The 72,089-nt window shown below is 40.3% G+C and overlaps 4 protein-coding genes and 1 long non-coding RNA gene across 6 annotated transcripts; 3 read left to right on the top strand and 2 right to left on the bottom strand.

Annotated features, from left to right (window-relative positions):
- Window positions 1–6,871: 6,871 nt before the first annotated feature.
- LOC144716271 (uncharacterized) lies at window positions 6,872–7,252 on the bottom strand. The gene has a single exon (XM_078591388.1). It carries the CDS (start codon window positions 7,250–7,252, stop codon window positions 6,872–6,874), a length of 381 nt encoding a protein of 126 aa, XP_078447514.1.
- Window positions 7,253–23,192: 15,940 nt separating this feature from the next.
- Window positions 23,193–24,893, top strand: LOC144715303 (mitochondrial metalloendopeptidase OMA1-like). Its single transcript, XM_078590236.1, has 3 exons — window positions 23,193–23,439; window positions 23,595–23,689; window positions 23,775–24,893. The coding sequence occupies exons 2-3, from the start codon at window positions 23,634–23,636 to the stop codon at window positions 24,010–24,012; spliced, it is 294 nt and encodes a 97-aa protein (XP_078446362.1). The 5' UTR covers window positions 23,193–23,439; window positions 23,595–23,633; the 3' UTR covers window positions 24,013–24,893.
- A 1,717-nt stretch (window positions 24,894–26,610) lies between these two features.
- On the top strand, window positions 26,611–64,025 carry LOC144716904 (nucleoporin (DUF3414)). 2 transcript variants are annotated; one of them, XM_078592174.1, is made up of 33 exons: window positions 26,611–26,843; window positions 26,927–27,100; window positions 31,718–31,813; window positions 33,031–33,100; window positions 35,366–35,499; window positions 36,120–36,260; window positions 36,337–36,491; window positions 36,606–36,771; window positions 36,851–36,949; window positions 38,578–38,655; window positions 38,730–38,789; window positions 38,872–39,026; window positions 39,812–40,013; window positions 40,758–40,877; window positions 41,147–41,232; window positions 41,322–41,432; window positions 42,221–42,292; window positions 43,739–43,827; window positions 44,040–44,188; window positions 44,661–44,804; window positions 44,880–44,987; window positions 56,956–57,066; window positions 58,818–58,925; window positions 59,013–59,123; window positions 59,423–59,553; window positions 59,645–59,851; window positions 59,925–60,159; window positions 60,508–60,615; window positions 60,704–60,762; window positions 60,957–61,341; window positions 61,421–62,797; window positions 63,513–63,723; window positions 63,844–64,025. In XM_078592174.1, the coding sequence occupies exons 1-33, from the start codon at window positions 26,706–26,708 to the stop codon at window positions 63,927–63,929; spliced, it is 5,676 nt and encodes a 1,891-aa protein (XP_078448300.1). In that variant the 5' UTR covers window positions 26,611–26,705; the 3' UTR covers window positions 63,930–64,025. The 2 variants fall into 2 exon arrangements, with proteins under 2 accessions (XP_078448300.1, XP_078448301.1); XM_078592175.1 differs by lacking the exons at window positions 26,611–26,843; window positions 26,927–27,100; window positions 33,031–33,100 and having other exon boundaries at window positions 31,728–31,813.
- LOC144716906 (uncharacterized) lies at window positions 59,693–61,534 on the bottom strand. The gene is made up of 3 exons (XR_013585019.1): window positions 61,394–61,534; window positions 60,405–61,324; window positions 59,693–60,133 (listed from the first exon to the last, which is right to left on the bottom strand). It is a non-coding gene; the product is annotated as an uncharacterized LOC144716906 (long non-coding RNA).
- A 265-nt stretch (window positions 64,026–64,290) lies between the features above and the next one.
- ROC3 (rotamase CYP 3) lies at window positions 64,291–65,070 on the top strand. Its single transcript, XM_078592176.1, has one exon. It carries the CDS (start codon window positions 64,340–64,342, stop codon window positions 64,856–64,858), a length of 519 nt encoding a protein of 172 aa, XP_078448302.1. The 5' UTR covers window positions 64,291–64,339; the 3' UTR covers window positions 64,859–65,070.
- Window positions 65,071–72,089: the final 7,019 nt, after the last annotated feature.

Below are 72,089 nucleotides of genomic sequence, written 5' to 3'. Positions count from 1 at the left end.
CTGCACTTTTTTTGCTTATATAAGGTCCTCATGCACCCTCAAAGAATTATTATTGAAGTGTATTAGTTTGTTGAAACTCCTCTTTCTCCCCTTTGAGTGTTCTGTTTGCTAGAGAGTGCTTCAATGCTTGTGAATTCGAGTACAATCCCTTGTGGACTCAAGGGTTGGAGTAGATAGTTATATGGACTCAAGACTTAGCTACTTCAAGCAGAGAAAGCCTTGTGGATTTAAGTCCTTCTACATTGTTCTTGTACTAACAATGTGGAATATACTTTATTATAATCATCACATGAGAATAATGACTAAACATTAATTTAAATGGAAGTAAATATGGGAAAATATGATTGGCTTCATGGCCACATAATATTTATCAACCTTACCCAACCGATCAAATATTTTATTAGTGTTTGGATTCAGGCCCTTGTCCATCATGATTACCTTGTAGAGGGTGAAGTATTCCACGCACATCTCCAATGATGCATCCTTCTTCCAACACTATATATGTCAAGAAATAGTTTTCTGAATGACTTTTCATAAAAAAAGTATGAATCTAATTTTATTCAACAAAGAAGTTTTCTTATGTCTTAATATATACTTTTAACATTTTTTTATCAAATAAAATATATTTTCTTGGAGGGAGGGGGGGGTGGTGTGATTCCTTATCCTTCTTTCAAGTGATTGTCATTAGGTATGAATTTGTACTTCTCTATCTGGTTATTTCCTCCTACTCTTTTCCTCGTAGTTATATGAGGAAATTATCTTCCTCTTGAGTAGGTCATTGTGCACTCGTAATGTCTACAATAAGACCCACATTCTTTGGATTCCCTCATTCTAGTGAGAAATTAAAAATGCTGCATTACCTACAAAGGAGAGGACAACATGGTGTTGTGGGAGCACTATTTATCTTGGGTAAAAATAGGTCCAACTCAAAGACAATCATGAAGTCATCCACGGAGAAGACCATGAAGATGGTGCAATCCTCCCATAATTTTTAATATATCGATGATGATGTAGGTCTCAAAATTTATATCCTTGATCTTTCCCATACCTAAAATAGTGTTAGCCAAACCCACTTTGCCTCCTCAACAAGAACATTGCATCAGGTGTCACTAGCAACCATACCCACAGAGGATCATTGATGAGGATGGCACGTGAACAAGGCCAAGTCATATTACTAGCGGATGGGTGATAACATGCAAACTATTGTAGAAATATAAAGCATAATCATAATTATCTGCATTGAAATGTCCCTATTTAAATGTTATCATGATTTAAACTGATTAAAATTGCCTTCAGTGTGAATTTATGATTTCTAAAGATTTTCTAGAATTTCTATAGATTTTTTTGACGTTAGATTCATGAAGAAAATAATTTTACAAAGCAAAGACTACTTATTTAGAATTATTTATGGTGTTTCTTAATTTTTGAAGAATTTTTTCCACATTTTCTCACATTTTCCAATAACAGATTTTCATATAGATTCCTTTCTTAGCGTGAAAGGCAAGATGAGCTGGCGATAGCTGGAGGAGAGAGAAAATGAAGAAATTTAATGGCCATGATTCACGAAAATTGAAATGTTGATATCTCAAGATCCAATCGTCAAATAAATCTGAAATTTTGAGGGTAGTTTTGTCTTTTCTTGTTCTTTCCGTCAGATAAATCAGGAAGGTGGAGAAACCACTTTAAACTTTACCCTGCCCTAGTTGGCCAGGAAGGTCAGAACAAGCATGGTTAAATTTTTCTGTAGTTCTAGAGGTAATCTGGTGAGTTTCTTCTTCCTCTCTTGATCTTATTCTTGTATGTTGCCAAAGGCCAAGCATGGGCAAAATATTCGTGCGTTTGGATGAGTTATTGTGGGGAGAGCATGACCTTAGTTCAAGACTGCAACTTAAAATAAAAACAAATTAGATAGTTCATCTACCATAGCTAGGATCTCATTTAGGTCGAATCTATTATTACCTACATCCTATTCAGTTTCTATTCGGGATCTTATTACCCGCAAGTGAGAATCAAGATCAAGAAAGGATAGGATTTCCTTTCCTCCATTTCTTCACTTATGTATTGATCCTTTCAAGAGGATTAAGCCTTATACATCACAATCATTCTCATCATTCATTCAGGTGATCTCAATATTCAAGATGAGTTTCATATTGCTTGATCCCCTTTTCTCCTTTAGCATCCTCTCTCTATATATTAGGCATACCATTCCTTCGTGCAATTTCTAACTCCTACAACCACAAAATAGATTCAGAATTTGACGACAGTTGCCTCCTTGTGGATTGATCCCTTTCTCATTCTACACTTTGCATATTTTTATAAAGGGAATTTTTCAAATTTTATTGCATAAGCTTTAATCGAAACGACATAATTAAATTTGTATTTAATCACACCAATTTTAGGCTTATCAATTGGCGCCATTGCCAGGGATGCACAGTAATTAAAATCTGAAAAAAAATTGTATAATAGCAGAGAACATTCATATTGGCTTGTTCAATTTCTCTTTGACTAGAGCTATATATATATATATCTCTGTGTGTTCATAGATAGACATCTTTGTGTGAGTGGATTGATTTCTCTGTCATGATTTTACCTAACCCATTTGTTCTAACAAGTGGTGTTAAGTGGTCTTGCATGAAAGGTAGGAGATCCCTAAAATCTATTATCGTTGATCTTGACAGAAGTAGGATGAGATGAAAGAGTTCAAGTGCTGAACAAATCTTTGAATGCTCGGAAGGAGAAAATCAATAATAGAAGGTCAGCATGGGCGAAAACCGCCAAACGGAGGAAGGTTCAAGTGGTGTTAAGTGGTCTTACAAAGAATTCTTTTATCCAATAGAGAGTGAAGCTTACACACTCACCATTGTGCCAGTTGGAGATAATGTTAATTTTAAATTTCATCCAAATATGTTAAACTTTTATGCCAAATTAAAATAGCAGGTTTAATGAAGAGCCATATGAGTTTTTAGAAGAATATTCTCATATTTGCTATGGCTATAGTTATGCTGTTGTCCCACAAGAAACTCTCAAATTGTGGCTACTTCCCTTTGCAATAGAAGACAGAGCGAAGGAGTGGTTCAAAGGAGCAGGCCAGAAATTTCAAACATGGAGCGAGATGCAATCCAGCTTCCTAAAAAAATTCAACTCCTACGAGAAGACAATTCTGATTGTCTAGTTCGTCAATTCTGGACCTCAATTCGGGTACTTCCTCTATAACAATCTCTAATTTTAGTCCCTCATATCGTCTGAGTACCTCTACATTATCCCTCATGCAGAGAACTCTTTACATTTATTTATAGGTCTCTAATCAGATCCACCATTTCCATTCATGTTTGAAACAACTGGTAGAAAGATTGTATGTTGTCAAGTGGCAAAACTTGCAACACAAACTTTGCAGTCTAGTGGCACATTGGCCTTGATTTTCTTCTCAAAGTCAAACAGCCTTCAACAATGCAGAGAAAGTCATTTGAGTGTAGGAAGTAGTGGGGTTGGCCCCTAAGAGAGAACACCATGTTGTGTTGCCATGGGAATTTACAACAACTTCCATGCTGGATTAGATGCCAACAGAGCCTATGTATTGGCACTGGGCCTTATATAAAATTTGACGAGAAAACATTAGACATCATCCCGTTAGGTAGCCTCCCCTAGTCCCATTATGGAAGCAACAACTCTTGCACTGTCCACCTGCAGTGCATGTGTGTGCCCATAGTGAATCATATTGTTGTTGGGTTCTGTAGTTTGGTTCATCTAGAAAAATACATTCCATGGATGCGGAAGCATGGTCGATTGGTTCTCAATCAATCTTTCAAACAAAAATATTTGTAGTACCTTTTGGGGAACACGTTCCACCCTTGACTTTGTTGTTCCAAGATTTTTCTGAAGCCGTTCACACGTCCGACCTATAGAAGTATCCACGCAATCACTCGGTGCTTGGATCTCCACGTCTTCTTCTTCACTTCTTCTTGAGAATCTTGAAGATCTCCTCACCATGAAGACACTCTTCCTTGGATGAGTGTAGAAGATAGTGGAGAGGGGAGGGGGTTCTCAAATGAAACTTGCATGGGTGCTTAAAATGAGACCCCTTTCCCTCTTTATATTTCACTTAAGGTTTTTCTCAAAAACCCTCCAAAGAAAAATATATCCACCAATGCCCTTATGACCTTGTGCGTGTGACCCTCTAGGCCCATGTATCGTTCTAGTTAATAACTTTAATGGCCCAATAATATTTATTGACCAACCTTATTAATTAACTATATCACCATATAGATTAATTAAATAAGGATCGGTGTACCCCAATCGAAAGGTTAAGTTTCCAGCCCGTGGGGTGCCAAGCTACACCTCGTACTCTAGAAGATACCGAGTAGTCTCGAACTCTCTCATGGAACCTTTACCGTCATCGATTACCATATATGTATAATCCAACATCTGCACGAGACTCTCGAACGACTTAGAGCATGGTTTACCGTCAAGCCCTAATCCGTCATTCGATTAGTACTGATGCGTAACGGGGATCATTAGAGAACGCCTTCTCCAATATCCTCACTACCGTGGCCAGGGATTTTCCTGCATCGTCTTCCTCGAGTCAATCTTCTCTTATACCAAGGGTGTATGATCCCATTTTGACCACTCAATCATCTCCGTAAGCTTCATACTACATCCAATCTATAACTTATTTGAATCCCATGATTAGAGACTCATGTATCACATTCAAAATGTAGTCGTCCACTTACGAGATGTCCTTGGTGTCTCAGGTCAGTGGATCACTTATACAACCGTGACTTGAATCAACCTGATTGACGTTTAGGTATATTACCATTCAGGGATTCATACGGATCAATTCAATGAACTCTTTCTCCAAAGAGCACCCACTATCTATCCTTAGTGTCGCCACACTAACAGCCACAAGATCAGTTATACTTATCGAATAAGTAGGATTAGCTAGTGTTATTCTATCCGGATAATTCGATGTTCGTCTCAACTATCCTCGAATAGGAATATTCAGAATACATGTTTAAAGACTAGTGATCACTGTATTATGATCTCATCATAATTCACTATGTCATTGCACGTATTCGTGGACTTCATTATAAACATCACATGGAATAATAATGAATATAAATAATTTATTCAATGAACTTAAATATACATGGTAGTGTGATTGGCTTGACGGCCACATAATATCCATCAATTGTGCCACACCACTTGCTTGTGCCTCTTCCTCAAAAGAGACAATCTTATGAGGCTCTTGATTTATCACCCTACATGTAATGTCCAGAGGTTGTGGTACCATGCACAAGATTTCCCTACCCCCATCATCACCACCAATGGTCAGCTTGTGCTTCATGTAAGATCAGAATCTACTCTGTGTAAGTTGATTGTTTCCATTGCTGAGAAAGTGTGTACACCCGCCGCGCATGCAGTTCAATGTTGCCTCACCTCGCACGAAGAATGTGGGCAGATCTTCAGAGCCACGCCATGTCATTATCGCCATGGACCAATAGGATTTTAAATAACAGTAAACCAATAAAATTTGAACACGTGCTATACTCCCTAGTTATAACTTCCTAATACTAGCCGTTTAAATACTAACCAACATGTTCTTTACTTTTAGGTGGAAAAATTAGAACGATCTTCAGTGACTATTCTTGGGGTTATCTTCTCTCCTTTCCTTCTTTTTCCATTCTTCTTCTTTTAGTTGAAGATCTTTTACACAGATTGAGGATCTCACACTGCCGCAGTGGGGTCGTCGCCCTCTCTCGTTCCCTTTCTCTGGCTTTCTCTCGCTCTGTCTGTCTTTTTCTCCCTCTCCTGCTTCCCCTCTTAGTCTCTCTCTCTGTCTCTCTGTCTCCTGCTTCCTCTCTTAGCCTCGCGCTCTCTCTCAGTTTCTCTCTCTCTCTCTCTCTCTCTCTCTCTCTCTCTCTCTCTCTCTCTCTCTCTCTCTCTCTCTCTCTCTCTCCTGCGTCCCCTCTTAGCCTCTCGCTCTCTCTCTGCCTTTCTCTTTCTCTCTCTCCTGCTTCTCTCGCGTCCTCTCAGCTTCCCCCATAAAATGTCTCAATCGTACGCCTCTTCTCTTGACCTTGTTCTTGTTCTTGCTGATCCTCATCTCCTTTCTCGATCCAACCTTGAACTTACCGCTGAAAAAGATAATAAGTTGGCGGATTTATTCCTCCCAATCACGATCCGAAGACCCGCATCCTGCAGGATGTTATGAGAGTGAGAGAGATTGAGAAATAAGAGGGAGTAAGAGAGAGAATGATAAAGTGCAAGAGAGTGAGAAAGGAAGTAAGAGAGAGAATGAGAGAAAGCAAGAGTAAGAGAGAAAATGATAGAGAGCAAGAGAGAGAGAAAGGAAGTAAGAGAGAGAATGAGACAGAATAAGAGGGAGAATAAGAGGAAAAAGAGACGGAAAGCAAGCGAGAGAATGAGAGAGACTAAGAGTCAGAGTAAGAAAGAGGGAAAGTAAGAGAGAGAGAGAGAGAGAGTGATAAAGAGAGAAAGATCCACGACCCGGCTGAGTACATACATGACAGGTACCCAGGAAACAGCATCAGCCGATTACAAACTCGTGGAATATTGTCGTGGGAGAGAGAGAGAGAACTGTGGACGTGATGGCCATCACTCATGACCAGAATAAATACTCAAGAGAACGGTCGCCTCGATATTTTTCTTAGCCCAAGTAAATGCTCAAGAAACTTTCATAGAAGAGATATATATATATATATATATATATAGAGAGAGAGAGAGAGAGAGAGAAAGTTCTACACGTGATTCACTGGAAGCCAGAAACTCGTGACCAGAATTAACAAGAACGACAGCCACAAGACTGTCCTCGGTCCGACTACCTACTGTACACACATTGATACCCAAAGTAGGTTCAAATAAGCCACATATCGCGAAACGTTGAACGGAAGGACGCAAGAAAGAGGAGCAGGAGAAGAACGGCAGCCACGGCCCATGGTGAGCCACCCTCGTGTGAGACGCAGTCTACAGCCCAGCTGAGGGTGTCTCCAACGGCGACAAGCTCAGGCACTTCGAACGAACCGAACCACTGTATGGCGAGGATAATGAACAGAGGCACGGCCACTAAGGCCCAGTTTATACTCTCCTCTGCTCGCACTACCGCAGACTCGACGGAGTGCAGTAACGACAGCCCGAGAAGAAATCCCACCAGACCCACGAGCAGTATCGCCGGATACGGCGTAGCTTCTTCTCTGAAGCCTTCAGATTCATGTCTCTCTCTGTAATAGTAGTCCATGGATTGCAAACTCTCTACGCACAAACGCCGGGAGAGATAGACAAGGAGAGTAAGTGGAAGAAAGGGTATGATTTATATCGAGGGACAAGAGATGAATCAAGGAGAAGGCGGAGGGAAAATTCTGCGGATAACGATAAACTTGCGGGGAGATAGTTTAAGTGGAATGAAGGGAAAAAGAGTTTATATCGAGGAACACGAGATGAATCAAGGAGAGGGCGGCGGGAAAGATCTGTGGATGAGAATAAACGGGCGGTGAGATTGAATGCAGTGCGCATGGAAAAACTGGCCGCGTGTCTTTTGCCACGCGTCGGTGGCTCGGCGAGTTCTTCTCTTTTCTATTTGTGGTTGATTATTGAATCCCCGAGATTCGATTTGCACCCCACCGATACGTCGAAATTGACTGGTGGGCGTGTTCAAACTAAGGACGGTTTGATGGATTTTTCTTTTTGGGATTCTGTTTAGCCGCTAGTTATGACCGATGGGGTTTCCTTTGATCTGCTTTCGGAATTGTGGTTCAAATCTGTCGTCGTAAAGATGGCCTTGACCGCTTGTTTATGATATTTGCTTGGAACGGGCAATTAGATACCACCATTTTTGGGTTCCAACCTTGCATACAATAATGCAGCTATTCAGTAAAGTATGCCGGGTCTGACTTTCGTTGGAGTTAAATAAGTGGAATTAGACTGGTAAAAGTTTGATCGCGGCGACTAGGGAATGGGAGAAGAAGAAAACCTAAATATGGTCAAACATTCCTCTCGCCACCAGGATACAAAAAAGAATGTCTTCTTCCAATTAAAAAAGACGATTGGAAGAGACTTCTCGCTGGTTCCCATATGAATAATCTATGGTTAAAAGATAACTAGTTTGTGAATTCATCATTTTCTTTTATAAGCCACATATCTTGGCTCATATAAAGTGGAAGAGGTTAATGAAAGATGTGTTCTCACGACTCCTGTGTCTTAATCTTTCTACCTACTAACAAAGTGGAGAGTAGGTCACTTAAACAAAGAGGGAATATCTAATTTTGTGGTCAATTGTTTTGAATTAACATATTGCCAAGTAATATCAGTGATAACATAAAAAAAATAGAAATCATATGCCCTATTTAATTATTTGTGTATTTTTCTACATATTATGATTTAATTATTATCATAATTGAAAAAATATAAATTACCTATTGAGTCCTAAATTATTGGATGTATTGGTTTATGATCTTAACCCCACTTGGTTATCTGGAAACAAGTGGAGTATTCTTACTATTTTCTCTGAGTTTTATTGAAATACAGGATTTAGATACATAGAATACTAAATTATGGATGCGAATGGGAGATAAGGAGAAGTCTAATCTATGACCTGGATCAGAATAGAAGGCTTAAAATTCAATGAGGAGAAAGGTCTAAAATTAACTCTGTTTAGAGACCGTGTCAAAATGTGGCATGAATAGTTGAACGAATTCCACTATGCAAATTTGGAAGCTTCTTTCCTATTGGAAGACAAATGGAACTTGGATCTAGGCTGGATTTCATGATATCAGCCCCCTAATCCTCGGAATTAGATCCAAGGGCTGAATTGGAGCTCCTCTGTTTAAACTTATATTTCCCATCTTTGTCTTCTACCATAACTTTTGCAACCTTAGCGCATCATATTTATTGGCTCCACTCTTTTTACAGGTGTCTGACTGAGATAGCATTGATCTGAAATCCATTGGTTCAGATAATAAGAAGAAGAAAAACAACAACAACAACAAAGAACATCATATTGTGCTTTTACTTATGTGATAAAACAGTTCATGTGCTTTTTTTCTAATCTTCACATGTTTATCTTGTTTTTTCCTGGATTAAAATCTAGGCTAGGTCCAGACCTTTCCAAAGACATCAATCATACCTCCACAGTGCCAAGATAACAAAAAAGTTACATTTATTGTTTATCCCTCACCATTGCCAAATTATAACACACTTTGTTGCCCACAATTGCGCCCCTCATAATCATAAACTGCAGGTTATTTTAGTAATAACTTCATGCACTATATGTGCTTATTTTCATTCCAATGATCATAAATCTATGTTCTTAATGGTTAAACTCATTTATTACACTTTTGGATTGAATTTCCCATTTTTCTTATTTTATAGTATTTTAACCTTATTTTTTACATTAATAAAATAATATTAGAAGTCAGAAAATATTTTTTAGATTTATTTAAATATGTTAAGGGATTTATTATATTTTTCAAAAATTCTTCTTATTTTTCTGATTTTCTAGTATTTTATGGAGTTTTTTGAATTTAAATTCAAAATAATTTTATAATTCAGAAATAATAGTTTTGAATTCATTTAAATATTTTAATGAATTAATTAACCTTTCTACTCCTAGAAGTTTGTGCCATGCTGGCAATCTATCCTACAGTTTGTAGGAGAGAGAAAATCAAGAGGAGGGAGAAAATTGGATGGCTCAGATTGCTCCAAATTGAAACCACGATATCTAGTGATCCAGAAAGAGTTTCAGGCTGAAATTCTGAGGGTAGTTCCAGATTTCCCTATTCTAACCCATCCACCATATTGGATCTATAAATATTACCCCTCAGAATTGTAAAAAGGCACCTTGGATTTTGTTCCTAATTACGATTAGCAGACTGATTTGCTCATTCAAAATCTCGTTTGGGTCTATTCTTGTACCCCAAGAGTGAAGGATCAAAGAATGATGTAAAGTTTAAAACAATAGTCATGTGAATGCACTTATGTACATAGTCCTTTGTCATTCTAGGCGATAAGTAACATTAAACATTTATTAAATACAGTAATTTATTAAATTTCATTCTAAGTTAATTTCGATTCTTTAATACTATTTTGATTTTCTAAAGAGAATTTAAATAAGATATTTTACACGTATGATATAAATCTAATCATATATCTACATATTATACTACATGCTATATTTTGAAGAGACCATTACCCAAATGAGGTTTTATATTAAATTCATATCTATAATGCATATGAAATTTCTATTGATAATTATTGATAGTGATTCATTTTTACTCTGAAAAATTAAAAGAAATGATGTAATCATGCACTGGATTTGGCTGTCTTGAAACTTGTATATTTTACTATTTCAGTGATGTATAGTATTGTTAACATGCATTTTTAGTGGCTTAATCTGACCATATTTACATCTTGATTTGAATTAATTAATTATAAATGGATGTCATCAAGCTTAAAATGATTAAATTTATTTTTGGAATGATATTTTGAATTTTATGCTTTTTAATGCATTTTTGGGGAACATCAAATTCTAAAAGAATATAAATTTTTGAGTCAGAATATATTTTTATGGAATTTTTCAAAATTAAATGTGTTAAGATATGACTTTTCTAAGTCAATATACATATTTGTTTATATTTTTTGGTCTTTTATTTAAATATCAATTTTAGAACATATTTTGATGCCTTTATTTCACGTCGTCACGTGTCGTTGTTCGATTTGTTGAACACAACCAACCACGATTTTTGGATATTGATTGGCAATAGCGCAGGATTATGTGGCACAATTACAAAAAAAGGTACATGTTTTTGCAATAAATGCAATGCGTCGACCGATGCAAAGACAAATTTTAAAAATATTAATTTTTCTCTCTCTCTCTCCTTTGACTAGTCAACAATAGCAGCTATGCCTATATGTCAGCGACTCATGAAGCGCCATGTGCACACGTGGCGCACATTTATCATCCCCTTATTGGATTAAAAATGGAAACAAGCAAACATGGCGTGCACTGATTGCTGCCACGTCAGCTGTGAGCTGGATATTTAATAGTGTATTTGATCAATATATTGTAGTTCTATTTTATCTTTTCCCCCCTAGGTTGACACGTGGCATGATGAGAGTCGTCGATCATCGACAACGAGGAAGAATCTCAACCAATCATTGCATTAAATGCTTGTACGATACAAAACCCTAACTGAATGGCTTGACAACACTAACGAGGAGACGGAGAGAGAAATATTTTGATTAAATTAACAACTAGGAATTGTCCAACTTCCATGCTTGATATCCAATGATCCATAACTCAAATTGAGCTGAAATTTTAAGGGTAGCTTTGTCTTTATGTCCTCTATCCATCCATATGATTCGATCTATAAATTGAACCCCCAATCTTTGTAAAAAATATCCTAAAGCTCACTTTCTCCTAGACAGGCAGATTGAAAGAAAATGAAGTTTTGAAGGTCCATCAAGGGTGTCTTGGTGTCTCTAGTGCTTGGAGAGATTCAACAGAGAAGTGAGGAGGTTGATCTGAATTAGGAAGATGCATTAATCTCGGCATAATATAGGGATCTAAGGTTAAACTCTTGTCATACATCAAGTCTTATCAACACACTTAGGTTGTACATTTATCATCATCATTCATCACCTCTATTTATTACCATCACTCATCCACCTCCATCATCATCTATTGTCATCCCTATCCAACATTCACTATCATCCACTTAACGTCCCTTCCTATGCCATTATGATCTCATCGCCTATCTTTCTCCTTCCCTTTTAGAAAACATTTATCACTATCTCTCCATTTCGACCATCATTCTACCTAATTTTCACTACCTCCATCACTACAGCCACTACCGTCCATGTCACTACCACTGCCTCCTACATTATAAACCCTAATTCATAAACCCTAAGATGGATACCTCTTATCATTCACTCTCATCTCTGTTGGGTTCTAGAGGCCTTGACTTGGATGAACAAATCAAAATGATGCGCAGCGGAAGTCTTTTGCGAATCGAACGGCATCAACAAAAACATTGAAACGGCGTACCTTGCACGAATCTCATTCGTGATTTCTTCGATCATGGAGCGAGACGAGTCGAGCTACTCAAGTGTGCAGCCTCTAGACGTATCCACACGATCCTCGGTGCGTCGGATCTCCTCCTTCTTGTTGAGGAGCCCCGTTCTTTCTCCGTCGGCGTCGTTACGTCGTCCTGATCACATCAGGGATGGAGAGGGGGTGTGGGGAGAGTGGAGAAGAAGGGGAAAGGCCCCTGAACAATTCTGGTCTGGGTGAATTTTGTTCAGGGCCGTCCCTTATTTATACTAAGTGGGTATTTTTCATAAAACCCCCAAAACTTAAGTATATCTTCCAACGTCCAAAAGACCATCTGCGTGTGACCCTTTAGGCCCATGTATCAGTCTAGTTAATGACTCCAGCGGTCCAATAACCTTTATTGGCCTTCCAAATTAATTAACTATATCATCATATAGATTAATTAACGTCGGATCGATTTAACCCAATCGATAGGTTGAGACTCCGACACGTGGGGTGCCAAGCTACACCTCGTGTCCTAGAAGATACAAAGGAGTGTGTATCGACTCACTCATGGAACCTGTTCGTCATCAGTTATCGTGTATGTATAATCCCTCATCCACTTGACGCTCCTTAGACAACTTAGGGTATGGTCAACTGTCAAACCCTAATCGATCATCCGAGTTAGTACTGATGCATTCGGAAATCATCGGAGAACTCTTCTCCAATATTTCACTACCTTGGCCAAGGACTTCGTTGCATCGTCTTCCTTGAGCTTTCACCTCTTATACCGAGGGTGGATGATCCCATCTTGACCACTCAATCGCTTTTGTGTACTTCTTGATGCACCCGAACTAAGACCATTTAGAATCCCATGATTAGAGACTTGTTGGCCATGGCCAAAGTGCAACCGTCCATCCACAACACGTCTTTGGTGTCTCAGCTCTAAGGACCACTTACACAACCGTGATGTGAATCAACCTGATTGACAGTTCGGTATAATACCATTCAGGGATTCGTACGGATCAATTCAGTGAACTCTTTCTGCTAAAGAGCACCCACTATCTATCCTTAGTGTCTCCACACTAGTAGCTACGGGAACAACCATACTCATCATATGAATGAGGCTAGATAGTGCTATTCTATCTGGATATTTTGATGTCCGTCTCGTGTATCCTTTGAATAGGAATGTTTAGAACACGTGCTTAAAGACTAGTGATCTCCGTATTACGATCTCATCATAATTCACTAAGTCCGATCATATATTCATGGACTTCATTATGAGCATCACACGTGCACTATAATGAATATGTTCTATTAATGAATATGGAACGAGATGCGGAATGTGTGATTGGCTTGCCGGCCACATATATTTCCATCAGTCTCGTCTCACATCCTCATCTCATGCCACCGTTCACATCTTCATTAATCCTCTCATCCTACTCAGCTACACACTACTAGTGTATCACTCGTCTATCTTCTTAAATTTCTATTACCTCTATCTTAAGCGCTATCTTTACACATTCACTACCACGAATGTTGTATGTATCTCTTCTCATCTTTTCAACTTCACCCAATTGAGAGAGTTCATTCCCTAATATCCATACCTTGTGGAGATGACCCTTACTCATCAAGAGCTGACTAAATTATTTTACAAGCATAGGTTTAGAAATATTATTGATTAAACAAAATTTCACAATGACATAACTTTAACCCTAATTTTAAGTTTATCAAGTATACCCATAAAAAACTACAATATGAATATAATAAACATGAAATTTTGGAAAAACCAAGGGAATTTCATTGACATGCATCAATAAGAATTTCATTGACATATTAACTGCCAATGCACCTCTATTTTATCAAATTTCGAGGCCATAGTCTAATAATGAGAGTTGTATTTTACCGTGGTATTGGATCCTGAATTTTTATGAATTCCATCTTACATGTAAACCCCAAAACCAGACGGTCTCAACAATTGGGTATGTGAATGATTTATGATCAAATAATTACTATCCAATTTTTATAAGAAACACGTCATATAAAATAAAATAAACTTATAAGTAAAATTATTTTTGAACTATAACTGTTTATGTGAATAAACTTATATACAAAATAACTTTGATATCAAACAAAAAAGGGAACATTTACTATTTTGAGTTATTTATATTTTTTAAAAATACATTCTGTATATAGAATAAATATTCCTAAGTATTTAATATCATTTATGGTTTATGAAAATTTATGTAGCTATGGTATAAATTTTATTTCCTTGAACTTCATTATTGGCTTAAACCAAAATAAATTTCATATTCATATGAAATGCCCATCAGTTGGTTTAGGAAATGCATGAACATATTTAAATGTGCAAGACGAAATATGAATCACGATGAAATGGGATTTTGGGGAAAAAATACAAATTTCATTTGTTTTAAATATGATTTAAACAAAATATATGTTCAAACTTCTCCCTATCTAAAGGCATCTTTCAATGCGATAAATATCAATTTATGTGTACTAAGTGTATGGAGGGTAAATATCCTATGTAATTTTTTTATTAATCGATCTTCTAGTAGAATATGTTATCAGGTTGATACCTTGGTAAACTTGCTTATAAACTCATACATTTAATATGTATTTTAGGCATATAAATATGAATATATCATGGTATCCAGCAAGTTATCTGATAACTTGTTAACTTTATTTGAAAATCACTTCTGCAAATTATGTAAAATTTCACAAATCCCGTTTGACTTCTGGAAAGTCAAACAGTTTTATTCATACTGAATATTTCCTACTTCCATGTGAGAAGAAATTTACAATAATGTGTTTTAGATAATTATTAATAGGGTATAGTACTTTATGGGAACTTGAAGTCAAGTCATTGGGATATTAGGTTAAAAAGCACAAGTTCCTCTCTCTATAATCAGCCATTTTCTCTCTATCAATATGAATTATTCTCTATTTTTCTCTAAAAATTCAGAAAAAATCCTTAATATCTCTCTCCAGCCGCTACTCCGTCATTGACCTAGCCATCCACAACCGTGCACCTGCTGCCCTCACCATCCTCCACCAATGGTCCTGACATTGTGTTAATTTATTAATTAAAATATAAAATAAATTCATCTCAACATTAATCAATAATATTAATCATATAAATTCAATAATATCACAAAAATACTCATAAAATATAATTATGAATATGTAATAAATCATAAAAAACTGTATATCTCATTTGTAAATATAGATTCAAAATTTTATTGAATTTAAGGTCTTAAATAAAATTAGGGAAATGACATGAATTATATTTATTCATATTGGGTTGGATTCTGTTATAAATTAAATCGTAGACAATTGTATTTTAACCTATTAAATCAAGAAAAGTTCTAAAAATATATCTATCACTTCTTAAACCATTTCTATTATTTCTGGATAATACAAAAAATTAAGAAATGAAGTTCCTGTCGCCATAACAATTGGCCCCTTACATTTGCTACATCATATATAGAGTAACTAAGCTGAAAATTTTCATAATTGTTGGCAAAGTCTAAATTAAACAATGACATAAACGTTCTAATCTTATCACAGGTTTATTTTAAAGATCATTCAAAACCAAATAATGCCATATTCATCTTTCTCAACCTGAAATTAGTCCTCTCAAGCATGGATACATCTATTTGAAGACACATAAATCAAGGATAATAACATAATATCATTTTCGGACCATCATTGGTGTATCTTAGTAAAAGTAAGCGGCTCAATCATCATTAATTTACATCAATATTCATTATCCCATGATTTATATATGGTAATGTTAATAGGGGTAGGATACCAAAATATGTATTTTTGGATTTTTAGTTCCCCTAAAACTAGTATGGATATGAAGAACCTTTGATATCATTCATCAAAACAATAACAGTTATATCTAACATAACTATAGATTTATTCTGATGATATTTTGCGTATCATCATGGTTTCTTGACCCAAGGAAACCAATAAGAACTCTACTCTTCTCATCCACAAAAAATAAAAAAAATTTCCTTCACATTTTGATTATTTCTTGTTTCATTCATTACTGTGGTTTTTACTTGTTTTTATAGCTCCCACATTTATCCTCATATTTTTATAAAAATATTTATGTGATTTCAAAGTAGTACTCATCATGCATATTATGACCCAGATGTAAAAAGGTATATATGTAACATGATAAATTTTTCTTTATAAATTCCATGAATTTTATATAAATTTAAGCATTTAGGTATTAAATTTATCATGTTGTTAACTAGATTATCTTCTTTTAAAAGTTTTACCCTAAACATCACTTTATGCTCTCTAGGATACATTTATCTAACCTTACTTGACTTCCATGTCAAGCAGTTTTATTACTGATGAATATTTTCAAGTCCTATGTGTGGAGAAATTTATCAAAATTAAATTGGATGAGGATCAGGGGGGTAAAGCATCTCTGTGATGGGGTTAAATTGGAGCAATTTTTTGGGTTTCAAAAGGAGCACAGAGAGCGGCCACTTCCCTTTTAATGAGTAGGAAAAATTTTCGACTAAGTCCTCGAAATTCAAATTAAACCAGTGGTAAAAGAGGAATGGCAAGGAGAGAAAATAGAGAAAAAGGTATTTTGATCATGCCCTGCGTATAGGACTATTTATCTTATTCTAAACATGCTCTAGTAGTTGCTACCCTACAGTACAAGGCTCTCTAGGATTCTCTTTGTTCAACTTGGTTTACATCAGTGTTTTGAAGTATTAGTCCTTTGCTATCCTTTCACATGTAGAAAAATGTCTTATCGTGGATAAATATAAGGATCTAAGTTTAGGAAGAGCCATTAGGTTTTCTAAAAGATCATAAACACTTTAGGAGCCTAAATCTACAGTTTTATCCTCATTTTACATCATTTTATCTATCCTCAATTTTCTACACCTTCTCTGTCTAGAAACCGAAACTTTCTCACTATAAACATTACATACTATTGAGAACATGCATGTTTAGCATTTTAATATGATCATATTTACATGTATATGTGCATTAAATCACTCATATTTGCATGTTATCAGACTTAAAATGATTAAATCTATTTTTAGAATGATTTTCTAAATTGTCTATGTTTTTTGAGATTTTTCTAACAATAGATTCTAAAAGGATAGAATTTTTGAGACATAATATGATTTTTCTGGAATTTTTCAATATTAAATTTGGAAAGATATGAATTTTCAAAGTCAAAATATATATTTATACATATTTTTGGGCTTTTATTTTATTTAATATGCATTTTAAAGTTTTTTTGGCTTTTTTTGGCGCAGGGTGACATGGCATGCACATGTCCACTTATTTAAAATAAAAGGAAAAAAAGAGTCGAAAGAAGAAAGAGGGTAATGTGGCCCGCTGACACGCCGCCATGTCAACCTCGAGAAAGAGTTTTTTAATGCTTTTTCCTTTGTTTTTCTTTGTCTTTTTTTCAGGTACTCGTGGCATGGAATACGAAAAGCATGGAATCTCAAGCACTTTGACTGCTTAACAAACATGGAAAACGAGGACGCTGACGAGGAGATAGAAAGAAATCAAGGGCTTGGATTGGCTCAACTTCAAATGGCCATAACTTTTGATCTACAACTTCGATTGAGCAGAAATTTTCAGCATTGCTTTGTCTTTCCCTCCTCTTTCCATCCACGCCCTTTGATATATAAATACAGGCTTGAATCACATTGAATTTCATCTTGAACTTGCTTCCTACTTGTGTGGGCTGATTGAAAGACAGTGAGTTTTGAAATCAATCAAGTGTGTTCTTGGTGTCTTGGGTGTGTGGGAAGAAGCATAAGAGAAGAGAGGGAGCCTACTAGCACTCACGAATCATCGTGATCCTAGCGGAACATAAGGATCCAAGGTAAGTGTCTTCGCCTTACGTTGTTTCTCTCCCGACATCGTCGTCATCATAATTATAAATTTTTATCAACTTTTTCATTTGTCATATCACTTACTCCCCCATTATCTCGTCTCTATCTTTATCATCATACCGTTTGTGCATTCGATCACTATAGTATCCGTCGCACCATCCACCTTATTCCCGTAACACTTCACGTAATTATACTTATATTTCCTTGATATCACTATCTCGCTTATTCTATTCTCGTATTTATCTCTTCTCGTACCGATAATCATTACAGTGAGAAAATTAAATCCTTAATCATCGTTCCCGGTGGAGACAATCCATACTCATCACTAACTAAATATTTTTAAGTAACTACTGTTAAATATAATTTTTATTGAATAATCTCAATTACCAACAACGAAATTAAAACCCCTAAAATTGATTTTATCAACTATCTCCAGCATCGTCACTTAAACTTTCATATTCAATTCTTCCATTCACCCTTCCAAATTCACATCCCATTCCATCTCTTTTCAAATCACCTTTCAATTTGAGTCTATTTTTATGTTACATTGTCTTGTTCTGTTATCTGGAAAACCAATTTTTGATCTAAGTCTGGATTGTTCTAGATGATCTCTTCGACTTGTGGATCCCCTTGACTGGGGCCCACTCCTAATTTTTTTATCTTTTATACTTAAGCTTTGGTATTAAATAATATAAATAACATAAAATTCATTTATATTATTTCTGGCTGGTTTAGAGTTAAAAAAAATCTAACAAAAATCTGCAAACATTATTCATTTTTATTGTCATTTTGTTCTTTGACTTTACTTCTATAAAAAATTATAGGATCTAAAACTATATCTTTATATTTTTTATACAAGTTTGTGTAAGTCATATTAAATATTTTTAAGCATTTTCTTTCCCTCCTCCTCTAATATTTAAAACCATGAAAGATCATAAAAATATATTTCTGACTTATGAGCTTATCTCTGTTGTTGAGAATTGTAGAAGATTTATTAAAATGAATTATTTATTGCCTGGAGATCCACCCCTTATTTTCCCTACATGATTTGTAGATTATTTTGTGGAAAATCGTAATAAACTATGATGCAGGACGGCAAGACGTCGTTTATGTCCTGCGGCGAAGGATTCGTGAGGTCCATTCGTCCTTCTCGAGGACGTTCATCTTGGACGGCACGTTCCGCTCTCAGTGGGTGTGCCGGAAAGGTCCTGCGCGGGCCCTCAATTCGTTGGGGCCAAAGGGTGTCTCTATCTTCGTGTGGTCCACGCTCCACGGATAGTCGTCAAGGCGCTGGTGGGCCCGACTACCGGTGGGCGGGTAGGTTCAGCCGGCCAGATGACAAATACAACGGCGAACATTGCAGCGGCAGCGTCAAGCAGCGGCGGCGTCGAGCAGCGGTGGCGGTGTCAGCGAGCGACGTCGGCGAGCGGTGGCGGCGGCGGCGGCGGCGGCATCGAGCAGCGGCAGCGGCGGCGTCAAGCGGCGGTGGCGGCGGCGGCGGCAGCATCGAGCGGCGGCGACGCGGCGGCGGCGGCGCGGCAGCGGCGGCGCGCGAGCGGCGACGCGAGCGGTAGGCGGTGGTGGTGGCGGCGACGCTGCGGCGGTGGCGGCCGCAATGGCGGCGGTGGCTGGAGGTAGTGGCGGCGCGAGGAAGCGGCGGTCGAGGCGGCGAGAGAGGCGGCGGCGGCCAGAGGTGGCGGCGCCGGAGTGGCGGCGGTCGGAGGTGGCGCGGCTGGAGTGGGCGGCGGTCGGAGGTGGCGGCGGCCGGTGTCGGCAGCGGCGGCTGGGGTGGGCCGCGGCTAGGTCGAGGCTAGGGCCGCGGCTAGGTCGAGGCTAGGGCCGCGGCTGGGCCGTGGCTTGGGCCGCGGCTGGGCTGTGGCTTGGGCCGAGGTCCGGGCCGCTGGCCGGACTGCGGTTTGGGCCACGGTGATGGGCTAGAAGGCCCTATGGACCGGTGGCGGCCCGATAACGAAGGCCCACAGGGGCTAGGGCTGACGTGGCCGCCTCGGGAAGCGTACATGATGGCTAAGGGTAAACGGCACCTCGGGGCACGGGCTTGCGGCGCCTCGGGGCGTGGATTTTTGGTGCCTTGGGGCGGGTGTCGGCGGCTGGGCCTGATGGGCCCGGCCGGCTGGTGCCGGCCCATTAGGGCTACTGCCCCATTGGGCCGGTCGACTGAGCCTGGGCGCGCAGTGGCGCGGTCTGGTTCAGCGACTGGGCGCGGCGCAGCGCGGCTGGGCACGGCTGGGCGGCGCGGGCAGTGCGGGCGGCACGAGGCAATGCCGAAGCGGCGCGGCGACGCGGGCAGCGCGCGGCTGGCGCGCGGAATGGTAGCGCGGCTCGGGACGCGTGCGCGCGTGGCGCGTGGCGATGCGCGGCGCGGCGACGCGCGCAGGCGCGGCGCTTCGGGCGCGGCACGGGCGCGCGGGTGGCGCAGGCGGCGAGGGGCGCGGCGAGGCTGCGCTGGGCGCGGCGAGGATTAATCCAATTGTGTTACTGATACCCCTCACATTTTATGCGTTTTACCTGCATGTAAATTAAGTCATCTCTTAGGAGCCAAAGTATACTGCACCTTTAAATTTATTATGTAAAAGATTAATTCAAACTCACTATACACTCCAACTATCAACCATTTAGTTTTTCACAAGGTATAGTAGGTCTAAGCTTACAGTAAGTACACATTATCGTTAAACACCAAGGTCCATATTTAGGTCTATGTACAAATATAATTTTACAAGGGAACTATGAATAAATTCTTACATTATTTTACATAATACTTGAGTAAAAATAAATTAGGGTTAATTTATTTTATTTAAAGCTTCTGATTTATAAAGAAAATTATGGTCATGGAGAAAGTAATGTTTGAATCCACAAGGAACAAGTATTGAATAAGCAAAATTTAACATTAATTCATATTAGTATGGATTTTCATTTCTAATTTAGTAAGTATGTATAATTAAAAAAACAAAATAGTTAAAATCAAGTAAAAATAATTCAATGGAGTAGAGAAAATATTTATCCTAATTGAGATAATTCATCTAAATTTTATAAAATATTTTTAGGAAGTTTCAAGAAGTTTGTAACAAAAAATATTAGCTATTTAAAAGTAAATATCTTAGCGAGCACATTAGTAATGCCTGGTGAGGGTTGATTGTGATTGTGCGAATGGAGTGATAAGATAATTTTTACAATCACGAATTGCAGCAGAGGGTGGGGATGATTCAGATTTTATTGTCGCCGGTGGCCATAGAGATGGAGGTGTATTCATGCCAACTAGCGGTGGAGTTGGAGGTGCATGCATGATGGTAAAAATATGATTTTAATTTAGGAAAAAGGACAACTACTTTAGTAAAAAAAGTTAAAGATCACATTAACCTCATCCTTATCTGCCCCTTGTGCTGAGTGGTGCTTTCTCTTCTCGATCTTGATCTGAACATCTCGCCAATCCTCCACTCTTAGAATGAAAGGGTGTGCCTAAAATATTGAATGACAAGTCACTCCACTAATCATAATTAGAAACAAAATTCACGGGTGACTTTGTTAAAAAGATAGACAATTGATTTATATACCTTATGTATGGATGCACATAACAAGTAAAGACAAAAAACCTCAGATTTTCTGCTTGAAACTCCTCAAAATCTTTAAATATAAGCATCTTGAAGTTAGTGCAATCTGAACTATTACCTTTTTCTCTCTGAATTTCTCTCTCCTTGATCCATGGTGGATTGCCAGCAGGGACAAAAATTGAGGAAGTTTGGAAATTTTCAAAAAATATGGTGAAATATTAAAATTTACTCAAAATTATAGTATAGGACTTATAAAATTATTTTATTCTAAAATATGGTAAATAGAAAAAATAATTAAACAATATAAATATCTATTTTTAAAACATAAAAATTTTACTTATGAATTTAATGTCAAACAATTCCATCATGTACTAGATAATTGACAAAGACACATCATAAAACATAAGGTATTGGTGATCACAGCATATTTGTATGAATCATAAAACTTGAAACATTGGTAGTCTCCAAGCTTGGACTATATCCACAATTGTCTAGAAATCATGTGCATCATATGCTAGGCCCATGAATTAGTTGTGTTAATAACCTTAATATCCCAATAACTTTTATTAACCAGCCTTATTAATCATATATCAAAATAGATACTAAATGACTAATGACTGATTTAATCTAATCAATAGGTTGAGTTGCCAGCCTATGGGGTTCCAAGTTGCACTACCATTCGTCTGTCCCCAATAATTGAAACAATATGTCAAGCATTATATTAGAAAAATGGGATATTTAAATTTATGAATAAAATAATAAAAGAGTAAACCAAAATAAACAATAAATTTTAATATTAAGGTCCCCTCAATTTACTATAAATTCTACCTCTATCTCTTTCCCTCTCTCTCTCCCTCCCTCTCTCTAACTCTATCTTTTTCATCATATCTCTCTCTCTCTACCTCCCTCTTATTAACTCCCTCTCTCTAAGTCTCCACATTTCTCTCCCTTTCTAACTCTATCTCTTTCCCTCTATCTCTCTCTCTCCCTCTCAGACAATGACGGGACAGAAATGGGTAATTTTGATTTTGAGGGGGATGCCAACTTTGGAATCATTTTTAGACACCCGTACAATCCACAATGATGCAATCATTTTTATCCATATCGAGAAATGTAATATGCTTGAGGGGATACCAACTTTAGTGGAACCCATTGAAATGGGAATATTATGTTGTCTAAAACCGACTTAATATATTTTATAAATATTATTCCATGCATATGTCAATATTGTTTTAATTCACTGCACCCGATTAAACGAGCAAAATTATAGGATATTAACCTTCATCTCCTAATTTCATCTAAAGCCATGCCTTTGTCTTCTTAATTTTGACTTCGACACTGACTTATTAACTGTCTCTCGTTTGATCCCCTTCAGCTATGTCATCAAACTCCGCTCTCATTACTCCTGTTCAACTCGTTGTTCACTCCGTTCCATTCTATCCCATTCTGTTCCGTTTCTAACCTGTCCTGTTCCCTTCCGCCCAGTTATATACCTTTTTCGGTGGGTTTATAGCACGGTACGTCCGAAACTTTTTCAAAAATCTGAGATATATCCCAAACTTTTTTTTTGGCACGGCACATCCCAAACTCTCTAAGCAGACGCCGACATATCCCGGTTATGACGTGGAATCCACCGTGGCTGCCACGTGGATTTCCGGCGGAATCCACCTGGCAGCCACGGTGGAATCCACGTCATAACCAGGATAGAGAGAGAGAAAGACGTTCTATTAACCCGACTGAATCGAATCGCCCGGGAGAGAGAGGAGGCACAGAACAGAGACATAGATAGAGAGAAAGGGGAAGTGGAGAGAGAAGGAGAGTGAGGGGGGAGGAGAAAGGGCGTCGGATTGGTGCTGTTTGCTTTTGGATCTTGTTTATCAGAGAGGCTTTCTCGTATGGGGCATCTGATTATGTCCTAGTGGACTTGGTTAGATCTAAATTTCTCTTTTTCTCTCCCCCCCTCTCTTTCTCTCTGTCTCTCTAAATCTTCTTATTCTACGCCTCGATTTTGTTTTATTCTATGTCCTTTTGTTTTAATTCGTTTGTATGTAATTCTTTAGATCTAAATTTCTCTAAATCCAGCTTATCCATGGCCCGAATGCCTGAGATTTGGGTAAAGCGATGATGAACTCTTTCAGGAGGGTCCTGCGGGGCATCAGATCAGCGCCATGGCCAGGGTAAGACGGTCGATCGAAGCTCTCTTCACCGATCAAAATTTTTTTTTAAAAAAAAAACTAATATCAGACCTGTTCGTTGTCTCAGGTCGCCGGCGAGATCGAGACCCATTGAAGGGCGGAGATTCTTCTACGTGGGCCGAGACCAGGTGCAGCACTTCCGGCGCCGGCGGGCGCACCGGTGGTTTGAGAGCCCGCGGACCGTGGTCCTAGCCGTGGCCGTGGGCGGCGCGGCCACGGCGACCGTGTACTACGGCAATGCGGAGGCCGTGCCGTACACGAAGCGCACCCACGTGGTCTTGCTCTCGCCGAGGCTGGAGAGGTAGCTGGGAGAGAGCCAGTTCGAGCAGCTCAAGGCCGCTCTGAAAGACCAGCTTCTCCCCCCGACCCACCCCGACCAGCTGATTGCCAGACAGGTGGTCAACGCGCTGCAGCGCGGGCTCGCCACGGACGAGCCGGTGTGGCGCGACGCGGACCGGTCGTTGGGTACGTGGCGGATGATGATTGGAAGGGGGAGGGGGAGGAGGTGCTGGACGAAGGGTGGGTGCGGCGGAGCCGGTGGGAGGGGAAGGTGAGGGGGGTGCGGTCGGCGACGGAGCATCTGCAGGGGTTGAAGTGGGAGGTGGTCGTGGCGAGGAATCCGGTGACTAATGCTATGTGCCTTCCAGGGGGGAAGATCGTTGTTTTCACCGGCCTTCTCGACCACTTGCGATCCGACGCGGAGATTGCCAAAGGGAGAGCGAGAGGAGAAGACGGAGACAGAGAGAGAGCGAGAGAGGAAGAAAGACAGAGAGTGAGAGTGGAAGAGAGACACAGAGAGAGAAGGAGAGGGGAAGAGATACAAAGAGAGAGCGAGAGGGGAAGACGGAGATAGAGAGATAGCGAGAGAGGAAGAAAGATAGTGAGAGTGGAAGAGAGAGACGAAGAGAAGGAGAGGGGAAGAGATACAAAGAGAGAGCGAGAGGGGAAGATGGAGATAGAGAGATAGCGAGATAGGAAAAAAGATAGAGAGTGAGAGTGGAAGAGAGAGACGAAGAGAATGAGAGGGGAAGAGAGACAAAGAGCGAGCGAGAGGGGAAGACAGATAGAGAGAGAGCGAGAGAGGAAGAAAGACGTGGAATCCCGGTTATTCGAGTCGGTCCGGTTAATAGAACGTCTTTCTCTCTCTCTATCCCGGTTATGACGTGGAATCCACCGTGGCTGCCAGGTGGATTCCGCCTGGCAGCCACGGTGGATTCTACGTCATAACTGGGATATGTCGGCGTCCGCTTAGAGAGTTTGGGATGTACCGTGCCAAAAAAAAAGTTTGGGATCTATCTCAGATTTGTGGAACGTACCGTGCCAAAAAAAAGTTTGGGATCTATCTCAGAAAAGTTTTGGACATACCGTGCTATTAACCCTTGTTCGATCCATTACGAATATGTGATGTCCCGTCATTGTCCGTCCCGTCCTGCCTTGTTCGGCCAATACGAACACGTTCCGTCCTAACTTCGTTTGTCTCATCCCGTCCACCACTGTTCAGTCCATTACAAACACGCTGCGTCCCGTTCCGTCTTGCCACCATTCGGTCCATTACAAAACGGGTTAATAGCACGGTACATCCCAAACCATATCCAAAGTCTGCGAGTTAACCTTAACTTTTTTTTTTGGCATGGTATATCCCAAACTCACTAAGTCGTCTGCGATATATCCCGGTGATTACATGGAGTCCATCGTGGCTGCCAGGTGGATCTCCGGCCAGATTTTTACCTAGCGGAACCCACCTGGCCACCACACTAGATTCCACGTCATCACCGTGATATGTCTACTTGCCAAGAGAGCGAGAGAGAGAGGTTCTAGAGAGAGAAAGAGAGGTATTCTAGAGAGAGAAAGATAGGTGTTCTAGAGAGAGAAAGAGAGGTGTTCTAGAGAGAGAAAGAGAGGTGTTCTAGAGAGCAACGCCTCTCTCTCTCTAGAACACCTCTCTTTCTCTCTCAAGAACCTCTCTCTCCTTCTCTCTCTCTAGCACGCCTCTCTCTCCCTCTCTCTCTAAAATGCCTCTCTCTCTTATCAGAAAACCCTTGGCAGGTTTTAGAGAGAGAAAGAGAGGTGTTCTACAGAGAGAGAGAGAGAGGCGTTCTAGAGAACAACACCTCTCTCTCTAGAACATATCTCTTTCTCTCTCTAGAACCTCTCTCTCCCTCTCTCTCTCTCTAGCACGCCTCTATCTCCCTCTCACTCTCTAGAATGCCTCTCTCTCTTTAAGTTAAACCCTTGGCAGGTAGACATATCACGGTGATGACGTGGAATCCAGCGTGGTGGCCAGGTGGGTTCCGCTGGGTAAAAATCTGGCCGGAGATCCACCTGGCAGCCACGATGGACTCCATGTCATCACCGGGATATATCGCAGACGACTTAGTGAGTTTGGGATATACCGTGCCAAAAAAAAAGCTAAGGTTAACTCGCAGACTTTGGACATAGTTTGGGATGTACCGTGCAATTAACCCATTACAAAACTGTTCCGTTCCGTCGTTGTCCGTCCCGTCCCGTCCCGTTCTGCCACAGTTTGTTCTATTAGTACCCGTTCCGTCTCGTCGTTTTTTGTCCTGTCCCGTTCCGCCCCTGTTCGGTCCGTTCGGTCCCCGTTCTTTCTCGTTACGTACACGGTTCCGTCCCCTCCGGTCCCTTCCTCACCCGTCCCGTTCCGTCTACTCCCGTTCTGCTCCGTCTCTTCCCGTCACATTCCGCCCCCTGATCCGTCCCGTTGCGTATCCCTTCCATCCACGTCCCGTCCCGCCCCGTTCAACCTAGTTCCGCACGGTTCTTTCCCGCTATAAACCCGTCCCGTCCCGTCTCCCACACGGTCCGTGCCGTTCGGTCCCGTTCCTCCACTGCCTTACCGTTCCGTCCGACGCGCGTACTAAATTCTCAAAAATCGGATTTTCCAAAAAGCACTGCTCAAGGCTCGCTTCACTCGGCAGGGCAGCGCGGGGAAACGCTTCAAAAAGGGCTTCGGAGCGGAAGCTTGGTAAGCTCGGCAATGGCGAGCACGGCCAAGGCAATAGAGCAGGCCGCGCCGGCCACCCCCGTCGACCAAAATCTATGGTGGGAATCCTTCGTCCTCCTCCTCGATAACCTCGAGAGCGCTCCTCCTTCCACATACGGCTCGCCTTCTCTGGTAACCAGGAGATTGTCTCAAAGAGATGTCGAGATCGATCCTGTTTCTAGAATTTGAATGCGAACTGTTTTCCTTTGGCGCAGGCGAAGAAGCTGCGGAACAATCGTTCTTGGTTTCTCGGCTCACTTTCGCGTTTCAAACCGCCCAATGCGTCGTCTAGGGAGGCTCTTAATGCCCAGGAAATATCGTTTGGGCAGAGACGCTTGCGTGTAAAGCCGGAATTCAGAGATATCGCGCTACGTGTTAGTGCATCCCTGGTAGGTCTTTTCTTTTCTTTTCTTCTTCTTCTTCTTCTTCTTGTTGACGGGTATCTGAATGTTTTCATTGATTTTAGGCTTTTCTTGTAATTGATTGACCTGAAAAACTTGAAACTTGAGGTTTTCCTCTGAACTAGTCTTCAACTTATCGTTCTTTTCGCGCAAATGAAGTGAGGACCATTTTTTTTTTGAGATTTAATAGTTCGGATTCGTAAGAGTACAGGTGCATGCTGAAGCACCGGATGTACACCTTTCTCATGGGACTAAATATAGCTTATGATTCCTCGGAGGTCAGAAATTGCGAAGGATAAAAGTTTCAAATCTTGAAGAGGGTGTTCAAATTATTTGGAAAGAGGAAAGTAGGCTCAGTGCGCTTGCAACATCATCAAAGGCTGACCCAAAACGTTTGCCTTCAAAAAGTATGACGTATGAATTCTATCAAGGACAGTGAACGACCACCAGGATCAGAAGACGGTTAACTTGTGTCAGTCCAATGATCATCAAGGTAGATCTCAAAAGTGGGACTTCCCATTATAGGAAGGGAGGCCATGGCTTACCTTGATCCAAACTGTAATATATCTGATTTTTTTTGAAGAAAAATCGGTGATCAACCCAACATTAATAATATATATGACTGACAGGTCTGGTTCTCTTTCCTTCCTTCACATAATGTTGTACTGTATCCAGCGACGGGCCATATGACTCCATTAGCTACCAAATTGTACTCATACACTTTGTGTACAGGCAGCCAGAAGGTGTTTACTGCAGGGGGGCTATCTCTTCCGGTGACTGGCCTTGGGACTGTCATGATTAAATTTTTCGAGGTCATAAAAGACATTCTTCATGTGCTTCATCTGAAAGCTCAAGTCATTTGTCCTCAGTAAATAGTTGCCGATATTAATTGCTCACTAATGATTAGTTGTGATGGTTTGTTTATTTTTGACAAAGTCATGGACTGGATACTTGAACCAAGGATAGGAAGGACTTTTATTGGTGGGCTGCGACGTGGACGCTAGACAAACTGTTGGAGAGGACATTCAGATGGAGGATAAGCGGAGGAAGGAAGAAGTGATGATGATGCATCATCGTCATGGTCACCCATCGTTTGATGTTTTTTGGAAGATCTTCCCAGTGTTTGTTAAAAGATCTGATCTTTGGGATATTGAATGTGATGCTTGTTGGTTTGGTAAGCATAAAGGCTCCCCATAAATTTTGATGATAGGGACCGTTCCATATTGTGTCCGTCAGGGCGAAAATATTTATGTTCTTGGTTGACAATTGCCCAAGGATGAGTTGCGTGTACCTGCTGAAGAGTAAGTTACATATTCCAGACATTATTTCTAGTTTCAATCAGATGATATCACCTAATTTGGGGGCACCAGTTAAGGTGTTCAGATCTGATAATGCTTGAGAGGTTTTAATGGACGTATTTTCTGCATTCTTCAGAAACAGAGGTATTCTTCAGCAATTCTTGTGCGTCCATACTCAGCAGAATAGGGTGGCTGAGAGAGAAATTGGCCTTGTGGTTGACACCACCTGAACACTACTTACTGATCTGGATGTTCCAACGTATCTATGGGAGAAACAGTAATGATTTCATTTCATCTCATAAATAGACTGCCTCCAAAAGTCTGGGCTTCTAGAGTCTACCGGAAATGATGAATAGTATATTTCTTCATGTAGGTTGCTGAGGATAGGGTACCTCCTTAGGTGTTTGGTTCTACATTGTATGTATATGTACATTATCCTGGAGACAAACTTTGCCCCCGGGCAATCAAATGTCTGTTCATGGGTTACCCGTAAGGGATACAGCTATCACCACCCGAGCTCAATAGAATTCTTTATATCTGCCGATGTTACCTTTGACGAAAGTCAAAGTTCTTTATGTCCAAGGGAGGAGGCAGCCAGAATTGGAGGTGGAGTCACGGTCATCCCACTCCAATGATTGGTTAACACTGATTTCAGGGGATAATACTTATCCCCTATGCCTAATTACCTGAAAAACATCCAATAACACCTGAGAGTGAAGCAGTGCGACAGTTGACAGAAGATTCTGATGCAGAGGATATGGGTGACCCCAACCTGGCTGACAAAAGAGAGACATCTGATACATCCTTACGGACTCAACTCACATCTGATCGTTCAGAACAAGCTGCAGAAATAGTATAGAGCACTAATGACTCTCATGCCTGGCCAATTGTCCTGAGAAAAGGTTAACATACATGTACTTAGAAACCACTATATTCCATAACATGTAGTTTCCTATAAACATCTATCGCTACAGCTGTGAACTTTCTGAGTAATTCTGGACTCTTTCAGTATCCTGTAGAATGTTAATGAAGTATTGGGCAATGAGAACTGGAAAAAAGACGATGGTTGAAGTGTCATGTCGTCTGAGTTTCCATCGGGCACGAAGATGGTCGGTTGCAAGTGGGTCTTCAACCCTGAATTTCAGGTCAGATAGAACGTTAGAGATATACAAAGCCCAGCTGGTAGCTAAGGGCTATACTCAGATGTATGGGATATATTATGGTGATATTCTTGCCCTCTTTGTCAAACTCAGTATGGTACGTAGACTATCACTTGCTGCAGGCTTAGATTGGATCCTCTACCACTACGATATGAAGAATGCTTTTCTCAATGGAGAACTGGAGGAGGAAATCTATATACAGTTAGAACAAGGATAACACCAACAAGGCTCAAACAATCTCCTAGCGAGTGGTTTCGAAGGTTCCCAAGTGTCATGAAGAATATGGGATACTGTCATACTGAGTTGGGCAGATGTGCTATTTTCTGGTCTATGAAGATGACATTGTCATTACTGGAGATGATTTAAGAGAAATCCAGTGCTCAGGTGATCGACTTTCCAGGCCGTTCGAAATCAATACTGTGGGAAAGTTGGAGTACTTTCTTGGTATTGAAGTGTCATATTCTACCCAAGGGGTATTTCTTGGTATTGGAGTACGTAACTATATTCTTTATTTATTTCATGAGACCAAAAATGACCAAAGAAAGGCCATCGGCAGTGCCAGTTGACCCAAGTTTGAAATTGTGACCTTTTAAAGAGACTACCCCAGTGGACAAAGGGCAGTATCAATGACTGATTGGAAGAGTGATCTACTTCAGTCACTCTAGAGTTCAGCTATCCGTTGGTTCTTTGCAGCCCCCATGAGCTGCATGCACAGACAACATATAGAGTTCTGTCCTATCCGGAAGGTACGACAGGTGATAGTTTGTTATTCACAAGGGGACACCAAAGGTCGGTGCAGATCTATGTGGGTGCAGACTCTGCTGGGTCAGTCATTGATTGAAGATCGACCACTGTATTGTTTACTTGTTTGGGAGGACATGCAGTTATATGGCCAAGCAAAAAGTGGAAAGAGCTCGCCAGGTCAAGTGCAGGGGTAGAATTTAGAGCTTTGTAGCAAAGTAGATCTGCAAGGTACTTTGGATCAGGAGAACTCTAGAGGACCTTAGAATTTCCATAGCAGAACGGACTGTGTTGTACTGTGATACCAAGCCAGCCATTGGCACACGCATGACATGTTCTGATGAAAGATGTTGAGATTAATCTTTAATTCATCGGGAAGAGAATCTACCGAAAGATTATTTGCATAGAATATTTCCAATCAGGTCAGCAGCCAGCAGATGCACTCAGCAGATGTTGAGGGAATATTTTGCAGGCTTTTGAGAAAGTTAGGTGTTAGAAGCATCTACGCACCAATTTGAGGGGGGTGTCAATCTGGACCCTTATTTTAGGCTCACGTCTATAACCTGTAAGGCCACATATAAGACCTTATAGTAAAGTATATTTCTTTTTTTTGAAACAAGTATATTTCTATTATTAACTGCAAAATAATAATAGATCTCTCCCTTATCTTAGGTCCAACTCTCTCTCCTATGAGTGGGGCTTTCCCACTCATTGCTGTTAAGGAAGATCATTTTTACCCCGATCGTGTTTTAAGTAGGAAGCTGAGGAGCATCTGCAACACCTCCAACAATTATTGGGTCTACATAGCTACCATTGTGTCTTTCCCTCTCTGTCTTTGTAAATTGTATTTAAGTGGGTTTTAATGATAATGAAGTGCTGAAGCATTTGTTGAAACCCTAAACCGCTGGGGGCAGCTGGCTGGAGCTTCAGTATACCATCTCTGAGAGTTATGATCCTCTTGTGGTAATCTGCAGGATTTATGGCTTTACTCTTTTCTGAAATTTTACTGCACATTGTGTATATAAACCTCCTGAATATTTTTCTTGGAAATAGTGATGCATTTTACAAATCACAGTGTGACTCCAAGTGTTACTTTTGATTGTTTGTTTTCTTTTCATATATTTTAAGGCTTCAAACTGTCTCCATGCTTTATAATTTTTGCTTAAGAGTAAAGCCAATTTTCACCTGGCCAGACTAACACCAATTTCATAGTGTATTGGGTGATCTGAAAGCCTAATCTGTAGCAAATATATGAATTTAACGGTGAACATACTTCATACAAGACATTTTTGTATTCACTATTTCATACTTTCTCGGATACTGATGTTTATTTCTGGGAATTTTTTTTCGATGATTATTCCTGCAGTTATTTTCTGCTACACCTGATATTCTTCCACATTTTCCAGAATTTAGATGAGATTCAATCTTATATTCTGGTGGATCGGACTATGGACCCTCAAATCTTTCCATTGGATCAGAGGGAGCCAGAAATTCTCTACTCCGTGAGTAAATTTATTTTTTGTTGAGATTTTGCTCTAAGTCTGAATAATTCACCATTTATCTTGCTTCAAATTGAAGTAACAATTGAACTCGTTATCCTTTGTGTTGGAAAACTCTGAGCGGGTCAGATATGGTTTGGTCTGAATATTTATCATAGTTGCTCAAAAGAAATTTGTCTTTTTTTTTGAAAGAAGATAATAAAAGATCACGTTGATTCATATGGGTCTTAAAGAGATTGCTTGAAAGATGTTATTCCCCCTCTACATTGATGCTCCTCTCAATGCCTGACTATGAAACTTGAGTCGTGCTTATTGCAAGGGCGTCCGTTGCATGGATGAAAAGCAGTGGTGCTAATGGGAAACCCTGCCTGATCCCCCATTGCGGTTGAATCCATCCCCCATGGGATGTGATACATCTCTTTATCCACCCCGCCCATAATTTTGGAAAAACTCTTTGCCTCATGGATATCCACTGGAAATCCCAATCAAGGGAGACATGCTTTTGTGAATCCATCTTCCACTTAAACACCATGAGCTTCTTTCTTTTCCACACTGCCAGGATCTCTATTGATACAGGTGTGCGATCCACAAGCTGTTGGCCTGGAATAAATGCTGATTGCAATGGTCCGATAAGCTCCCTGATTACCTCCCTTAGCCTGTTTGCCAAAACCTTTTCTATGATGAGGTATATGGCATCCAGCAACAAAATATGCCTGAAATTGCTAATGTTGACGCCCCCTTGATGCTTTTGCAGCATAACCAGATAGGCTTTGTCTTATTCTATGTTAATTTCATTGTGTCTTTCTTCGTTAATTCTGGGTCTATTGTGTCTTTCTTTGTTTCATTTTTATTCTTCCAAATATTCTAATCTTGTGGTTATGGTAAACAATTGTGTGGCGGAAGATGGGGGGAAGGTATTTGATTCTGTAATATAATATAATTTGAGTAAGAAATGATTAAGATGATTTTGCCATGGGAAATGTAGTGCCAGATGTTGTCATTTTCTCCTCTGTTGGGAATCCTTGTCTTTTACTCTGCGTCTTTTGTTATTTACCTCTCATTACCAAATTTCTATTCAGTTTTCCTGTTTATCTCTCATTTATATATTGATGTGTCATATATTATGTTCAGGGGTTAAATGGAACGATCAGACTGTCGAAATCATTCATTGTCTTCACGTGTTGCATTCATTATTATTAATAATTTATTTTTTATTTCAGGTACAAATTCAGTATTATCTTGAACGGCAATGTTTACTGAAGTGCGTTAGATGGATTTTCATGAATGCATGTATGTGAATTGTGTTGGCTCTGCTTGTTTATTTATTTATTCTTTGAACAATGAGAGGAAGTTTGCCGGAGATCAGTGATACTCCCGATGTGCTAGATATATATGCTCAATGATTATGCATGAGAACCAAAGAGCACCACTCACATCCCTCTAAAAGCAGAAGAGACAAGGCTCCCCATGGCTTGTACAACACAATCCTGGAATGCCTACATTCCCTTGAATATAATCTCATTCCAAGGCTGCCTTATTGTCCAGAGCACCGAGAAGGGCCCACCTCACGTCTCCTGGTCCCAGGCTGCATCACCCCTGTAGAGAGTCCTTGAAGGCCTCTTTTGAGGTGACAACAAATCCTGTGGTTAACTGACAGGACATCACTGCGTTTGTTTGAGGAGACTCCAGCCAAAAAATAGCACTTTTAAGGGGGATATTTTGTTTAAATATGACACAATAGGTGTGGATGAACATCAGTTCCTCTAGGTGCGCCTGACCCACACAGATATCCCTCAAACAGAAGAATATGCCTATCCAACCAAACCGTCCCGTATCTCACACCATACTCTCAGATGTACTAAGGACCACTGGATCCTCATATATGCCTCCACCCTCTAGGCTGGCAAGCTGTCGGCAAACTGTGGATTCTACATGCCAACCCAGCCTTCTGGGCTGTGACCTGAAGGTTCCATGTGTGGGCAAACAGCTGAGGAAACTCTTCCTATAGAGTGCCCCGAGTTAGTTAGTCGTCCAGGCAATAATGAAAGGCAGAGTCTTCCCCCAGCTTGGCACCACAAAATTCTTGGACTTGATGGAATAATGGACTCAACTTGTGCCAGAACTCTCACAGCCCTCTAACCAGAGGATGCACCTCCTTCTGTCCATCCATGGTCCATTGTTGTCCTTCAAGACCTGCTCAAATGATATTCACCTCGGGTCCCATGTGTCTACCCACCACTTGGCCAATAGGACTAGATTAGTGCATTGTAATTCAATACCCCTAGCGCCCCAGTTGACTGGTATGCAGATTACATCCCTTGATACTTGGGCACCGCTACTCTTTGTCTTGGCCTGGACATTCTCGCCATAACCACAACAGAGGCTTGCTCAAATGGACTGTTGAATGGATTCCAGACCCCTAGCTTCCAGGCGGGTATCCCCCTGCTGCAATATGCAGATGATACCACTTTTTTCATGGACAGGAACCTATCCATCCTGCTAGATCTATTTGTGGATTGAAAGACCAGAGGACCCTCCATGCTTGTCGCATCATATGGAGACAAAACCCCCCATTAAGGCAAGATTTTTCTGTAGGCTGCTGCTTCGGCAAAGACTAGTGACGAATCTCATTGGGAAGAGATGGCTCCCAGATGCCTCGACATAATGTGCTCAGTGCGGTAGCGACAAATAAGGCTGTGGACATTTATTCTTTGAGTGCTCGTTTGCCCAAGCTGTGTGGACACATCAGCCAATCCCGGGGGTGGATGTCTCGCCAGAGGAGGCCTATTGGGACTCCATAGAAGGCGGCCCACGCAGGGGGCGAGCGGGGCCTGGTCGACTTTTTGCAGTGCTCTAGGCATTATGGCTGCCCAGGAACGAAGTAATCTTCAAGGGACAGGAAGCCTCGACGGACGCTGTTGTATAAGCAGTGGCGTGTTTACCTCTGCATGGTTTAAAGGCCTATTGCCAGGACACGGGGCCGCTGTGTAGACCATTTTTGTACTTAACATTCATATTTATATATCACAATGGGAGGGTCACCGATGTCATCTCTCCACTCTTTCTTCAAAAAAATACACCATGATACTTGGGCCATCCAAATCCCTTGCTTAACCTTGAGCTTTTCCATTAGAATCTCCTCGTCAGGCCATGCAGGCATTTGGCGATCCCCACTGGTAATTTTAACACCAAGCCGTAGAAGATGGCGAGCACTCAGAGCACTGAGAAGCACTTCATTGGGGGCATCTTAAGAGATTTTTTGCCAATAAATGAATACAGAGTTTTGAGAACAATAACATAACACAAAACATAGAAATAAGGTCCCTTCAAGAATCTGTGCTGGTTACTGTTCACTTTATTTTTCACAAATTTATTTTTCTACTTTCTGCTGTTGACTCTCACGATGCTGTAAGTAAGAGCATGGTAGTTCGTGATTCTTCCATTCAGATTGTATTTTGGTTTTATTATTTTGATGTAATTTTGTAAATGTTGCTTTTGTAAAAGTCACTTTGTTCTGCGGCCACCAGGCCAGTAATACTCTTCTAAATGTTGCAGTGTACCTCGAAAATCAGTCTCATGGGACTGAGAATATACGTGAGGAGGCACTGCTCTTAGTAAAGGATGGACTAGAGATCAAGTTCCTGGCCATTCTGAATGATCTGTCTCAGGCTACGCATCTTCATAGAATGGTTCATTTTTTGTTGTCGTCTAGTCTGTTATTTTACAACCTAATGCAATTCATGTGATGAATTTGCACTTTTGAAATGTAAACGCTCCAACTCTGTCAACTACATTCATCACTTAGACCTGATCTCTCATCATGTATCATTTTTTGCCCTTAGCTTCACACACAATTTCTCTGTATACGCATGGTTTCTGTGTTCTGTTTGACACTCTTCTCTCTCGAAACATTTGTTCAACCTGTTTGTTTTAGCTGTAAATGGCCATATCTTAATGAGCACCGAACTTAACTTCCTGATCAGAATAGAATGCATGAGAATTCTATGCTCTTATAGTTGCTTGGCTTTATTCTTTATGCTTCAGAGCAGTACCACATCATATTTCTAAGAACTATTATTACCATCTTTTGTCAAACGTTTTTCCTTCTGTCACAATTTTTTTCAAGTTGTTACCTTTTTAGGGCTGTTACCCAAATCCATGATAGAGGTACATCTGCGTAATCTACATTTTATAATTTCTTTCATGGTGTGCGACATTTGTGACTGCTTATGTGTTGTCATCGTTTCAGTTTCATTTTTTCCTTGACCAATTGTCTTTGTGATAATGAGTGATTATTGTCTCTTATCAGGATGTTGATTTGATGAAATTATGGGTGGAGGAGGTTTTGATAGAAAGTAATTTAGTCTTGGACACGTTTTTCCTTGTTTATTATGAGAACTTCTCTGGCTGCAAGGGAGCACAATGGAAAGGACTTTGTACGCTTTTTAAGGTACGATCATTATTTCTTTTTTTGGTTTTTTTTAACTAAATGAATAGTATCAGCACAAGAGGAAAATGATCTGCAGGGTATGATAAGTGGTGAACATATTGGAGAGCTAGCTGAATCATCTGAAGGCCAAACCTCCTTTTACCATGCAAAAGTTCAGCTTGCACTTCTCTTAATTGAAACATTGGATCTCGAAAACCTTCTCCGTATGGTGCATGACAACATTCCATTCAGGTTTCCATCTTCCTGAAATGTTTCCTTCATTTATTATTGCGGTCCCCTACCTTTTTGTGATATTTCTCCTTTTTTCTTGCTTGGTTTATCGGTGATTGACCTACTTTTTTCCAGGAATGGCAGCAAATTTTCGTTGACAGATATTCAGGAGATGGATGCTTTGGTTTCAAGCATAATTCCATTGGAGACTGCTGAAGCAGGGCCTCTTACTCTTTCGTGGGGCGTTTTCCTATCGTTGCTCATATCACTTCCAGAAAAGGAAGAATATTGCCCAGTATTGGTACTTACTTGTTTGTTCGCAACATTTTATGAATCTCAACCATTTCATGTGTTTATTCACTGCCTTTTATCTCCTTCAGGCGATAGACATCCCAGGGTACATTCAGAATGCTAATGTCTGTGGATCTTTTATTTATTTAATGGAAGTTCTCCAGGGTGATCTTATGCTGAATTCAGAAGTAAGTGTGTAACACTCCTTCGGTCATAGACTTGGCATTCGTGTTTGCTGTTAACTGTGATCCGATTAAATGACAATTTGGAAGATTTTGATTTGTCGGTAATAGTTGCTTGGGAAAAACGCTTCAATACATGTATTTGATTGGTGTAGATCAACATGTAAGATTTTGCACCTCGGCCTTCACATATTAGGATGCACGATGAGTCAAAGGGGTTAACTGGGTTCTCTGTTCCAAAAGTTACGGCTTAAGTCCCCAAGTTTTCTCCTGTTAACCTGGTGCTCGAAAGTTTATTAATTTATTGAGTTACCGTCCCCTCCCTTACCCTTCCAGATTCCATGACATTTGGACTTGACGTCTGTCTCCTCATGGGATTGGACTATAAATTTATGTAGCCAGAGATAGGTAACAGAGTGTGCACAAACATCTATATAAATCTCAAAAGAAATCTCTTCTATGTCGTTTCCAGTGATTGTAATGGTATCCAAATAGACTATCAATAAATAATGTTGCTCCTTCAGAAACTTCATATCAAATGAAAAGTATGATCATCTTTGCTCTGGTCATACTAAAGTTCCTTCGGGGGCCAAGATTTGGCTCTTATTTACTGCATTTTGATAGAGACCTCAGTTATATTTGTCAGCTTTCAGCTGATCTTGGAGAGAAGCAGTCATGGAGCTTCTTGCTCCTTTGGCTTCTTCTCCACCTGTTCAAACCCTAGCCTCCAGAAAAGAGAGAGAGAGAGAGAAAGGATTCAGCCTGTAACAAAAATGACTTAGTTAGTTCAACGTGATTTCCCAGTATTTATACTGGGTTTACACTGATAGGGTCTTACAGACCCAATACGATGGATCCGCTATCGCCAGATCCCAGAAGAGTAATTATACAATAACAAGAAGTATATGGTTTTCGAGAGGAGAGAGAATATAAAGAAAGGGAAAGTGAACGTCTGCTGACAATATTTGTTCAGGATTGTGACACATTTACGTTCGCCTGACATGAGTGGTCATATTCCATTCTTTATTCAATGGGGATATCTTTTAGGAGTATGATCAGGTTTCCCTAATGTTAGAAAATTAATTTTCCCCAGATCTGTATTTTGGCATTGTCTTTGGTGATATACTTTTGTTTGTATTCAAATTCCCATACTAGTATTTTTTTATTCTCTCGATGTGGACGCCCACATACCTTTCATGGTGATCACTGGCACTTATGAAAATCCAAATATTTGTTCCCTGACAATGTTTTCTTATCCTTTTCAAATTCTGTTCCCAAAATGGAAGTCCGTTTCAAAAGTGTTATTAAATCTACAAGTTCACCAGGATAGGGTTAAAATGACGATTATTAATCGTAGGTTTCTTATTTGGTCTTCCAACATGACTGGATAATTTTTTACTTATCGATAAAATTTTTAACTATTCATTTTTAAGTATAAAATGTCATTGCGCGGATGCGTCGTGTGCATTTTGGTGTCTAATACTTTATTTTCATTTTCCATTTGCTACTCTTTTATTTTCAACTTAAGATATATTTCAGAACCATATGTGCGCGCCAATTTTAGAAGCTGAAGCAGCTCATTGCGTTATTGTGCTCATTTTAATGGTCCTAATCTCATATATGCTACTGTGCAGGGCCCAGTTTCCGGTTATCTTAGTGTTCTGAAAACGTTTATTTCTGCATTTGTTACGTGCTTTGAAATCATTGACCAGGTAGACATTATTTTTACTTTCATGGGTTACTTCAATCACTGCCATTGTTTACATGGTTTTACTGCCTCTTTCAGTCAGAGGGTAACATCTCCGACTTGATTCTAGAGATACTTTGTAAAATCTACCGTGGTGAGGTAAACTCGTATCTTATGACCATGAAAACGAATCACTCATTTTTTTCTCAGAATAATATTTATTTAATTTATTATTATGCAGGAATCACTGTGCAAACAATTCTGGGACAGAGATAGCTTCATTGACCAGCCAATCAGATCCTTTCTTTATTCGCTGGAGACTGAGTTTCCTTATAACACTTCGGTTATGTGCTTGCTTTCAGCACTTTGTGAGGGACCTTGGCCTGCAGAATGTGTGTAAGTTTCCAACTTCATTGTACTTTGCCCATAGTTCTGTTAGGATCTCTAACCCTGGTCAGGGGTGTTTACAGCATTTTCTCTTAGAATAATTTCTTATAAATAACTGTAGCCCTCTACTTAGTGGGTAGCCGAGAAGTTGGAATTGGACAAGAGATCCTTCCAAGGGAGGCCAGAAGCCAATCTGGACCTTGTGTAATTGGTTTTCTTCTACCTTTCTCTGTATATCCTGTCTTTCCTACCATGTACCTTCCTTGATGGAGATCGATACCAAGATCTTAATCAATGGTATGAGATGCACGACCTAGCCCTATGGTTGATCATAGGTACTTGGTCCATTCAAGTAACTTGATGCCGCGGTGGAAAAACAAACGTATGTCAAGGGAAATTGCTTTGCCCGGCTGATGGACACGATGGGTTAGCCATCATTCATGGCTGCCTGGCCCATTTCTTATCCCAGCTGTCACTGTCATTTTCCCCATTCTGCCTTGTTTAAAAAGGAATGTCTTTCAACAAAAAAATGTTAGATTATTTTTATATAAACTAAAAAATGCCAATTATGGTGGACAAAAGTTCTACTGCCGAAACATCAGTAGAACTTTTTTGTTATAAATTTTTGTTCATCCTTTTCATGTCTATGCTCTAAATTCTGACATTAAGGGATGATCTCAATTAAAATGATTCTGAAAATGTCTGAAGCTTGGTGATTCTCGTTTCTGTTTCTGCAGTATCTGATAAAATGATTGACCTATTGAAGCCTCTTGTTGATTCGTTGTTTTTTTCAGGTTTAACTTCTTGTCTAGCATGACCTTTATAACATCTCCGTATGAAGTTTCTAATGGTTGCCGGGAATGGAGCAGTGATATGATCATTATAGCTCCTTGTCATCTTCCAGTTGAAGGTTTTGATTTGCTTTCTATTCCATGTGGCTCGCAGGGCCAAATTGTGAGAATAATTAATGATAATACTGCCCTTGTCCGGTGGAAAGTAAGCTGTTGCTCCTTGGTATTCCTTTCAGGGATTTTATGCTTATGCTTCATGGTCTTACGACCTCGCCCATCCCAATTAGGTCTTACAAGATCGGATTTCAATGAAAAATGTTAATGATAACAGTTTTGCTCGTATTTTTCTCAATATTCACCCTTAAAATCCAGTTATTTGAATTTGTTGGAGATCGAGAAAGTGCTAATGGAAGTAGATACATCGCGAAGGATGCCACCGTTTGAATCCAGAGATGCATGAGAGAGGAAAGTGATTCTAGAAGCAGAAAAGGAAAAATCGTAGTTCAACCTGCGCCGAATTGTCCCTTATTAAATGTTTCATATTATTGGACAATCCGCTGTAAGGATGGATCCATACCTTATGGTTTACAACAGTCCAAAACATATCACACATGTAAAATTACATAAACTTAAAGGCGGAATTGTTAAAAATGTAAAAGATAAACTTAACGATTTTCTATCGAAATCTCCCCATGGCATTGAATTTATGAAGGTCTTCAGATTATGTCTCAAAACGGTTTCTCAACATAATTATGCAATGGGTTTCACGATGGTGTCTTTTGCCTGTGCCTGATGATCCAGTTTACTGACATCTTTCTCTGTTGTTAGATTGACTTTTTGACAGAACTTTTTAAAGATGATTAAGATATATTTGTTCGCCATAAAGTCCCTTGTCTATTCTCTAGGATTATCCCATGATGTTCTCATTCTCCGCTACTCTATGATGCAGGTTAGTTACTCTTCGATTACGGTGTTACTCCTGATCCTGGCTCAGGATTTTCATTCAAAAAACTGTGAAGATGTATCTCTTGCCCTTGACCTGCTCTATCGAATGTGTCATTTTAGCCGGGTAAGATTCTTGCGACGCACTTGCCATGCAAAAGTTTTCTGACCACTTGGACCTGAGATGATGTCTATATCTGTCGTTCTTTCTGGTGTTCTTTCTTCTGCGGGGAGATTCCCTAATCACACGGTGCTTTGCTATATATCATACTTTCGCTTATTGATTTGGTCTCATTTATGTCATGAACTTTGACGTCCAACTTCATTGTGTGTTCCTCGATTTCTAATTCTGCTTGTTGAAGAGTGTTTCTAAAATGATTATTTTTATACATTCAGAGAATATGCTTTACGTTGATGGAAATTCACCATTCCTCCATTTTGCAATTTTCACAATCAAATGGAGATGCTGATACAACTTTAAGGTTTGTGTTTTAGACAACCGTTTTCTGGAGTGAATTATGGCCCTTTTGTTATTGATTCTAACATGGTTATTTGATCGTTTAATTTGTAGGATGGACCTGGTTAAAGTGATATGTTCCTTGGCCTCAAGATTAGTACGGCAGGGAGACTGCGCCAAAGTTATGGCTTTGTGCATAAACATTCTTGGGGAAATGTTGAAATGGTAGCTATTTATATGGATTCTGATATGCTCAAGACCTGAGTTTAGTTTATTCCTAAAATATTGGATACTTCTTCCAGTTTTTCTTGTATTTTTCTCACAGATAAAGGTCCTGCGTCTGTGTTTTATCTAGATTTCTATGACATCTGATATTAGTTTGAATATTGTTTCTTGGTATTCTTGTGTTTTTTTATCATGAACATCTAATGTGCGGCAAAATTGTCTATACATTTTGTGTTTATGAAAAAAAAGTGGAAAATATAATTATTATTAAAGCACTGATAGGGTCATGAATCCTTTTTATTTATCATAGAAACTAAATTGCCAAGGCATTATGTGGTTTTAACTCTCCGTTAGGTATTCTGTTTTTAGTTCCGCTATATTCTCAGGGTTGGTCATGAGGTAGAATGCCTTGAGAAGCTTACATTGCTAGGTTAGGTGCTTGAAGTAAAAAAACTGTGATTAGTGAACTTCAATGTTGAGAAAGCACGATTCATTTGGTCAATTTCGTTTTGACTATGCAGATGGGATCAAGTGTTAGGAACGTTTCTTGAACATATTGAAATTCATTCCTTTAAGAAAAACATATTTAAATTCTACTTCTAATGAATATTCATTGACATTTTTTATTTCACTAATGGAAGGGCCTTCATCTCTTATTTTGAGCCATGTAAGGCAGTTATTCACTTATATACTCCACAGTTTAATTGATCATTTCGGTTGTGGAAGCTGCTGTGTAAATTCGTTAGCTGCTGTGTAAAATATCACTGTTATATTTTCTTTTCATGTAGCTCACCATCGTACGTTGCTGAATTGACGCTGAGGACAAGTATTTTTGGCCGAGAATCTGTTGGTCTCCTGAGGTAAGTAGAGAAGAATTCGCGTTTTAATGGTTTGTGTGCAGTTCGATATTTGTATGTTGGAACGAATTATCTTCAATTAGCTTCTTTTCATTTGTCATCGTGTGATATTGTTAGGGATATCTTTGACTGTGTACTTACCCTCATCTACAAATATGTTTAACGTTTTCAATTGGCATTATAATTTACATACTATGTACTATTATATACTTTCTTCAAAAAATTAAATATATTATATACTGGGGATGTACTTTTAGTTCTGTTAATAAACACAATTACCGTTTCATGTATCCACTCACCATTGAATCAGTTAATAATATTATGAGAGAAAACGAAGTCATTATTTTATGTTTCTGTTTCTTGTTCTCATGAATGTCTGTTAGGGGCAGGAGGATGGATGATTTTTTTTTATTAAAGAAATGTTCAATGGAAGAAAGATAGGGCCATGTGGGATTTCTCATGATGAGTTTAGTCTTCCGTTTTGTCTGCCTGTGGAATGAGTTTATTCTTCTATTTTACACACGCATTTATTGTCTTTTCAATCTGTCCCTCTCCTATTCCCTGGAATGTGCAAATTTTGCTCTGCTCGAGAATTTGTGGTAATGGTGGATGAATTCATCGTGGTCTAGTTTATGTGTATTGATCAGCTTGAAATTGTATCTTTTTCTCAACATGGGCTCTTCCCTTGATGTGCATTGATGAATATTTCATATTTTTCTCGATGAAAACAAATCAGAGAGGGCATCCCAGAGTTTCTGATAAATACCAAATCTTATTGTGAAAGTTTATTTCTGCTCAGTGAGTGGTTCAGTTATCGATTTGTTCATCTTGTGGATAAAGATCTGGCATCCAGTTACCAGTGCACATTACAACTTCCATGCTTAAATTTCGGCCCAATGTTTTTAAAGATGCAGGATCCCCTGGAAGCAACGAGTTGAAAGTGGAGAAGGGCAAAATAAAATGTTCACTAACTCAAGAAAACAAATTCGTGTTACATTAGGTTATAAAGAGAGGAAAGATGAAGGGTTATTGGAGAGGCCCATGAACCCAATAACCCAAAAAGGAGAAAGTGAAGAGATAGCTGCTTTGGCCGTTTCAATAGCTTCCAATTTTTTTTTTGGGGGGATTGCAATAGTTGACTGTCAGTCTTGATGGTATTGTGCTGTGGTGTTACTTTGTCACGGCGAAGTTATTTTCCTTTTTCTTATCTGTCTTCTGTCCCATTTTTTCACGCAGGATTTGGCAACACCCTGTTTCTGATACCATGTAGAATTGTTGTGCTTTATTATCAATAGAGAAATTGGCTGTTGAGATGTAGTTACTGTGGTGTACCCTTTACTTTTGCCTTGATATGTTGATTTTAAATTGAGTTTTACACTTGAAAAATAGAATGTTATCTTCATTTTCCCTTAGTGTACTCATTTAGGCTTATTTCTATCTTGTCGTTAGTGGTTCGTGGATTCTATCTGGAGGTCTTGCAAAAATGGTTCTGGAGGAGTGTGAACATAATGTAAAATTATGTTCATTAACCATTGCTGGTATGTGTTTTTTCGCAAAACCTTAATCTTTTGACGTCATGCGCGGTGGTTGCATTTTTGTGTGATCTTTTTGATTATGTCACAGTTTTATCTCCAACATTGGTGAAAGTGTACTTCTTGTTCCACATTATTATCCGTCTTATCCATTACGAGAATCATGTAATCTTCATTTTTATCTATTTTAACATTGGTTTGTTGCTTGATTATTCCAGTTTTGGACTTCAGCAAGCAGCTTGTTGAAATTGGATCGGAGAATGACTTACTATCATCACTCTTAATATTTGCGCTTCAGTATGTCTTGGTGAATCATGAAAACTGGAACTACAAGTATGGATCTGATCGTTGGAAAGTGTCACTGAAGGTGCGGTCTTTCAGTTATTCTTCGAGATTTTTGTGAAGTATCATATAAGTCAAATGGCTTATCTAGGATTAATCTTGATATGTTTAAGTGGTACCTTAACGTGCATATATTTGTGAGGAATACCATATCGCTTGACATCCTTATTCATTCCAATTTTTAGTGTAATATTTCTTCTGTTCTTTGTGATGTCTTACTCCCTCTATCACCCTACCGGTCCATAGACTTTTACTTCTGTCTAATTTATCACTTTTTCTGACTTCTCATTAAATCATCGCTTTGGTTTTTTGAATCTTATTTTTTACAAGAAATATTGGGGGTTTCATGGAAGGGTTGTTTCCTGACAAATTTAGTCAAATGATGGCTGTATTATTTTCTTAGGTTGGATTCCATGTTTGTCACTTTTCCTCTCCGTGTTTGGCATGTTTATCACTTCTCTTTCTTATTTTTCATATTGTTTGCCTTTACCTTTCAGGTGTTTGAATTGATCAAGTCCTACATTACGACTTCAAAGGATTCATCTAAACTTAGTTCTCTACTGCGAGAACTATTATTTTGTGACTCTTCTGTCCACAGCATGCTTACTCGGGTCATTTGCATCAAGTCAAAAACCTTGGAGGTTAGCTTGTACCTTGACGTTTTACCCATAAGCTCCTTCCATTCAATGGTATTAACTTCAGGCATGGAAATCCAGAGCCTATGTACAAGCCGTCTATGTGATTCTAGAGAAGTTGAAAGCTTACTTCATTGTATACATTCTGCATTAGACGCGGTTTCTTCCATCCTAATGGACCTTATCAAGGTATAATAATGAAATTGTCTTTTTTGAAAGTAGAATTACCTTTGGTTCATTCTTTCTCATCAATTTTTCCTTTTTTGAAACATTAAAAGGGATGATCACCCGATGAGTTGGTGACCCTCCTAGTAGCCGTACAGGCCAATCTCGATTTATCTAAACATGTTCAAACCCTCCTCTCTCTGACCACGTCCCAAGGAAACCAGGTTGCCTTAAGTCCCTCCAATTCATAGATAATCTCATCAGTAGAAGCCGTCCTTCCATAAATGGTACCTCGTTCCTACGCAACCTTATGGCCCAAAGTGCTGCCAGTACCTGCCCACCTTCTTCCTTTCTTCTACCATTGCAACTTTGGATTGAGCCCCAAAAAGCCTCTTCCGGATTCACATCCACCATTGATATCACTTGGCTGGCCCAAACCGTGTGAGCAAAAGGGCACTCAAAAACTAGATGTTGGTAGTCTTCTTTCCCTCTTGAGCATAACACATGCTGATGATGTATCTGGGTATAGCCTTTTGCGAAAGCCCTAGGTCACTAGTCTTCTCTGTAATAGAAGCCATGCAAAAATCAGTACTTTCTGTGGGACTTTTTGCCGCCAAATAAACCTACATTCCCGGATGATTGTCAGGTGCTCCTCTTGCCCCTCTCGGATCCTCGTGTATGCCTTTCAGACTAAAAAAGAGCCATTGACCCATGTCCAGCCATCTTGTTTGTTTCCCCTTGGGCTTAACTGTGCTTGGGACTGTTGCATGTCCAGGAATTCTGTAACCTTCTGGTCTGACAGGGTACTAACTAACATCAGGTTCCACACTCCATCCCAACAGTCTTGTGCCTTGACATTAGGGCTCTGTGTGAGTGCATATAAGTGAAGAAATGCTTCACGCAACGTGCCTTGTGGTGACCAGAAATACTGAACCATCACCTAACTTGGCGGAGAAGAAGTTCCATACCTGGGGGAAAATCTCTTCAATTTTAATAAGGTTGAAACGACGAACTCTGAGATAGGCTTCTGATACACCTTGTGAAGAATGCAGAGAATTCTGCCTTTGGGAACAGATAGGACAAATGAGGCCTTTTTGAGACAAATGAGAAATATGCAGAAGAAGTTTATTGAGATTTTTGATACAGAGAAAAGGGGAAAAAACTCACATATAAACAGGTTGGGAAAGACTTTCCTTTATAGGCTAAGTGCTTTCTCAAGATAGCCGTTGGGGGCAACGGTCATATAGCCGTTGCCCCAACGGCTATTTTAAGGGGCAAAAAGGTCATTCTTTGGGGAGCGATAGAAAAAGAAAGAAAAAGAAGGAAAAGAGAAAGGAAAAAGGAAGAGAAAGTAGGAGAGAGATAGGTGGGCCATTTATAACTCATGGCCCACCTTTTTACATGTGTGTCAAAATAGAAAAGGATGAAATTAGATGTTTAACACTCCCCCTCAAGTTGGGCATAGATGTTAATCATGCCCAACTTGGACGCCAAATCTTGAAACTGTCTTCCTGGTAGTCCTTTGGTCAGAATGTCAGCCACCTGTTGCGGTGATGGTATGTATTCTGGACTGATGAGTCCAGAATTAATCTTCTCTTTGATGTAGTGTCTGTCAATTCTTGCATGCTTCGTGCGATCATGATGCACGGGTTCTTGGCCATAGCAATAGCTGATTGACTGTCAGAATATAAGATGATTGGCTTTGGAGGAATGAGTTTTAAATCAGTTAGAATATCGTTAAGCCACATTCCTTCGCAAACACCTTTCTTTAAAGCCCTGAGTTCTGCTTCAGCACTCGATATTGAGACTTCCCGCTGCTTGCTACGCCAGGTGATTAAATTTCTTCCCAAAAACTGCATTATCCAGATGTAGATCGACTATCATCCAGAGAGCTTGCATAATCTGAATCGGTGAAGATTTTAACCGTAGGGTCTCCCCCTGCCTGAAATAGAAGACCCTTCCCAATTGTCCCTTTCAAATAGGAGAGAATACGGTCAGCTGCTGTCTGATGAGACTGTCGTGGATCTGACATATACTGACTTAAAGAGTTCACAGCAAAGGATATATCTGGTCTTGTGTGGTTTAGATAGAGTAATCTGCCAATCAATCTCTGAAATGATGTCTTATCGATGGGGTCGTCCTTGTCGCTCTGCTTGGCTTGAAGTTTGACATTTGTATCCACTGGAGTGCTTACTGGCTTACAATCCAATTTACCTGTATCCTTGAGTAGATCCAGGACGTACTTGTGTTGAGATAGGACAATGCCGCTCCTGGAATAAGCTACTTCAATACCAAGAAAATAAGTGAGTTGACCTAAAGATTTAATATCAAAGTTGCTGGTCAGATGACGTTTTAGATTTCCAATTTCCTTGATATCGTTGCCAGTAACGATAATATCATCAACATAGACGATTAAAATAGCCAGTTTGGAGTCTTGGCCATGTTTGAAGAATAGGGTATGATCACCCTCACTTTGTGAGTATCCAACTGATATGAGTAGATGAAAATTTCTCAAACCATGCTCTTGGGGATTGCTTTAATCCATACAGAGATTTCTTTAAGCGACACACATATGATGAGTTTTCATGCAATAGATAACCGGGGGGAGGAGCCATATATACCTCTTCTTGCAGTTCTCCATGTAGGAATGCATTTTTAACATCAAATTGCGAAAGATCCCACTGATGCATGGCTGCAAGTGCAATTACTAATCTTACTGTATTCAGCTTGGCGACTGGAGCGAATGTCTCATGATAGTCTATTCCATAAGACTGGGTATATCCTCTGGCCACCAGTCGAGCTTTATACCTTGCAATAGAGCCATCTGAATTATATTTAATCGTATATACCCATCTGCTACCAACCAATTTCTTTCCTTCTGGGTGGGCCCATATCCCATGTACCATTCTTCCTTAATGCCAACATTTCGTCATCCATAGCAGTTTTCCATTCGGCTTGAGACATAGCTTCTTGAACATTTCTTGGAATGACAGTGGTCAGTAGTACCTGAACAATCTTTCTGTAACCTGAGGACAGACGATCATAAGACACATAATTGCATATGGGATATAATTTCTTACTGCGGCATTCCCGAGTACCCTTGCTGATGGCAATAGACCAACCTTGATTAGCTGGTGCCGAAAGGTCTTCATGAGTATCTTCCTCGTTCTCCATCTGAGTAAACTCTTGTTCTCCATCTAACTCTGGATTGTCTTCAGCCATTTCCGCTCGATCCATAGCTGGAGAGGAATTTTCAGATGGATTAAATCCCAGATTTTCCGTATCTAAATCTGTTCCTGTTTCATTTACTTCCAAATAACAGTCAGATCGATGTCCCTCATTGTAGAACATGCTGTATTCATCAAACTTCACGTCTCATGGTAACAAATGTTTTCTTAGTAAGAGGATGGTAACACACATAACCTTTCTGAGTAGATGAATACCCCACAAAAATGCACTTGAAAGCTCTGGAGTCCAATTTTCCTGCAAAGTGGGAATAAACATGCTACACACCCAAATACTTTAGCAACCAAATTTGTATGAAGAGATAATTCTGGGTGACTTGAGGCTAATAGATCAATCGGTGACAGTAATGACAGGGTTCTAGATGGCGTTCGGTTGATAAGATGTACAGCAGTAGCCACAGCATCACTCCAATAAGTCTTGGGGCAGTTTCCTTGAAATAATAGAGATCTGGCTGAAGACATAATGTGCCCAATCTTTCTTTCAGCAAGTCCATTTTGCTGAGGAGTGTTCACACATGAGGATTCATGGATAATTCCATGATCATTCATGTATTGATTAACTTCAGAACTGAAATACTCCCTTGCATTATCAGATCGAAGTATTCTAACCCTTTTCCCAAACTGGTTATTGATCAACTCGATGAATCGGATGATCACGGTTGGGACTTCTGATTTGTGTTTAAGCAGGTAGATCCAGGAATATCTTGAGTAATCATCCACAAAGATTATAAACCATCGGTGCTGCGATCTTCCTGTAGTAGAACAAGGACCCCAAACGTCACTATGAACCATATCGAATGGAAATTTCTTCCTATGATCAGTTCTTGAAAAATGAGATCTTCTATGCTTGGCAAATTGACAAGACTCACAAACCAATCTTTGGATATCAATGTTTTTAAACAAATCAGGGTACACTTGTTTCAGAAGATGAAAGGAAGGGTGTCCAAGTCTCCTGTGCAGTAAGAAAATACTGTTTCTTGACTGAGTGTTGAGAACCATCTTCAGAGTCCTCTGTCCTTCTAGTCCGTCCACTAGCAGGAGTCCCCCTTGCCTTCTAGCAGATAAAGTCTTCTGGCCGGTTTCCTTTTCACACAAAAAACAGTTAGATGAGTCAAATATAAATCTCAACCTGTGTCGTCCACTAGTCGTTGTAGTGACAACAAGTTGGCTTTAAGTCCTGGTACATGAAGAGCACTTTGTAGTAATACATCTTTAATCTTTATTTTCCCAATTCCTGCCACTTTTAGAATCCCACCATTGGCAGTAAAGACAACATGATTATCATCTATTACTTTATATTCCTCAAAGCATGATTTATCAGGTGACATGTGATCTGTGGCTCCAGAATCTACTATCCATCCATGAGATTGAAGATTTTCATATGTAGTAAATGCAATACTTTTATATTCACCTGATTGGGCGAGACGTGGAGCTGAATTTCTTGAATACTTTCTCGACTTCTTCAGCTATGAGCTTTTGAATATCTCCTTCTTCTTTCTTTGGTGCTTCTCCCACCTGACTGCTGGAGGATGCAACATAGGCTTTATTCTTTGCTCCTGGGTTCCATAACCCTTTCTTTTTGAGGTCTTCCTTCCATGCCAGCTTCCGGCACTCCTTAATATGATGTCCTGGCTTGGTGCAGTAGGCGCAGACTACGGGTTCTGTGCCGGTTGCTTCCTTAGACACGTGCTTAGACGATTTTTCTCTTGACTCTTCTTTTTTAGCGGCATGTGCTACTGAGACAGAGGGCTCAGTCGATAATTGTTGCTTTTGGCCTTCTGGCGGCTTGATCTTCTTTCTACAATCGGCACTTGTTGCCTCCGAGATCGCTTCTTCCAATGTAGGGAATTTCTCCGATGGATTAGCTGGGATCGGAGACTTTCATATTCAGAATTTAAGCCCATGAGGAAGGTAAGTGTTCTTACTTTAATCTCCCTTTGCCAGTACTCGAGATTCTGAATTGAGACTGGCCATAGCTGATCAATTTCCCTCCATATTGCCTTGAGTTGGGACGCATATGAAGCTACTGATAATTCCTTCTGCCGGATGAACTTTACTTGAAGAAGGAGGTCATACACCCTCCAATCGTTTTGCATTTCTGCACAGGATTTACGGATTTCCCTCCATATATCTGCAACAACATCCATTAGATAATACTGATTTCTTTGTTCTACCTCCATATTTCTCACCATCCAGTTGGTGATGTATGCTTCTTCTGCGCCAAAGCTTCAATCTGAGCCTATCGGTAGGTGGTGAATCATCAGTAAGATGGTCACCCATGAAGCGGCGACCAGTGACCATTCGGTCAATTTCATCCAACTATATCCGTTTGTACCATCATACTTAAGATCCAGATCTGGTATGACCAGTCTGTTCTTAGTATAATCATATATATGAAGCACTTCGTCTGCAGAGGATTCTTCTTCCGAGCTGTATGCAGAAGCTTTGGCCTGCTTGGAAACTTTCCTGGAAGCAGCCTTTTTTCCCATATGATGATAGAACTTGCTTGCAGACTTGCAGACTTGCAGACTATGGAGCTCCTTTCGTCAGGGAAGGTTGAATGAATCAACCTTGCTCTGATACCATGTGAAGAATGCAGAGAATTCTGCCTTTGGGAACAGATAGGACAAATGAGGCCTTTTTGAGACAAATGAGAAATATGCAGAAGAAGTTTATTGAGATTTTTGATACAGAGAAAAGGGGAAAAAACTCACATATAAACAGGTTGGGAAAGACTTTCCTTTATAGGCTAAGTGCTTTCTCAAGATAGCCGTTGGGGGCAACGGTCATATAGCCGTTGCCCCAACGGCTATTTTAAGGCAAAAGGTCATTCTTTGGGAGCGATAGAAAAAGAAAGAAAAAGAAGGAAAAGAGAAAGGAAAAAGGAAGAGAAAGTAGGAGAGAGATAGGTGGGCCATTTATAACTCATGGCCCACCTTTTTACATGTGTGTCAAAATAGAAAAGGATGAAATTAGATGTTTAACACACCTATGTTGTATCAATGAATTATCTCCAATAGAAACTCAAGAATTTGCCAATATTCCCCAATTGTGAGTCTGAATCCGATGTTGAGAGAGAGAGAATAGAGATAGAAAGATAGCAGAATCTGATGATAGGACGGCTCGCCCTTCCCGTGACGGAGCTCCTTCCTCGTCGTGGCAATCCCCTTCCCAGATCTGCGGTGTAGCTCTGCGTCTCTGGTCCTCCAGCAACGTAACCGCGCAGGCCTGACTCAAGAATAACGTCCCCCTTCCCCCGACCATGACTCCCTCTTATTTATACGGTCGATGCCCTGGTCAGGTCATCCGGTCAACAGTCCGTTGACCCGCCTGCTTTTTCCTTCTTTGGTACTTTCTTGAAAAGTACATATCAGCTTCCAACAGGATATTCAATAAAAATGCACGCTTCAATCTATTCGTGTCATAAACAGTACACTAGAGTTTGTGTATGTCAGAACTGCTAGATACAATAAACATTTTTAAGACAGGATAGAATGGTATGTAATATGGAAAATAAAAAGGAACTTTAGTGGCCCTCGTTTTTGTGTTACAGAGATTCCCTGAAATCAACCGGCATTCATAGACTGTAACCTCTCGACTGCTGGACAAATAGCTCTGGATGCAAGTTTCCCTCAGCCAATGCCGGATATTGGTAATCCACAGTCTCTGTATGTCATCCAATGATACAGGTTGATGCACTTGAGCAGAGGCCCCTGCCAGTGACGCCCGGTGGCGCTGCAAAGGCAGCCAGACTGGCTGCAGCAGGGGGGCCATCTGGACTGGCACCTCAGGTTGGGATTGCTAATTCCACATGGGAGGGGGCCTTCTGTGGCAGTGGCTGGTGGTACTTTAGTAGGATCTTTTAATTCCAGTTTTTAAGCTGAAGCTGCTGGCCCATCAGTGGGGCACCATACGAGGCAGAACCATGCCACAGGGGGTTTGAATTATTTGAGTCTGGAAAGTGAAGCTCAAAGCAAAAGATCCACAACCGGGTACTAATAATGCCAAGAAGAAGCGGAATGTAAAACAAGGTGAAGAAATTTAGAAGTTACTCCTCAATTGCATGCTGAGATTGACATGGTTGCCACTCTGTATGGTCACCAGAGTCCTAGCCCAATGCCCAACTGCAGACATTACATTGATTGCTGCTGAGGCTGCTGATACATCCTGCGGCGGTACTGGCACATAACACCGAGTCAGCACCAATGGCAGCAGCTGATGAGGGTAACCACCAGAAGTTGGATATGCCCTATATCCATTCATCCTGGGATCAAGAGATAGCAACAGATATCCAAATGATGTCACCGCCACCTCGTTGTGTCTGCATTGGCTGTAATCAAAAGATTGAGGAATGATACCACCACCAATGCCTTTACTGTTCTACTGACAGCTTGTGTGACGAGGCGACCGCCCCATGAGAGCCTGATCGCCTGCCACACCTGCAGAATCCCATTCTGCATTAGGACACCTAATGCTCGCAATGTTGATCGATATTGATACTGCTCTTGTCAAGAATACTGAAGATCGTCGAAGTACAGAAAGTGGAGAAAGAAGAAAAGAAAGATAATATTATTTCACTAAAAAAATACATGAAAAAACGATCTACATCCAGTACTTATAGCAGCTGCCTGGGCAGTCGCCCAACGGCTAGTTCTTACTAGCCGTTAGCTTTTGCGGTGGGCCCCACCATCGCCTGATATTTTCTTCTAGTGGGCCCGATAGAACTTCTCTTGGATTTGGGCCATTTTCTTTGGGCTTTGGACTAATGTCTTTGGGCTATGACTAATGTGGCACATATTGTCAAATCTTCTAGTAGCTTGCAAGTGTGATCGAATGAGAAGGAGACAAAGTGAAGAACAAGAAAAACATTTATTAAAACGTTAACTTACAAGTACATTTGAAGATCCCTTTTATAGGGTAGTAACTAGCCGTTCATAACGGCTAGAAAACTAGCCGTTAGGGCTTACCCGATTTGATATTTCAAATCGGGTAATGGGCCCAATACTGATAATTGGCTTTTATTTTAAGCCCGATAGATATTACATTATTTATTGGGCTTTATTATGCCCATACATTCAACACATATTTTTCAACAGCTCTGACAGAATGTTGAGTACAAAGATTGAGAAGTAAGAGAGGAGAACCAGGAAGATATATTGTACAAGTGAGAGAGAGACAGAGGCAGGGAAGCAAGAGGAGCCTGCTGCCCTTTGAGTCAGCTTGAGATAAAGAAGAAATACCAAAACTCACATATTGCATTGGAGAGGAAACCGTAGTTGCGTCAGCATGACCATAAAAGGAAAAAAATGCGATATTCCCTTCTTTCCTACGCATGGTTTAGTTGCGTCAGCATCAGTCTTCTTGAGTTTGGCTGATTCCAGAAGCTGCAACCTGTAGGTGACTTCCCTGACCTGTTCCATGATCTTCTAAGGCCCGAATAACTTGGGGCCATCTTCTCGTGGGGACATGTGCTAGGAAGCACATGGTATGAGCGTAAGCAGATGTAAACAGATCACCCTCCTGGAATTCCACATCCTGCGCTTGGTAGCCAACCACATCATCAGATTTTGGGCCTTCCACGGTTACTCCTTTTGGAGATCCTTTATGCCATATCGCTCCATGCGATTCTGGTAGAGATCATGCAGAAGAGAGGGCCTGAACCTACTCTGAGAATCGTCAGTGTACCCTGACTGCAGAAAACCTTGAAGGGTGACGTCTGCAGGGAAGTGCGTGTAATGCTGATATGATCCAGTGTTGGTTCCTCGAGCAGAAGAGATCCTGGCAGAGGAGGCGCCTAACCTTGAGGCCCAGCTTACTTATTACAGAGGCTTCTTAAGCCCCTCCTCAGGAAGGGGCTGGACAGAAATTTAGATGTAAGAACCGTAGGTGCTCTGATAACATTAAGTCCACAGGGTTACATCAGCCCATAGAGTAATACAGAGGAAGGAGTTTTTTTTGAAAAATTATAAAGGGGAAGGAGTGACACAGAAAATGGAAAGGGACTTTGGGTTAACAGAGGACACCCTGGCACATGGAGTAGCGAGGTGGTACTTATGAACCGTCCCTAAGTGCCCAGGCAATTTTGCCCAAGAAAGGGTCGACTGCCACTTTCTCACTGAGTGCTGAAATATCCCAGGCCCATATTGGTGAGTTTACCTAAGAATCAATACCATTTATCGGAGGATTACAGGCAGTCCCCAAGAGTGCGGTGGCGGTCACATTATTGGAATTGGGAATCTTTCACGGTGATGTAAGATGTTACAAGTTGTCTGGATGACAATGATGTGATGGATGACAAGGGGCTCAGAAAGGTGATCTGACTGGACATCATGTCCCAATGACTGTGGTGACAACTTTTTTTAGTAAGCCCTCTTGCTCTCTCCCCTCACTCTATCTCTCCCTTACTCTTCCTCCCTCCGCAAACCTCCCTTCACATGTTCACAGGCGGCAGAGGCATCGACAGCTCTGGCTTTGGTGGTGACAATGAGAAGTTGGGAGTCGAGAGAGCAAGACATTGAGAGAGACAAAGCCAGAGAAAGAGAGAGAGAGAGAGCAAGAGAAAGAGTCAGAGAGGGAGCCGGAGACGGCATCAGTGTGAAGGGTGACTCCAACAGAAAGGACAAAGGCCGTGGTTGCACAGAAGAGAGAGGGAGAGAGGGAGGGAACCTGAAAATAAAATTTATCTCGTGAAAGTTGTGAATTAAATTGCAAGATCTTATGTGACAACGATGAGAGGATGACAATACAGGATGGCATGTGACTCGCGATGAACTGATATATTTTTCTAAAATCAGGGATTTTTAATGGGATGGACTGTGATATATTTTTCACCCGTGTGTGCATGAGCTGTGCCAACATCCCTGTCTTAAAGTTGCAGTGAAGTGCATGGCAGTTGCAGCAGTCTGTGCAATGGTTAGTGCCCTTCCAACATGATGAGAGTGACTTGGGACATTAAACGGAATAGGAACTCTATGTGAATATGGGCCCACCCATCATTGGGTTCCAAAGATCAGGTCAATGCTCTCCAACTAGATCAGTTAAAGGTCATTAGAGGTGAATGTCTCCCAAGATGATGGAATTTTTTGACGGTGAGACCAGTACCAAAAGCAGCAACAAAGCTGGTTGCACAAAATCATTTGGGTAGCCCCAGTATCAGTGAGGGTGGGCACCTTTGTCTGGGGGAGGATGCCCTGAACTTGGATGACATCAGGCTGTGGAATTGCCAGGGCCAATGTGGAGAGAAATCCCGGTGCTCACTGTGAATCTCTTCGTCGTGTGCACCCTCATTGTCCGCCCCAAGGAGTGATGGTCAACTCTTTCTTCCGGAGAATTGTCAGTGAATCATAATGATGTTGACCTCTTTAGAACGAAGTTCCAGGCCAAAATGGTCCTTGCAATAGAAGGTCTGCAATTTCTGTTGTACTCAGAACCCATGCTGTAGGCTCCTCAATTTCTGCTCATGTCAGGCAGACCTCTGACTTCGGTGGCTGGTGGGGAGCTGGGTTGCTTATTGGCGCAGGCCCCTGAGGGGGGCCGCTGGTCAGTTATAAGATCCCAGTCAGGATCGTCTCGAAGACGGGAGAACCTGGGCGGAGTGGACGTCGCCGAAAGGGTCAAGAGCGGTCGGAGAGACTGCGGAGTGGACGTCACTGGAGGGCTCGACGGAGTGGACGTCATTGAGGGAGAGAAGAGAACTACTACTAGAAGGAAACAACACAATAATCCATGTCCCCCCCTCCAAAAAGGAGGGCTACATACGTAAAGGAAACATCTAGGAAATGTACAAAGACGAAAATGCCCCTAGTGGGCTTACTGGATCGTAACAGTCAGCAGTCCCCACTATTCTACTGTGTTCCCCTAAATTCTTGAGGAAGGTTCTGGTACTTGCGGAGTAGCAGGGAACATCTGGAGTGAATTTCGAGAGCCTCTTGAACTCATAATGGGATGGTATGGCATGGTGTGGCCAGGTGCAATGCAATGCATGTGGTGCAGGATGGCACTGTCCAGCAGTGCACAGTTGCCATATCGTTGCAGGAGGTTTTGCCTGTCAGGACAGGGTGACACTGCATTGCGGAGTAGTGTGGCGTTGAGCAGAGTGGTGAGGTGCAGAATGGGTGGCTCGGCTCTGTGCAGGGTAGTGGTTGCTTCTCTAAACCTGGATTTGATATCTGTTCACAGGATCCCACAGGGGAACCCTACAGGAGAGCAATAAAATAGAACAAAAGTAGACCTCACAGGGTACTTATAGCCAAAATAGAAAGAGAGGGAGAGAGATAGGGTTCATGGGACTTTATGCTGGGCCTGGCCCAACAGTCACTGGGGCGCAATCTGGTGGCCCAGGCAAACTCCTCTGTCTTTTTTCCAACAAGTCCTCCAAAGGATATTACCGCAAAATCTCACGTGCATTATCGAAGAAAAATGGTAACAATGGAATAACTGAACATTGCCGTATTTTAATCCAATTTCTCAATACTAAGAGAAGGCTAACTGACACTTCAGATTTCCAGATTTCTGTTGCCTATTAGTCAAGCATTATATTCTAGCTTCAAAAACAGGGATACATATTGTGATGTCTTGAGCCAGTTTTATATTGTCTGTTAGTATAGGAACTTTATTTTTTTCTGATATATCATGTTTTCCACATGTAGATACTGCCCTATTATTTCTTGATAGATGTTTCCGGTTTTGTATTTAGTGATGACCATTATTTTTTTGGTGATAAGTTCCTTTCTTTAATGTGACTCCAGGGCACTGGTGCAGACATAGCGACTCTTGTTAATTCTCTGTTGACACCATCTGCAAAGTCAGTTCCTGTGATTACAGCCACCGCTTCGTTGATTTCCTTCTTTCCTGACGATGTGAGTTTGCATTTGTCTTTTATTTCTAGGCGCAGTGAGTTTATCCCATAAATTAGACGGTACTCTCAATTTAATTAAGGTTCTATCGTTTCCTTTTCGGAAAGGAATAAAAATGCTGTTTAAGGGTATAAGTTTATAAATCTGAGAAGACTTTTTTTTTTTAATCCATGACACGAAGTCATCAAAACTTCGCTCATCTGCTACACTACTAGAATCGTTTTCCTGTTTCTTTTTCAGACTAATCTAACTTTAAACTCAGTGTAAGACTTCTGTCCATCAAACTCTCAAAAACACTGACGAAATACTGCAATCTCCATGAGGAATGAGAACTTGAACGGAAGTTATCCTAACAAAAGGCATAATGGTTACTGTCAATGGGTGTCAGCTCTCAGGGTACATAGTTCAATGCACTAGCCGTTGGGCTAGTCTTTATATGACCTATCTGTATATATGACCTAAACTAAATGATAACAAAGCCATGCGTTTATTTCTCTTTCTACCATTCTGACTTTTTCTTCTCCACCATCTGTGTTTCTACCTCGATCAATCTCATGTGACGTTTACCTTGGAAGCAACGGTTACATATGATCTCCAACAGACTCCACATACCATGCCTTGTTCTCCAAATTTTGCTTCCTAGGAATCAGGCTTACGAAATTGCCGTGCATGACTTGAGTGGTTGTATTCCTGGTTGTATCACGGTTTACTAGATTTTCTTCACAGTCCAAGGGGAATTCCCTTGCTTCTCAGGGTTAAGAGAAAGTTATTCCACCTTGGATTGTGAAGAGTCAACATATATTCTGATTCCACTCTTGCCCTTCACCATGGACAGTCTACTCTCTTCTTGGATCACTGCAGCACTATTGTATTTTAGTGTAAATATGTCCTTCTGCTAAGTAGTTGACTAAAGAGAATTCAAAAGTCAGCAGTGAGACCGTGAACTTGTAGACTCAGTTCCCAAGGAAAATTTGGGATCAACAGAGTTTTGAGTTGGGGGTCAATAATACGCTATCACCCTCCATATCTCTGTCTATTCGCTCCCAGGGTAATAGTGTCCTTCCTATGCTTTTCTCTCTTTTTTTTTTTGAAAGAAAATTCTTCTCTCATTTTCTTTTCTTGAACACTTCATTTTACACTGCAAAGTTCTGAACTCCTTTGATACAATCCCTAACCTTATGTCATGGGTATTTTTCCCTCTATGGTTCCACATGATAAGTCAAGGGTATTTATGGAACTTCCCTTGGTAGCTCTCTTTAAATACTTGTAGCTCTCCCCGAAGGAGTAGTCAAGAACTTGCTATGACTCTGTAGATCATCCCAAAAGGGCACAGGCGCTAAATGGGCCTTTTGTCATTTAGTTCTCTTCTTTTCTCTATCTCTCTATTCTTACAGGGTCATTCTTGTTGGAGACCTACCAGAGATCTCTAATGGTTTCTGTAATACTTCTATTCTCACCTCCTTCTCTTACACTCTCCATCTGCCCCTCCCATCATTCTGTCATCTCATCATCTCCTGCAGATATACTACCTTTCCTTTTTTTTTGAAAAACATGTATGGGAGACGTCAGGTATAGTGTGGGAGAAAACCAGTCAGTCACGTTTGATAATGATTGGCTGATTGTTTTCCTTCTTTTTGTTGGGGATTTTTTGTGTACTTTCTGCGCTGCACATCATTGCTTTGTGAGTCTTTTGTTGTTCTTGGGAACGTATCTACCTGCATAGAATGTAATTTTGAATGTGAATGGGTTTTCAGGATGTACAGGTATCAGCTGCCCGACTTCTCTCTCGTTTGTGCTCTATTTCTCCAACAGTGCAACAATATTCATCAGAAAATATTTTCAATGTTTTAGATGACGCGCAGGTTCATGTTTTTTTCTGCTTATTTGCTTCTTTTTTATTATATTTATCCCATCTTTTTGTGAATACAACGTGGGCCATCGGATTTCAGCTTCAGGAGCTCAGTACTTCAATGCATAAAATTATCATCGATGGAGAGACAAAAAGTGAAGAATTACTGACATCTGTCATGAACCTCTTAACATCTGCAGCGTATTTTCAGGTTTCGTCCTCTGAATGAGATTTTTTTTCTCAATGTTTCTTTTATATCCAAATAGCAAACAGTGAAAGTTCTCAACCCTAGATCATCTTTTTCACTTCTGGTACCATCTGATATGTTTGGAATCTATCCAATCTGATCATTTCCAATCGGTATTTTCAAAGGGAGCCTATGATTTTCTGAAAAATTCATTGCTAATTTTTTTTAGATTTTGAATGGATGTATGTGGCGACCCTTTTTTTGGCTTGGAATCCTGGTTCACTTTAATGTTGCAATCTCATGTCTTACAAACGATACTGCAGCCTGCATTCTTTATGTCCATTTTTTCACCCCTCGAGGAGTTGGCGACGTCGGATGGTACACAGCCTACAAGAACTGGCCTTTTAAAATCCTTGCTACAATATTTGGACAAATCAGATGATCTTTACGAAAGGTAGTGGGATCCATTTATCCAACCTCTTCAAAAATTATTTTCTTATGTCCTGCATGGAATGTATACTAAGGGAGTTAATCTTTTAATTCAGGTCTCCACGTTTGCTACTGTGTGTACTTAATGTCTTGAGAGCACTGTGGAAAGGAAATATCCAGTACGTTCAGATATTGGAGAATACAAGAAAATATCCTAGTTTTTGGAAAGTTTCATCATTCCCAAAAGTGGAATTGGCATCCGAAAGTTCCCCTCCGGAAGGAAATCCTGACGACAACGACGGACTTCTGCGTAAATCATACCGGTACGGGTATCTTCTTTGATTCGACGGGGATCTTTTGTTTCATTCAAGTTTATGTAGTAAACGCCAATGCCAGGTACCGTTGTGAAGCTGTCATGTTAGATATTATTGCTCGTGACATTTTTCTTCACAAAGATATCCTTGGAGATGTCGAAGCGACGAACAATTTGCTGACGTCAGAGTCCTCCGGAAGCTTGAAGGCATTTCAACCAAAGGATGTTTCTGGCTGGTTTGTGCGCCATCACCTAGAAAATTATGCCAGTTTGTTCTCGTCCTGCAGGTTCCCTGCAGAGAGAGTCCATTCGGCCAAGGTTAATATCCTTGTTCTTGGATTTTATTTGATTTTCACCAATGCATGTTTTACAGTGTTTGCTGGCTGGCATCGGTTTAATTTACTTGCAGATAAAATGAATAAATCTCGTAATCTGTTTGGTGGCATCAGCGAATTTATTTATCGAAATATTTAAGCTCCCTAAAGATTAATAAATTGATTCAACCTTGTGGATATGAACATTGACTAGGAAAGTACAAAAATTCAAGTGTTCACCAAATTTACATTAATCCAAGTCCGGGGCTGTTTGGAGCTTTGGTAGTCTTTGCCATCTGTCTAATTTTTGGAATTTTTTGGATATACTAACATGAGATGACAATGTTTCCAGATGGAAGGTGTTCTACTTTTTGTACGCATGATGGGTAAGATATCCAGTGGAGATCATGGCAGCCTGTCTCTATCGCTTATTCAACAGATACTTTCAGTTTCCAAGAAGGTTTTCTCCTAGTCGATCTACAGCTTTCCAGAATCTTTTCTTCTTAAAGATTCTCTTATAATCGTTTTTTCTCCCTTTAATTTTGCAGTTAAAGAATCACCCGGGGTTCCTGTCTTTGCTAGAACAATATGCGGTGCGTCGTTACAGGTACTCCACATTTGATTTCAGCTCAACCCCTCCATGGCATTTTGGTCATTTCCTATATTTCCATTTAAATGCCTGCAGGCCTCCGTTTTTGTCAAACTTTGTTTGCACAGGCTAACATTTAAACAGATTTCTCTTGATATTTCCTTTGGAATAAATTCCTCCTGAAGCAAATTGCAACTTGGTTCTGTCTGCAGCCAGGAGACTGACGTCAGCGTGCTGGTTTTGAGCGACCTTTACTACCATATGAAAGGGGAGTTAGAAGGCCGTGATACTGCCCCTGGGCCTTTCAAGGAGGTGTTTCAATTTCTTCTGGAAGTAGATCCTTTCAAGAAATATACGTGCAGGCGTGACGGGGACACGTGGCAATCCGAGGACGACAATTACATGTTTGACCTTGCACGTCTCCGGAAAGAGCTGGGCTTAGATCTTTGGGAACACGGCAGTTGGAAATCTTGTAAACCTCAAGCTGAAACTGTGCTGTCTCTCATGCATCTTGCCAACTCTGAAAAGTTCCTTGCGTACTCTAAAAAGTCGAGTCTCGGGGCGCTGACCAGCCTTCTATCTGTGTGCATGAAATATGTAAGCCACCTAAAATTGTAAATAAGTTAACTAGCAAAAGTATTTATCTAACCTAGTAATTTATGTCCTTCATGCGCAGATGGAAAAAACAAAACCAAAAGCTGCTTCTTTCCTTGATGGTATATCAGAAGAGTTTCTGCAGACAAGCATAGAACAGTTGTCCCAGTGTATACAGTCCTCAAGAGATGCCCCAAGTTTCGCGATGAGCCCGTCAGAAGAACCACTGCAGTTTCTCTCTATCCAAGTAGAATTGCTGCTCAGTCTCTTCAAATCACTTTCCATCATCGGTTCGAGAGTTCAACTTTTACCCATCTACATCTTGCTATTCAAAACCTCGGATATTGCCCTGCGGAGGCTAAGCGATTGCATTCAGTCGGAGATATCACAGAATGCAACTAAATTTTCCCTCACTCTCCTCCTGACAGTGTTAGAATCAATTCACCGGATATTCGTCGTCAAATTGAAGTCAGATGATGAACAGTACACGGAAGTATCTCTCCTTAGCCTGGGGCTGTTGCCAATCTTATGCAAGTATGCCGAAAATTCCATGCTATCCGACCTATCCTTGGCTGCTATTGACCTTATAGTCAAGGGCCCCGTTTTGACCTCCACCTCCTGGCTACCTGTTCTTCAGAACCACCTTCATCTTCAGCTGATTATCCATAACTTAAGTACCAAGGACAGACTTACTTCCATTCATGTAATCCCATCTTTTCTTTTGACACTTGCCCGTCTGAAAGGGGGTGCCCAGATGCTCTACAAGGCCGACTTCTTTCAGTGTTTGAAGACACTCATCTCTCTGTCCGAAGATCTCGGCAGCATTTGGTGTCTGGCCGTGGCCTTCACCGAGTCCATGATCGTCTCCCTGGGAGATGACTCGTCGTGTTCAGATCTCGTCACCGCTGCGATCCGATATTTCTATCCAGGGAGTGATTCTATGATGTATGGCCATCTGTCTCTTCCAAGTATATCGAGCAACGATGACAGAAGCAAGAAGAAGCCGAGGACCCAGAAGGCAAGGACATCTCTGACTGCCCTCAAGGGGACTGAGCAGGCCTTAATGCTCACCTGCAGGCTGGCCAAGTATCACAGGCTTTGGATGCTGGAGATGAGAGAGAAGAACTCAGAACTTAGAGAGAGAATGATCCACATGCTGGCCTTCATAAGCAAGACTTCCCAGCCCCCACTCTTCTGCCCACCAACTCTTAAAGAGGAGTATTTTGACCATGAAAAACCATCTTACATTGGTAGCATACTAGGGTGGTTCAGTTCTTCTGTTAACAGGAGCCGTTTCTCGGACACCGTGGCCATTCACATGTACAGAATCGCGTTTCATCTGTTGGAGTTCTTGTGTATCCAGGCCACGACGGCGGCGAAGAGAGCGGAGGAGGTGGGCTATGTTGATCCCCAGCTCTTCCCCGAACTTCCGATGCCTGAGATCCTCCATGGAATACAGGTAAGAACAGCATCAACCTACCCTGGTGTTTAGCGTTTTCGGACAATTATGAAACTCATCATCATCACTATGTCATCATCATTGTCATTCGTGTTCGTAGTGATGAGGATTTTGCCATCATCATCCTCATCGTCCCTGCTATCATCATTGCCCTCATTATCAGTCGCAAGTAGCATTGTGGAGTACATCATCATCATCATCATCATCATCATCATCACCATCATCATCATCATCATCATCATCATCATCATCATCACCATCATCATCATCATCATCATCACCATCATCATCATCATCATCATCATCATCATCATCATCATCATCATCATCATCATCATCATCATCATCATCATCCTAATCCATAGGATCGTCATCATCCTCACCATTTGCAACCACAGTGACGAGTCCGAATGTTTCATCATCATCATTGTCATCCTTAGTATTGCAGACATCCTCATAAATATTTGCAACCTCAGAGATGAGGATGGTTTCGTCATCGTCATCGCCATCCTAATGGAATTGAACGTTCGGATGACGATGGTTTGAGACGATGACGGGAACAATCGGTTAATACGTTGACTGCGACTCTGGCAGTTGACGTTGACCGATGCAGTCAGCCATCATCCGTCAGACATCCATGGATGACGTTCGTGATCGTCATCCGGGTGTGAGCGAATGGCAGCAGGTACGATAACGAACATCAATCGCGGTGCAGGATCAATCAATCGGCATCGTGACGGAGATCTGCGCGGGCGACAAGACGAGAGGAGAGATCGAGATCGAGTCTCAGCAGCTGTGCCGACTTCTTCTGCGGATTCTGGAGAGGACGCTGTACCTGGAGATCTGCGTCTCCCAGGTCTGCGGCATCCGTCCGATCATGGCCAGAACCGAAGATTTCTCCAAGGAAATCAGGCTTTTGGCCAAAGGTAAATCTCGATCTTCCTCCACCGGACGAAGTCGACGATTATCGATCGATTTCCTCGTTTCTTTCATCGATTGTTCTTGCGAATTGCGATTCCTTCTCACTCTTTCTCTCGATCTCGCAGCCGCGGACGCGCGCCCCTTCCTGAAGCCCTCGATCGAGTCGCTCGCCCAAATCTTGCCCCTTCTTCCCTCCAAAATCTCCCTCTGAGGAGATGAACACCCCCCCCTCTCCTCTCCATATATATTTTAGAAAATAGTTTAATCTTCTCAAAATATCTGGATTTTTTCGGAAAAACACAAGAAAGCAACTTTTCAAAAGCCGGAAAAAGACAAGAGAGCAAAGGGGTATTTCTGTCTTATCGTCCAGCGGGGCCCGCCCACGCGTGTAATACTTTTAAAAGACTCGGTCGTTCACGTGCGAGTCGCCACGAAATACGAGGAGAGTGCCATCGGGGTAACCGCGGTTAATCTAACCCGAGTTAACGCCACGTGGCACGATCAACGGCCAGGATGAACCGCGAGAAATATCGGAGCGCCCGGCGGGGTCTATAAATACCGCCTCGTTCCGCAAGAACCCTAAATCGGATCAAATTTTGAATTTTCTTTGATCGAGCGGAGATGTCGAATCCGAGAGTGTTCTTCGATATGACCGTGGGCGGAGCTCCGGTGGGGCGAGTGGTGATGGAGCTGTTCGCTGATGTAACGCCGAGAACGGCGGAGAACTTCCGAGCTCTCTGCACCGGCGAGAAGGGGGTGGGAAGGTCGGGCAAGCCGCTCCACTACAAGGGATCGACCTTCCATCGCGTGATCCCGCAGTTCATGTGCCAGGGCGGCGATTTCACCGCCGGAAACGGTACCGGCGGCGAATCGATCTATGGCGCCAAGTTCCAGGACGAGAATTTCATCAAGAAGCACACCGGCCCGGGGATTCTGTCCATGGCGAACGCCGGCCCCAACACCAACGGCTCACAGTTCTTTATCTGCACGGAGAAGACCGGCTGGCTGGACGGTAAGCACGTCGTCTTCGGGCAGGTCGTCGAGGGGATGGACGTCATCCGCGCGGTTGAGCGGGTCGGGTCGTCCAGCGGACGGACCGCCAAGCCCGTCGTCATCGCTGACTGCGGCCAGCTCTCTTAGACCCGTCATCGCTTGATCTTCCCGTCCGTGTTTGTGTTGTTCTCTTGTTGTCTCGATCGTTCTGTGAGTTTTCTCTAGTTTTGTCGTGATGGGTCTTCGTTTTCTGTGTCGCTTCCAGACGCATATTTTTTACTCCTTTGGAAGCCCGCTGTTATCATCAGTGCCCTTTTTTTAAGAGACTCGAATAAATTGCTGGCGCCTCTCTTCTCGTAGATTCTAATTTCGATTGGAAGATCACTTCTTTGTTGTCTTTTTCACTTCCTTTGGGAGGACCCAAGAAACATAGCAGATTTAATGACAAAGAAGAGATCTTTGTAAGAGATGGCATATTCCCTTGTGAGGGGTCACTACCATAAAATGCACAATCAGTCAAGTTAATATATAAATATCAATATTTATCTCTCTGATACTGTTTTGGACGCACACTCATTATCTCTCTGTCACTTTCTCTCTCTCTATCTCTGTCACTGTCAAAAGAATCAGTCTGGGTTTGTAGCGTAGCGCTGCCTCTCACTCTTACTCATCACCGCCATTCCATTCCTTTTAGTTGAAGAATGATGCTTGAATTGGATATAGCAATTTGATTATTGAACAATAATAAAATGTCCAAATAAAATGAATATATCTTCGATCTCTCTTCTCATCACATCACATCACATCACACTCTCTCTCTCTCTCTCTCCAATCTATCTTTCTCTATCTCTATCTTTTAATAAGTTTCTCTACTTTCCCCCTTGTAGGATTAGGATGGTCCCAAGATCCTGATTGTTAGCAAAGACTTAGTTAAAAAGCCATAGAGATCTGATGCAAAGAATTGTTTAATACAAAGTAATCAATTAATTCCATCTTGATTAATGAGAAGCTCCCATATAATGCAACTTCCTTGCTTGCATTGGTTATGTTCAATCATTGCACCACATCCAACATAACATTTCTTACACATTACTAAAAGAAGCATGGACAGACATCATGAGACATCGTACCTTATCTCTAAATCAGATTTTGTATGTAAAATACATTCCATTAGTCTCGAGCTGGTTAGACTTGGAGATAGATGAGAAAAAGAAAGAGAAAACTGATCAAGATGAAATAATGCACGAGCATCAACCAACGTCAAGAGTTTTAAATATATAAGAAAGCCAAATGATTCATTAAATTTATGATCAAAAGAAAGAAGGAGATAAAAATGTCGAGATCATCATCATTAATATTTGAAAACTTTCCCATTTTAATGGTAGAAATAAAAGACAAATGACTCAGTGAACATGTGATAAACTTGATAAGAATCATTCATATTCTAGCAAAAGTCCATTTCTCTATTTGTTAGTTGAAAGGTAATAAAAAGAAACAAGGATACATCTAAATTATGATAAGAAGGACATGTGGATGACATTGAGATATAGAGACTATCATAACCATCATCATTGATATTCTAAGAGCATCACAGATCTCAGTTTTGCAGCCTTATTTTATTTTTTCCTTTTTCACTGTTCAAATAGATAGATCCAACATATCAGTTGATGTCCATCAACTAGGATTGAGAAAAATGAATCAGTCGAAATTGATTTATGATGTCAATTTGTTGATCCAATCAATATCACATAAAATCCCAACTGATAATTATGTCATAGCATTTAATTTCTGGTTGACTGAAAAAGGTGAAATTGAGAATAAATAGCACGCTACTAGCTTCTCATACCAGAAAGTGTTGGATGAACTCCTTTCTCACCTGAGATCCTTTAGTCCATCTGTTGATAGCCTGCCCAAGAGCAAGATAATAAATATATGATTAAGAGTAACAATCTTGATTAAATTTTCTCGAAATGCCTCCGGAAAAAGATCACCAGACCCATACAAAATCTAGCAAGATTCTCACTTCACATTGATGAAATTGCAAGCAGAGTGTATCCATAGATTTCTAAATCTTATGAACTTTGATATCACTTGAAAATTGTCACTCTGAATTCCGAGAAACAAGCTGCATAGACTAAACAGACAAACTCAAGAAATTTTGAATTTGCTGGTGGGAGAAGGATTTTGGATGAAATATGTATATCAGTTGAGATCATGATCTCTTTACAAAAATCAATTCACAGCCAAGCAAAAAGTAATTCTCATCAGTCGATTCATATTTCATCAGGTAATCTATTCAGTTGACTATAACCTCTTTGTATTATCTTTTAAAATCAAGCTTATCTCTTCAATTTATCAAAATTTCTTGCATTTATCAATAGAACAAAAGATCAATGCAGAGGTTGATCATGATCTCTCGAGTTTATCATTTATTCGAGTGTATATCTTCAGTTTATTAAGTTTTGAATTATCGCTGAACAAATATCAATTCAGAGTTAATTTTTGAAATCATGTTCATCTCTTCAGTTTATCAAAATATCTAGAATTTTTGATAGAATAGAAATCAACTTAGAGTTTGATCATGATGAATTGAGTTTATCGTTCCAGCCTAGCTATGGATTACCGTCGTAGAACAATGAAGAAGATTAAATGCCAAAATACATTCAGATTCCTCCTGAGTTAAGTGAAACCCATGAGAGTGGATTTAGAGATGTGATTGGTTATGATGCATTAGGAAGGAATGGGAAGACACAGAGATGGAGAATGAGCGGGATAGAGATGAATCTACTTCTAGGGAAATCTTTGACGATTGAGTGAGAGAGATAGAGATTTGAGTGAGAAATGGAGAGAAAGGAAGAACCTAGATAATACTGATTATTCAGATGCAAAAAATAGGAGGATGAAAACCGACTTAACTAGAAAACAACCCATCAAGTTTATTTCTTTTGGTTGAATTTTTGTTGCTCCAATTACAACATCCCAACAAATGCTAGTACATTTCCTACTTTCTTCTCACTTGTTGACTACTACACATAAGTGTTGAAGATGGTTAAAGAGTTGAAATATATGACAATTAAAGTCCAAAAAAATATTTCGATTATGAGCTGTTGAGCGTGAACTCTTACCAGTCATATGAATTTAGAAGGGCATAGGAAGCTCCCTCATCCTCTCTCATCAACAAAAGTTTTTTGAATGGTTCAATGATGATGAGAAAAATTTTGATAAAACTATATGATAAATAAAATAGAAAATTATATACCATGATGTATAATATATTTAGGCATTCTATTAACCATAATTTCTTATATTATTTTAAGTGTGTGTTAGTTAAACAAAGGGTAAGCACAAATACATCATAATTTATCTTATATTTCATAATCTAATTTATGTCTTTTTAATCTCAAGATGATAAAATGCACAAACTCCTAAATCAAAAGACTGCGCTATAAGAGTTATTTTATATAGTAGAGAAATTATATCAAAATAAATCTCCACAAGGAAACTTGGACTCACACCAATTGTGAGCCTATATTTGGTATCACATGTCACTGGATGAATAATGCATAAATACTTTGATATAAGTTCTCAGCCCTGAGTAGTCATTCAGATCCCACAGTGCATACTTAATAAATATATTGAGTTTTACCAAATAAATATAATCAAAGTCGCAAGGTAAATGATTTTTTTTAATTTTTATCTGTTCATTCTTAGTTGATAATTTTGATTTAATATTTATGTGTGTGTGTGTGTGTGTCTCACATCACAAATTGTATATCTAGTTGATATTGGGACTCATATATTCTATAAGGAGCTCTTGGACTTTAGCAGCTGAGTCATTATTAAAGGTGATGAAAAAGAGACATATATTTTCAACAAAATCATTGGCAATGTATTAAAGATATTTGAGGAGTTCTATGATGATTTCCTTGAAAATACCTGAGAAGGTAGTGAAGATATTTTAGTAGTTCTCTGAAAAAAATTGTGGGCATCCATATGGGTAGTGAACTAGAATAGTTGAATTCCATTGCTAGATTCGGTTCTAACTCATGCAGGTGCCCTGGGTTGTATCCAACTTTAGTGGATCACGGTCCAAACAAGATTGGCCCACATACAGGGCGAGCCCCAGCCTGTGCAGATCAGTTCCAACCTGATCCGACTCTAGAGGGGGCCTATATTTTGGCTCAAACATGTGAATGACAAGCTCCACATGGCGGGAAGCTCAAGTCTTGTCACAAATTGTTAAGGGCTTTTTTGATATTTAACCTTGAACATAATTCCTCTAATATAAAACCTTGAAATATCATATGTTATGATACACTATATCGCAAGCTTTCAGCACCACCTACCAGATCAGAAAAATTGACCGGTAGCAAAAGTTGTCTTAAACAATCCGCATCAGTAATATACTCTCCTTTATTGTGGAGTCTGCAGTAGTACTCTAGTTGACATTTTTCCAAGAGACTACACCTCCGTCTACTATGAACATAAAACCAAACATGTGGGTAACATAAAATCTTAAGTTTTAAATATTCTCCTCCATAAATTAGAAAGTTATGAAGTCATTCTTAACTACTTAAGAACATGTTCTGAAGTCTTCTAGTGCTCCTCTCTTAGATCAGCTTAGAATCTCCCATCAGGCCTTATACATGATAGATCCAATTTCCCAGGCATACAATACTTTGTCTATCCTTGCTATAAATTCATGAGTCTTAAGTGAATGTTCCTTAAATATTGGAACTTCAGGTTTCATCAGTATCAAACATATTTTGGATCTCTTCATGCCAAGCGCTGTTTACAATTGTACATGGATTGGCTAATATTAATTACCTCAGTAATATATATATGTATATATTTGTGTGTATTTCAAACAAGTAGATTTCTTACTCCAAATACTTCGCGGAGAATTTCTTTGGTAGCTACTGACAACATTCCTACATCATTTGCAATAAGAACAATGCTATTTGCATAAAGGATCAGAAAACTAATTGTGCTCCCAATAGTCCTTTTGTATGCACATATTTTATTTTGATTTTTTAAACAAAGTTATTCTTCATTCAACGTGAAGCCATAAGACATGATTGCTTCATCAAATCTTACATTCCAGCTTCAAGAATCTGGTTTCTGATGGAAATATAAGTGGTCGATAAGCCAATCACACATTCCATATCTCGTTCCGTGTGCATTGATAGAAAATATTCATTATAGTGCACGTGTGATGCTTATAATGAAGTCCATGAATACATGATCAGACATTGTGAATTATTATGAAATCATAATATGAAAATCACTAGTCTTTAAGCATGTGTTCTAAATATTCATATTCGAATGGTACTCGACCAAGGACATCAAAATATCAGCATAGAATAGCACTATCTAGACTTTCTCATACAATGAGTATGGCCGGTCCCCTAGCCATTAGTGTGGAGACACTAAGGATAGATAGTGGGTGATATTTAGTGGAAAGAGTTCACTGAATTGATCTGTACGAATCCTTGAATGGTATTATACCAAATTGTTAATCAGGTTGATTCACATCACGGTAGTGTAAGTGGTCCTTAGACTAGAGACACCAAAGGCGTCTTGTGGACATACAGTTGTACTTTGATTGTGGCCTACATGTCTCTAATCATGGGATTCTAAATAGTCTTAGTTCAGGTGCATCAAGAAGTTCACAAAAATGATTGAGTGGTCAAGATGGGATTGTCCACCCTCGGTATAAGAGGTGACAACTCGAGGAAGACAATGCGATGAAGTCCTTGGCCAAGGCAATGAAATATCGGAGAAGAGTTCTCTAATGATTTCCAAATGCATCAGTACTAACTCAGATGACCAATTAGGTTTGACAGAGTACCATACCCTAAGTTGTCCTAGGAGAGTCAAGTGGATTAGGGACTATATATACATGGTAACCGATGATGAACAGGTTGCATGAGTGAGTCGATACACACTGCTTTGTATCTTCTAGAGCACGAGGTGTAGCTTGGTACCCCACGTATTGGAGACCCAGCCTATCGATTGGGTTAGTCAATCAAACATTAATTTATCTATATGATGATTTAGTTAATTAATTTGGAAGGCCAATAAATGTTATTAGGCCACTGGAGTTGTTAATTAGACTGATACATGGGCCTATAGGGTCACACGCAAATGGTTTTTTGGACGTCAGAAGATATACTTAAGTATTCAGGGCTTTATGAAAAATACCCACTTATTATAAATAGGGGAAGTCCCTGAACAAAATTTACCCAGGCCAGAATTTTTCAAGGGCCTTCCCCTTCTTCTCTCTTCCCCAAACCTCCTCTCCACTCTCGATACTATTGGGATGGTGTAAAGATGATGACAGAGCGTGAACGGGGCTCGTCAACGACGGGGAGATCTAACGTGTCGAGGATCACGTAGATACTTCTAGAGGCTGCACACATGAGTAGCTCCACGTGACTCATTCGAGACCAAAGGAATCACGGATGTGATTCATGACGAGGCAATTCATTTCAATGATTTATCGTTGCTGTTAAGATTCTATGATGAGTCTTCCGCTGGATGGAATCCTCGTCTTAATCTAGATCTAGGCCTCTAGAACCCAACAGTTTCAACCCATAAGTATAAACTATTTGGATGCATATTCCTAATGGTGTATCATATGCACCTTTTCCTCACTATTTCAATTAAGGAAGGCGATCAAAATATCCATTTTCTAAATCTCTTAATCGATGTGTGGTGCTATGTTGAGAAGAATATTTGTTGACTTAGTCATGAAAAGGGGTGAAGATTTTTTGTCATATCAATTCATTGTGATAGTCAACATTTACTATAGACCTTGCCTTGAAAATATCCAAAATTTCCATCAGCACCAATATTTAATTTAAGGATCCAATTACTCCCAATATCTACTTCATTTAGATGGTCCACCAGATTCCAAACTTGGTTCATGAGCATGGACTAAATGTTGAATTCATTGATTCTCATGATTTCTGAGATTTGTGGTCTTGAATGGCGTCATCTTAAGGCAAAGGATCATTATCATGTAGGTCTTATGTCTCAACATTACATGTATCAAAGTGTCCAATGACATATATTATGTGGTGTTCAAGCCAAACACACTTTTATGCCATAGTTAATGTCATTGAAATAAATGTTTATCTATTATTATTCTCATGTGATGTGGATAATGAAGTACTTAAATATTTTTGTTAACTAAGTGAATTATACATAAGTAAATATTTAAAAATATCTTTTAAACATTTATGTTCAAAGGATACTTGAAATGGACATCAAAATATTGATAAAGAACAGTACAATTTATTGAATAAATATGGCTCATCCTATTCGCATTATTATAGAGACACTAAGGATGTATGGTGGGTTCTCTTTAGGGAAA

Source organism: Wolffia australiana, chromosome 2 (assembly GCF_029677425.1).
Source record: "Wolffia australiana isolate 7733 chromosome 2, ASM2967742v1".
In the NCBI taxonomy this organism is placed as follows: domain Eukaryota; kingdom Viridiplantae; phylum Streptophyta; class Magnoliopsida; order Alismatales; family Araceae; genus Wolffia; species Wolffia australiana.
This window is presented reverse-complemented; position numbering and strand designations above follow the sequence as displayed.

What these genes read in the sequence shown, in the direction of transcription:
- LOC144715303 (XM_078590236.1), top strand. Translation starts at nt 23,634, where the DNA reads ATGATGAACTCTTTCAGGAGGGTCCTGCGGGGCATCAGATCAGCGCCA. An exon ending in AGATCAGCGCCATGGCCAGG is followed by an intron (nt 23,690 to 23,774) that starts GTAAGACGGTCG and finishes TCGTTGTCTCAG; the next exon opens with GTCGCCGGCGAGATCGAGAC.
- ROC3 (XM_078592176.1), top strand. Translation starts at nt 64,340, where the DNA reads ATGTCGAATCCGAGAGTGTTCTTCGATATGACCGTGGGCGGAGCTCCG.
- LOC144716904 (XM_078592174.1), top strand. Translation starts at nt 26,706, where the DNA reads ATGGCGAGCACGGCCAAGGCAATAGAGCAGGCCGCGCCGGCCACCCCC. An exon ending in AGCCAGAAATTCTCTACTCC is followed by an intron (nt 31,814 to 33,030) that starts GTGAGTAAATTT and finishes TTTTTATTTCAG; the next exon opens with GTACAAATTCAGTATTATCT. An exon ending in AATCAGGCTTTTGGCCAAAG is followed by an intron (nt 63,724 to 63,843) that starts GTAAATCTCGAT and finishes TCGATCTCGCAG; the next exon opens with CCGCGGACGCGCGCCCCTTC.
- LOC144716271 (XM_078591388.1), bottom strand. Translation starts at nt 7,252, where the DNA reads ATGGACTACTATTACAGAGAGAGACATGAATCTGAAGGCTTCAGAGAA.